The sequence below is a fragment of the Mytilus edulis genome, chromosome 3 (assembly GCF_963676685.1).
Source record: "Mytilus edulis chromosome 3, xbMytEdul2.2, whole genome shotgun sequence".
NCBI lineage: Eukaryota > Metazoa > Mollusca > Bivalvia > Mytilida > Mytilidae > Mytilus > Mytilus edulis.
This window is the reverse complement of record NC_092346.1, coordinates 53,980,040-54,036,845: the sequence shown is the minus strand read 5'-3', so window position 1 is coordinate 54,036,845 and position 56,806 is coordinate 53,980,040. Positions and strand designations below refer to the sequence as shown.

Here is a 56,806-nt window from a genome sequence, read left to right as displayed (position 1 = left end):
CTGATGGTAAAGGAAATGTCCACTTTTTTTTTTATCTTAACTAGAATCGTATTTCTGTAAATTGGGTAATTTGTATACGTAGAAAATATCATTATTTACAGAACTTATTACTCCAACTTTCACTTGTAATTTGATGTATTAATCTCTAGAGAACTTAATATTTACATTGTGTGCATGTAAGTTTGTGTCTTCGACTTCCGTTGATTCTTTATCAATACTTCTACTTCTAAGTGACCAGTTGAAATCACTGGATGAAATATAAAAGTCAAAAGGACTTCACATTTGACTTTCAGGAGAAATTTATGTAGAATTAGGAAAATTTGAAAAAAAAAGAATAAAACAGTAGTATGGGGAGTACTACTGATGAGAATAAAAGAAAAAAAGATGTGAACATTCTTAGATAAAAAAAAAAAACACTACCAAATGACATATGACATCGACCTAAATGGAATCATTTGACAAAGAAATATATCTTTAACATGATTAATAGATATCGAGGACAATGGTTTCCAGCAAAAATCGTAATCAAAGAGCACATGCTAAATGCATCAATCATAATAAACATAGACATCATCATTCTTTTAACAATCTCAAAGATCTTCAAAATGTCTTCAGGAACAACAGACGGCATGATTTACTTTGTAAATTTCTACTCATCTATTGTAAAAAAGATAACTTTTTTTTATATCAGTCTGTAATAATGTATCTTTCGTGGTCCTATACAATACGCAGATTATTAGAACAAATTTATCATGAACCACGTCTCTTCCTCTGAATAGACAGGGCAGAATATTTTAAACTAATAAAAGATTCTAGAGGACTTGTTTTGTTTGACTTAGTATGTTTAAAGATTGATTTCTTTTTAAACGGTACTTCTAGATGAATAGCATTCTTTATCTTAAACTTACAAAATTCCTAACCGAAACAATATGTGATTACGTTTTTCAAATAACTTTTCTTTCGTTCTCAATCGAGTATTTTATGAGACTTGTGTCCAAGAACGTAGGTTAAAAGCTAATTTCAAAGGAATCGAATTATTGTTCATTTTATACATCTATTAGAATGCATACCTTCCGGAGCACATGAATAAAGGCAACAGTAGTGTACATCTGTTCAAAAGTCAAAATATTGATTGAGAGAAAAACAAATCCGGGTTACAAACTATAATCAAGGGAAACACATCAACTATAAGAAGAAAACAACAAGACAACAGAAACCCTGAAAAGAACAATAAAAACAAACGACAATGCATCATAGTCATACACAGAAACGAACTATTAGATAATAACTGTCCTGAGATCTGTCTCGGATTATAACAAGGTTTGTGTAAGTTAGTCCTGTTATTCTGGGTTTTTTTTAAAGTTGTTTTTTGAAATTATAGTTTTATGATGTTTTTAAGTAATATTTGGTTATCCTCATGGTTCCCTCTTGAAACCTCAAACTTTATTTGACTTGAGAAACCTTCTGATTTTTAACCAACAACTACAGAAATTTGCTAAGGATATTTGATATCGTTTGGACAATCTTTATTAGGTATTTACATCATCCGTTAATATCAAATGAAGCCAATATATTAGTTTTAATCCTATTATAATCCCTCTCTACTGATAATTTCTCATGCATATATTTCATTAGAGTTGCATGCTTCAAAGACCAAAAACGGTTTTGTAATCTAGATTACAAGTTAATTATAAAATTAGCTGCAATGGATCTTCTTCTTTTTGTATTGACAAATTTGAAACCAGATAATTTTGTAGTCACAAGATCGTTCTGTCGGAAAAAGGAACTAAATACTCTTTTGTAAGGGTTAAGATTTGTTTACAAAGAGTAGAGAAATATTTATTAACAAGACTATTCAAAATTTCCAATTTCAAAATGTTACTATTTGCCACTGTTCCGCAGAAAATGTTGTGACAGCAAACTGAACTGACTACAATAATTGGCAGAGAAAAAAATTACACATCTCATGAAACTCTAGAAGTTTATACTTAATAAAGTAAGATAGTTTTGTACAAGATTCATACAAAAGGAGCCGTGAAATCATATACCAAAATATTTTGAAAATATATGTACTGCATTTAATATACATACCGGAACTCAAAAGAACAAAAATTAATACTAGTAAACTTTTGGTAACTTTATGATCAATCAACTACAGTATAATATGCACTGTTTTATCAAGCTTTAGTAACTTGAAACATTGAACTTCAAATCATAAAAAATGTACCGCATTTTTGCTTTGTATGTTACTTTTAACTTTTCATGTTTTATTGATTGCCATTTAGAATCTGCTGTTTGTTAGTCGCTGCCCTGCATCGTCCGTTGTAAGACAAGATTCGTTTTTTTCTAAACCATTTAACAAGCGAAAATGTCCCTTCCAAAAAGGTTGTTTCGTTGACGAAAACAAAATGATAGAATCTTTAAAAAATAGACAAAAGATTATAATTTGCTCACTTTAAACTTCACTAGTGTTTCCCGTGAGCGTCCTGAGTGCATATCTAAGAACCAATAAGACCTTCTGGTGTAAATTTAGTTTCACGCTGTAAATTTTGGACAAGCAACGGAACCTTTTATTTTAGAGAATAGATGTGTTAAATAAAACCAAATACAATAATCCCATTTGTAAGCTATACTCCTCGAGTCGCATTTTTGTAGTAGTGAATGGAGGTAATTGTGGTCTTCGTTCTGTAATAGAGTGTATTCATTTTACACAGAATAGGACACGATATAAAGTAGAATATATGTCCAGACCACCTGCTTGAGAACCAATTAAAAAAAAATCGGCTGCAAAGAAATGATTGTCTTAGTTTTCACTGAAACCCATAGGAAGAGGGACGAAAGATACCAGAGGGACAGTCAAACTAAGAAATCGAAAATAAACTGACAACGCCATGACTAAAAATAAAAAAGACAAACAGATAAACAATACAACATATGACACAACATAGAAAACTAAAGAATAAACAACACGAACCCCACCAAAAACTAGGGGTGATAGATTAGAAGATTATCCCTCAAGCTGGTGTTGATGATTTAGTTGAGAGTCAATATCAGACATGTTCTTTATGATGTTGTTATCACTACTTTATGGTGTCTCACTAATCAATAGTATGAAATTCAAAACAGTGTAGCTGTGGCCATTGATTGACCCATCAAAATCACCCATTGACTGGGGCAATTTACGTGAACGTTTGTCTGTAACAACCACTGTTCATGACGTACCTACGATAGACATTTAAACTGTGGGGTCAACAAAGGTTTCTTAACGCCTTTAATTATAAAATAATTCGAAAAATTAATCAGGAATAACCTTTGTGTTTTAATTTATATAATTGATATAAATCAAAATATCGTGTTATTTCTGATTAATTTTTCGAATTACTTTATTTAGGTGTTGAGAACCTTTGGTGACCCCATAGTTTAAGTGTCTTTAAAAAGTACATAGTGAGCATTGGTCGTTACATACAAAGGTTCACCTAAATTGTCCCAGTCAATGAATGATTTTAATGTGTCAATCAATGGCCACAGCTACACTGTTTTGAATTTCATACTATATTCACCAGTAGAAAATTAGTTTTATTTTTGAACTTATTGATAATGTATAGCAATAAGATTTTCTTTTTGGACCCTGTGAATCAACATAAATGAAATACATTGCAAACTTTGGTGTTGATTGTGTTAAAGACAGGGGTTCCATTTCGTATCAAATCATATAAAATTAAATATGTATTAAGTTTCTATCTCAAATGAAAGCATTATATCTAAAATAAAAAGATATAACATTGCCACCGAGCAATCAATGCATATTTTTGCAAGCCTTATTTATTTTTCTAGATACCTTATTATCTAAGTTCTTAAAAGATTTTCTTTGCCTGATGTTATGCGATAGGTGAATATTTACTTAAAACTTTTCATACCATTTCTATAGAATGCGTTTGTCTTTAAAAATTACGACTTGCTACCCGTTCTTAGCATTAAGAATTTTATTTCCCTGTTCTTTGTGATCTTCTAATTCAAGAAACAATTGGACAGAAACATTTCCTAATTCTTTAATGGATTTCCTTTACAACTTTGAACTAAGTGGAGCAGAGACAATAGGGCTAATGATTTTCTTTAATGGGATTACAAACAAATTGCATTTGAGATTTGCTATTGAGGATTGGTTTTTCTGATATCATAGTATAGCGTTACAGTTAGAAAAATAGTATTACTATGCAACAAATGTATTAAAGTAAAAAATTTAAGTTTAATAATTGATTTTCTTAAAAAAAATTCCAAAACATACATTTTTCTTTTCCAAAATAGGTTTATTATATGATACATGTATGCATTAGATACATACAAAATGTATAAACAAAGTTGCTTTTGATGATCCTTCAACTCAGGACAAAACTTTAGCAATTTGTAAGCAACATTACTGATGGTCTAATTGTACCTCACATATTTTTATTGAAAAACTTTGTGAAATAAGGAAGCATGTATCTATATGTTATCTAGAGAATTGTACAATGGACAGATCTAGTAAACGAAACGTATTAGGTTTTTCGACATTCCGAATAGTATATGAATTTCAGGCTTAATTGCGATCGGTCATTTTGATCTTAACAACATCCGAAACGTATGAATATTAAAGTATGTAGTCATATTCAGTGTTTTAAGTCAATTTTCAGACTTAGCCATAGCGGTAAATTAAGTACCCTTCAGACATTTCCCTAACAGACAATTTAGTACTGTTCAGTAGCTTTTCAGTACGAGGTTGATGTGTACATGTAGATAATATGTAACGAACAGTCTGAAGATAAACCGAACAGATTCAAATTGACTTCAATCAAGTTGTTACAACAGTTCTAAATTTACAGCAGTGATTCACTCTTAGATAGACTGAAAGACTAAACAATTTTTGTTCAGTCTCTTTAGTGCTGTTCTTATCAAATTGACCGTTTTAGATCAAACATGTTCATTAGTGAATCCACCGAAGTATAATCGAAAACACAGCAAAACGACAAAATGATTGTTAAAAATTAAAAGATATTGCAAAGTTTCTATGTATAGCTATACCGATAACTATGCTTAAAAATCGCATTATACTTAATTGTTGTTTGTAGTGTTATATTTCAATCTAAGCAATGATGTAACGATTAAAACATGTTCCCCGCGATACTCATGATGACAATGTTATGTATCTACGTAAAGCTAGCTTGTCATTTAGACAAAAATAATGAAAAATAAAAAAGATTAATTTTTTAGGATGAATCCTAAGGAATCTGTATCAGAAGAAAAATCATTCTTGTAATAAAGTTGGGTTTTTTTTTAAATGATGGCAATAACAAGAATTCTATAGTTATATATATCTTAATTAATAGGTAGTGTTGCTTTTTAGTTGCTGGGTTGAATTTTGGCAATGTGTTGTCTAGGGAAAGTTATCACAGGCGCATGAAGAATGGACATTCCTTTAATATTTTGTGTTGAAGATAATTATTTTCAATAAAATATTTTGAAACTTGTATGATTCTCAACTGAACACACATCATTTCATCAGACACCAGATGTCGTAAAAGAAAGCGACAAAAGGTCATCGAATGATTTTCAACAATGAGAAAAACCCATACCACATAGCAAGCAAAGAACCGGATTGAGAAAAATGTACAAAAATGCAAACGAGAAAACCAACGGCCTGATTTATATACAAGACATTAAACTGAAAACAAATACAGCAGCAATCGACAACCTTTGTGTATCTATGAAATAATTTAATAATTGCTTTAATAGAAGTAAATGTCCGAACGAAATCCATGACTTAATAATTTACCAATAGATTACGCATTCATTGAAATGTAAATCGTCACTACAGACACGGACACAGACATGGCGTTCGAATATATAACACCAGAAGATATGTGAAAAGAAACGCAACCGTTCTAAAAAGAATAGGGGACGAAAAAACGTCCGTTTGGATATATCTTAATCTAGGAAAGGACAGCTATTGCTTCGAAGTATTTGCAACCCCATATATGATATACTGCTTCGAACAAAACTTACCAATACCATAGCCTACCGGTATTATTATATTATAACATCATACATGGGAATTCAATTTTATTTCTTAGTGAAAGTTGATTCAGTATTCGCAGAATGGTGTTTCAAAAACCAAGGATTGTTTTTCGGCTTCACATATTAAGTTAAAATCATCATTATATAAACAATTAAACAATTTTGATTTCTTAATTTTTAACTTTTGATAGAACGCTAGCATGGAAAGACGAAATGTATGTTGCTATGTTGCGTTCCATTACTCTGGTTTTTAGATTAACAAAAATCGTTCCTTACCTGAAACAAATGATTTTGAAATGAAATTAGAAATATTTTATGAATTAATAGAATTGTAATATGATAAAATTACATCAATTATTATTAAAAACGCCTTTTCAGACATATGTGAGTTTACTAGAAAATCATAAGCTACTGATAAGGATAGCACTAACTTCGGTATCTAATAGTCTTGGAGATCCCGTTAATGGTTTGCCTTACTAAGTATGGTTTGGAATATTTTCATAAAAAAAAACATCATTCTGTTTCGCAAATCAATGCACAATAAATAAAATATATGCAATGTATTACCACTTAAAACTGATGCCGACAGAGTTCATATATTTGTTGACGACTTTCTTCAGTAAACGGCGTCATGGAATATTCAGAATCAGCTCGGATCAGCCGTCAATAGTTCATGGGACGTCTTTAACTAATTCTTTAGTCAATACACAACGTATTGCGTTAATTATTTTCTCCTATATTAAACGCTATCTCCTATATACAGTCTAATCAATCGTTAATGACAAATTGCTTAGGTCAACCTTTGACAAATGACTTGAATTTTTAATAGGTATAAGGAATATGATTTGCATAATCTGGAACAATAAATGATGAGGAGAGTCGACACTTTTGATGACCAAAATTGCGGAGGTTGATAGGGTTCCATCATTGCGATGAATTGCTTTGAATTTAAATTCCATTTTATGGAATATCTGTCACTTATTTTACAAACTGCTAATTTGGTTTTCGAAAGTTTTGATATCCAAGACGCCTAAAAGATGGATAGACTTTACAAGTAATATTTAACCAGAATCCTTGAATTGCAATATGCATGGCTCGAGTTGAATATTTTAATGGAAACAAAAACGTGCAAATTTTCAATCTAATTGAAAAACTAGACATATAACACGGATACCTTCCTGGAAATTTCTATCGTTATATTGATTAAAATATACTGTCTTGCTTTCTAAAAGCTAATATTAATGGCGTCTATGAGATCAACATTGTCTTTAGAATGAGACATATACACAGGTTCAAAAAGGACATCTTTATCTACTCTGTGAAACATTTGATCGTTAGAATTGTATAGGCATAACTTTCATAATTGTCAATGAAAACACCAGAACTAATATTCAACCAATTGATAACACCCCTTCTGAGCCAATAATTGCGATTGAAGATATGTATGATGATTTTTTTAATTCTCAACTACAGATAAATAGTTTTCGATAAATTCATGCAATCATACGGAAAAAAAATATATCGAGGGAAAAATCTAAAGTCAACAGTGCTTTGTAATAATTCAATACAGATAACAATGGTTTTCCAATATATTCAAACTATTTTTCTTTATCTGTATTCAACTTTCTGGATCTGTGTTTAATTTTCATAATTGATTTTGCAAAATCATTTGCCGGTAATTAACGGTAGGGATATAATTAGTACCATCAATTTTATAGGGAAGAAACCTGTCAAACGGACTGCTTAATGAATCGAGAAAACCGACTTCAAATATTGACGCTGGGAGTATTGATGAAATAACCCTATCTGAAATTATATCATAAATGTTGAAATGTTTTGTGTCATTTGGGATCAAGAGGACAAATCGCTGGAACACTTTAGTCAGAAAAAATGCAGATACAATACACAGAGGACCAAATTAAGAAATATTTACTATTTCAAAATAATTCAAACAAAGACAGTAATCATCTGATCTCCATTTAAAACGAACTGTGTTACTTGGTATAACGTTAACTATTGTCTCTTTTTGTTTATTCATAATATGTAAACATTCATGAGTCAAAATAGACAAAATTTATCAAATAGGAAAAATTCAGTCATATATTTTTATGAAAGCAGCATTAAATTATTAATTATATTTGACAAAAAGCCCTACAAAACTAGAATTCAAATAACATTTGAGGAGTAAGTTTAAGAAGTAAAGAAGATTACAATTTTCTGATGATGAAAAATAAAATAACAAAAAAAAACGGACTCCAAAGAAAAATTCAGAACGGAGAGTCCTTTGTCAAATGGTAAAATCAAAAGCTCAAACACATCAAATGAATGGAAAACAACTATTATATTCCTGGCTTGGTACTCGCATTTCCGTATGTAAATAAGGGTTCTTAAACCTGGATGTATAGCTAACTTAACCTGTCAGTTGTATATAAAGCAACGTCTAGACATTTTTTCATGTTTAGGGGGTTACAATTTGCCAACATAAAGACAAATGAAATGGCTGTTAAAGTAACTTTGATGGTTTTTAATTGATTTCATATTGCATGCTCAAAGTCCATTAACACACATTTCATGTATATTTCGGACGAAATCAAGATAACACTACAACTCCTTTCTGTAAAGTGGGTCGGTCGACCAGTATGATGCATAGTTAGGGTTGGGAAATGAAGACTGCCACTATAAAATGGTGATATTCTGTGTTATCGGGTTTTTCTCACAGTTATGATACATTCAAGAAGTTGTTCCCCATGTGATAGGTCATCTTGAACTTGCGATAGGATGCGAGGTTTTGCTCTGTGGTGAATTTCTCATTATGGCTATGAAGAAACAATAAAAGCGATGTGCTTTTCTCTTCCAAGACATTAACTATTGCGCCATATCCATCTTTTCCATTATGCACATGAACGATCGGTTATGAAATTTTGGAGAATGTAATAGTTAGAATCTGCAGAGAAAAATCCATGATATCGTTCCAGATTTCAATGTTTTGGTCGTAGTCAGTGTTTAGAAAAGTGAACATGCACTTTGTTAGAGTTATTATTTTGAGGATTGATAAATTACACCATAAATCACAGAAAGCAATGTATTATAGATTTCTTTAACAACACAGACAAAGATTGTTTACAATGCTATTAACATTTGTTTGCGAAAAAGGAAATAGTTCGATAGAATTAAACGATAACACGAATTAAACGAAAAAGATTCATTATATAATTGTAGACATCATAAAGATACTATAAACACATTTTCAAGACGTTTATGTATACAAACTCATCGTATTGACGAACTGGTATATCATTTAGACATCTGCAAATTTCACATGCAAAAGGATATATTTCTCTAATTGTATATTAACTACTTCGTTCTAAGTAACTGCAATCGTTATCCGAGATAACTACTTCAAATTAATATTTTTCATTATAATTGCATATCGAGTTAGTAAAATGTTAATGTTCTGTTTACTTCCCTTCAAAGAGAAGTTATCTAATAATGCAATTAACACATAGTCTAACAAACTCTCTGTCGACCATCACCTTTTATATTTTCACAAACCTTCGGTTACCAAATCTAACTACAACGGTAGTTCACTGCACTCAAGTAACAGTCAGCACAGTATATGATGGCCGATGAGCACATGGTACTAAAAAAACGTTCTTAAAGCTGTAACACAAAGTAGTGTATTCAGGATATGAACAATGTGTTCATGAGCAACAAAGGGAATTGTCACGAATTCACAAAACTCAGAAGAAACTAAATACAAAAAAAATGTATATACATAACTGAATATTAGAAATTATCAAACAAGGTTTCAACTCCCTCCGGCAAAGTTTACCATAGATGAATTTTGATATTAGTTTGTATCCGTCTTGGTTATTTCCTCTTCAAATGTTTCTGTTCATTCACATCATTGGCTTTCAAATACTAGCATACGACTTTTAGAGTTCCTGATGAAATTTGATCCAGGAAAGCGCGTCGACCGCATGAAACAATTCCACTGTTCTTTCAAAGATAGAAAACATAGTTTGGATTATCGCAAGCAAAACTTAGTAGGAGGATAAGATCAATATGGTTGAGAAGTCAAGAAGTTGATTTTTGATAGGTATAAAAGCATTATGCAACATATATTCTTGATTATTTAAAAGTGGAAGAGCATTCAGATGTAATCCCTACTCATTGGTTACTTCGCCTCAGTTCCTAAAGTATTCCGGTCCAGATATAATTATCGACTTTATGTTTGAAACACAAACAAGTGTCGATCTTGATTTGTCAAGCCGATATCTAGTTTTGTGATCTAACGCATAGTTCTTTTGAGAATTTGTAAAGATGCAATAGAATAATTAGAAATCCTTTTTTACTAAAAACTTGTTTGAAAAGGAACATATGGTCTTTTCCAAATAGCGAGTCGATTATTGAAGACTGCTTTTCTTATAAACGTTTTGCAGAAAGTATCGGAACAATAATGGATCCAAATAAATAAACACATCATAGATACCAGGATTGAAATTTCATATTAACGCCAGACGCGCGTTTCGTCTACAAAAGACTCACCAGGAACGCTCGAATCAAAAAATGTTTAAAAGGCCAAATAAAGTACGAAGTTGAAGAGCATTGAGGACCAAAATTCCTAAAAGTTTTGCCAAATAAAGCTAAGGTATCTATTTCTGAGGTAGAAAAGCCTTAGTATTTCAAAAATTCAAAATTGTGTTAACAGTTATTATTAACATATAAATGATAACTAAATTCAACACAGAAGTACTGGGCTGGTCATACCCTCGGGGAAATAAGTCTCCACCAGCAGTGGTATCGACCCAGTGGTTGTAAATAAACTCATCATAGACACTAGGATTGAAATTTCATATTTACACCATAAAAATATTTAGTTTTATTAAAAGTGTTTCAAAATATCAAATATATTCCAAATTAATAATTAAACCCAAGCAGTGGAGGTGAAAAGTGACTGTATAAAAAAATAAATAGTGATGTGTTTCTTGCCATTTAAACAAAACAAGTATTTCTTTTACATGGGTGTTCCATATATAATTATGCAAAGTTTGAACAGTTAATTTCAGAGAAGCTGTAAATATTCCTGAACAGTCCAAATGTAACTGCTGTTTATTCATTGACACCAAAACCAATGTGTTATTCTTTCCATCTGCCAAACTGTAAAAATTATATGGAATACATTTGAACAGAGACTAACAAGATTTGCCATCAACACACCATCTTTTTCTTGTAAAAATGACAAAAAGCACATTACGATATATTTCAAAACAGGATCAACGATGTATTGCCTTATGATTGGCACATGAACGACTATAGCAAGATTAAAAGATTTGCTGTGTGTTGTTGCATTTTTGATTTGAAAACATAAAAATACATTTTTAACTAGAATCAAGAACTGCATCTGATTGTATTGTCTACACAGACTGGAAGCAGTGATTTATGTGAGACTTCTTTAAATTGTCCATCGAGCTTCAGTTTTTACCTTTCATGCGACAGTTGTTATTCATGCGTTTGATGTGTTTTAGCTGTTTTATCCTCGGAGTTTGGTATGTTTGTGATTTTTCTTTTTTTGTAGCCATCTCAGTCCAAGCAAAATTCAATTTATGTTATGTCGACTCTGCCATTTTTATACTTCTTTACACGCAACTTCTTCAACTGTTTCGGTAACTATTTATCCTTAGCTTTGCAATATTCGGCTTTGTGTGTTCCTGATGAAGTAAATCCAAAAAAGCGCTAGGGATGCATGAAATTTATTCATTGTTGTTTTCATTTTTATAGCACTGGTTCGATACCGCTACTGGTGGACGATCAGTCCCCAAGGGTATCATTCGTTAGCTCAATTATTCATAAAAAGCTTTTGTTAAATTGTCCTTTTAGAAATCATAAAGGAACTAAGATTTCAACTTCATCGGGCAAAGATTACCTTAGATTGTTTGGGCTATTATATTTAAGGTCCGGTGTGATCATATAGCTCTGCAACTGTTTCAGTTCTTATGCATTCTTAGTTTTCAAATGTTATACTTTGAGTGTTCTTGAGGAAAGCACTTCGGAATGAATTTATAAAGCGTTATTTTTTAACGTTTCTTACCCTTAAATGAGCTCATAATATGGTTAAAGCTTTAAGTTTCCTAACACTTCAACATGGTCAACATGGTCAAATTCGTATCTTATGAGAATGCTTGAACAATGATGTGAAATATGATAAAGTTTGCTCAAAAATGTAGGCACCGTGCAACTCAAGTTTGCATCTAATCTTCCGTCAGACAATGTCCATTGTTTGTTTATTGAGAAAACCGGAAAGTTTCTAAAGTAAATATTAAGCAAAAAGGTACAAACAATTGAAAATCAGTAATACCATCATAGCCAAACAAAAAAAAACAGTAGGTTTTTTTTCAAAAAATTACAGAAATATAAACAACAATTTAAATGAATCTCACAATTCAACAGTGAAATCATATTGGAGAGTGGAGATTGCCTGAAAATCTAATAACAAGGAGATCCTAACCATTCAGTGACACCTGTTGAAGGTCAAGATCACATAATTACATTTTGAAGATATAAGGTTAGTATAGAGTTGATATTTGAAAGAAAAAAAAACACCAGTCCAGATATGAACTGACATGCATGGGAATATCAATGTGGAATTACGAGTGTGTAGCACCTTTGTTAGAATTATAAACGTGTTGATAGGCATGCAGGTATTTTATTCAATTTGTTGTTGACGTGTATATTCAAATAAAAGATTTCATATTAACCTGACGCATAATGAAATAGTTAAATCTGTCCGACAGCAATATTATTTTAATTCATGCATAAAAGCATTGTTTTATTAGATATCTACCAAAATGTTTGCTGCGATGTAAAATCGGCTCACTCAATACGACTTGAAGCTACTGTGGTATTTTTCTCCAAAAATACAAAATCATTTATCATCGGTGTTCCAGTTACATTATAATTTCAAAGAGTAATCTCCTGAATATTTTATTCTATTTAAGCTGTTAAGATGAGGTCATATAATTATTTTATTCGATAAGGCGTGACATATCATTTCCGAGAGCTGTTACAGCAGCGGTAACAGCCAATCAGCAAATCAAGAACTCATGAAGAATTTACCGTAAACAGAACACTAATAGCTATCTTCATTAAAAACATTTTCTTGGCTAATGACTTTTTGAAATAAAATTTAAGATGGGTTAATGCTACTTTGACGAATTTTATTGCTTTGCCAATATTTAAGTTGGAAGGTTGATCCCAGATGTCATGTGAATGGTGTGAAACTGACAGAAAACAAATTAAAACAAAGCAAGGGGTCACATTTTAACCAGTAAGAAAGCAAATGCGTCATGACACATTACCTTTAGGAAGACTACACTGAAATTCATCTTAATCCTTCGTGAAATTCTTATGTAACCTTCTTTAATTTTACCGAAGAGTATACATTTTATTGACAACGTGTTTTCTTATCAAAATAAGCTTATCGGCACCAACAATTGAACAAGTCCGATGAAAACTTTAATATATTTCGACATTTATTGTTTCATTTGTAATTGATTGATTGATTGATTGAAAATAAACTGACAACGCCATGACTAACAAAGATATAGACAAACAACTGTACACAAAGCACAACATAAAAACTAAATAAAGGCAACAGTAGTACACCGGTGTTCAAAAGTCATAAATCGATTGATAGAAAACAAATCCGGGTTACCATGAAAACCCGAGCACAACAAACCCCATCAAAAACTGGAGTGATCTCATGTGCCCGAAAAGACCAGCAAAAATAACTACACTTTGAAATAACCATAGTTGGTTTTTAAGAATTCATGTTTGTGAGAACATTGATTTCTAAATCTATTCTAAAAATCTGTGTTCGTTTACTTCTATGATTTCCCAGTCCCCTCTTTATTTTTATTGAACTTTGATATTCACGAGGCAGGTCTTTATTACTCAATGTAACACAAAAAGTGTCATCGTATTACAATAAAAAGTTTCTGTTTGAAACAAAATCTTCTTTAATCAGGATTCATTTCAGAAAAATTATAAAACCATGTATCAATAAAGTGAATTCCTTGGGATTTTGTTGCAATTTTTACATTATGGTCCATTTTCGTGTTATATTTCTTGTATCGATTGAATTGATTAGTTTTTCCATATATTATTTCACTTGTATTATTTGATATACTAATGATTAAATGTACGATAGAACAGCTGTGTACTTCTATAAATGTTCGCTTTCCTTTTTCTTCTTAAAAAAATACAATATTGTCTAATCAAACGCACATTGCAGTCAATTTATAATAACTCTAACGTCGAGTTACTTCATGAATAATTCGTTTGAACATTTTTGTTGTACAAAAGAGAACTACAAAAGAAACATTTTGTAATTTTCTTGTCAAAGAATATAATTATGTTTAAGATTACTCATCTAAAATTCGTGCAAAATTTGAGTAAATCAATGTTTTTGAAGAATGTTTCCATGGGAAGATGAGTTTGGCTAGAAAATTATTTTGAGGAATTTTTAATTCTTGAAAATCTGGGTAATGAATACTAGATAAACATGCAGCATTCTCGTATTTCCTATTGGAGGATTAATATGCATTAAGAAATAATTCTACTAAACACGATAAATTCCCATATGAGCTACAATGTTTAGCCTAGAGCGTTTAAAGTTTGCAAATAAAATGATGTTCCTGGTCGTTATTGTAAAATAAAGCGGAGATACTTATCCTTCTTTTCTTTTGTTGCAGATATTTTCGCTGCAGAATTTTAAATGTTTCTCAGCTGGAGGTGAAACTTATTCATAGACTAGATTAACTATGTTGTTTCTATCCCAGGGATAGCCTTAGACAAATTAGGCACAACTTCTTGATTTTTCTTTTTCAATAATGGAATTTAATGCGACTGTCATACAAGTGAGAGGTTCGGCTGACTATAGGACCAAGTTCAGTCCACCATTTTCTACATTGGAAAATGCCTGTGCCAGGTCAGGAGTGTGGTAGTTGTTGTCCATTCGTTTGATGTGTTTTATCTTTTGATTTTGCCGTTTGGTTTGGGACTTTTCGTTTTGGGTTTTCCTCAGGGTTCGGGGTTTTTGTGATTTTACTTTTAAATTGGCTCTGCAACTGCTTTGATTTGAGCACACTGTTTGGTCTTCTGTAGACAAAACACACGTCTAACGTACTATATTATAAGTTTGGTATCAATGTCAATGTACATTTGTCCCCCCTAATGGAAGTATCCCTGGTAACTTATCTATAAACTTTTTTATGAAGTATCTGTCTGTTGGAACAAAAAGGTTGTATATACATGCACCTTTCATTCCATAATGAACAAATCCTTCATTATTGTTTTCCATACGTTTGTTTAAAAAATACTCTTTTTGACAGTCGGTGTCATGAATACGTCATTGACTACAGATAACCTTTCCTTAAATTGATAAGAGAAAATAGTTAAATTTAACATCTATACGTAAGATAAGTCAATTGGAATAAAACTGAAAAATATGGACTTATTTAAACCAAATATCCAGATTTGATATAAGTTGAAAATAAGTACGCAGACGATGTGCATTGACACAGGGTTCAGGAAACAAGTATATGCGGATAAATTTACTCGGAACAATATTTCAGTTTGTCATGTACTCGTTGAAATACTTGCATTTCAAAACAGCGTGTACGACCACATAAAATACATGTTTTTGACGTGACGTTCACCTATTCGTTCTTTTGAACTGTTTTACAATTTGTAATTCTCTCGGTTTTTTATGTTTTTATCTCATTAAAAATACATTTCAATCAATGTTGATGTGTTGAAACAATCTTAAAGAAATATTTATTGCATTTCCTCTTTGAGTAACTATCCATGAAGTTTCAAACTCTAAAGCAAATAACGACAGCCAAAAATCGATGCTGTATCAGTAATGGAGTTCCGGTTCTTAAATCTGCTTCCTGTTGACACTCAAACATGAAATAATGATGACTACTAAAACGGCCATTTTCCCTAAGATTTTTCCACAGATTTCACTTCGGAATATCGACTGAATTCATTAACAATGTATTTGTTCGATGTGAGCTTCATTAGAAGTTCACAGCGGAGCCGGAAACCGTCTTAAAACACTGTGATTAAGTTGCATACAGAATTTGCAAGATTAAAGCTATATAGTAGATGTTGGGAAGTCCATAATGCTAATGCTTTCATCAACGTCGTTATTTGAATAAGTAACTATACCATTAACCAAGGCGTGGAACCGATTTGCCCATTTGTGCTGTTATTGAACGTAACTAGCAGCAATGGTCGAGACGGAAAATCAATACAAGGAATCATAATAATGTTTATTTAAGTAGACTTCGCGAAAAATATTTTGTTACCACGCTTTTATGAGAAAAAATATAAATAACTGGAGATGTATAGTTTTATTTGTTTTGAGTGTATTCAAGTACGTCTGAAGCATATTGCTTATTATTAGATGTTCCATAGGTCTCCAACTAAAATTGCTGTGTAATAAAACACCCTGTTTCCATAGTTGAACTAATCTTTATAAATTTCTTGCTGCATTTTATGTCATCTTTATAGTTATTTTATTGTAATGTGATGTTTTACATTAGAATAACGGTCGTTAAGTGTCTGAGTCTGGAATAATATTTCCTGATTTCTGATCTTCCTCGGGGACCAGTTCACCATTTTATTTTGACCCGTGCATTTAAAGATCACAGATGTTGAAAAAAATCATTTCTAAGCCAGATTTATTAAATCCAATAGCTAAGCAAACAACAATCAATCAACGATCAATTTAATATAGTGTGATTGTTATAAATAAATCATTGGATTCGAGCGTCACTGATGAGTCTTTTGTAGACGAAACGCGCGTCTGGTGTATATACAAAATTTAGTCCTGGTATCTGTGATGAGTTTATTCATTTACATTTTAGTTCACTAGAGACCTTAACTTTTTTTGGATTCGAGCGACACTGATGAGTCTTTTGTAGACGAAACGCGCGTCTGGCGTATATACAAAATTTAGTCCTGCTATCTATGATGAGTTTATTCATTTACATTTTAGTTCACTAGAGACCCCAAAAAATACGATTATGCAAAATCGGAATTCCTCTTCCTTTTCTAAAACTTACAATGCTGGTACTTAATGAACTAGTTCTACTAGTGGATGAAAAAGCAGAAATAAAGAAAAAATAAACTAAAACAAGAAAAGGTTAAATAGTTCTGTAGTAACTGTTTTTGGAGAAATGGTTATTGATAAGGCTTACTACGATCTCATGTTTATCAATATATTTTACAGGTTTTTGTGTATTCATAATGATTTCTTTATTAAATGCTTTAAAAGTTTCTGTATGGTTATATGTGTATTAACCTTATTTTAAGTTGATAGCTGCTATTTGTTCGTGTTGTTCGTAAAATTTGGAAATGAGGGGTAAATTGTTTGTAGGACACTGGTCTGAAATAGCAACCACACGGCGGTAGAAATACAAAAATAATCAAGCCACAACGACCACTCTAGTGTTTATACCTCCTGTTATCTGAATGGAAGAGCAGAATAGTCGGTAAAACAACAAATTATTCTATCACATTAAGTTACGGAAAACAAACTTAAAAAGAATTCATTAAATTCCTGATATCGACTGGTGTACATATAAGTAGAGAGCATTGGCTATTAAACCACATTTCCTTATTTCTATGTTCATGTAGCGAAGTATAAATTGTGGAAGAAGTGCATTTTATTGTTTTTCTGAATGTCTGTCCTAGCTTGTTTAGATGCATTGTTGTTGTAATGTTAATTAAAAGTATGTGTTTGCATGTAAGTTAATAGCACAGAAGATTTATGTTTATTCTTTACATACAGTACAACTTGCCAATATGTATCCCTTTAATTAAGTATTTCCCTCTTTATGATTTTGTTCTGATTATTTTATTTCACTCTTAATCTAGTACTATTTATTTTCTGTGTTTTGTTTCCTAACCTTATTTTAGGGTTTTTTTTTTAAATGACTTTTCCAGCTACCTTGGCTCTTAACAATTCACGGCGAGCAGTTGTATAGGTGGAAGAAATCGTAATGCCCGGAGAGAACCACATACCTTTGTGGGGGGGAAATGCAGCCAGTACGTGTATATTAAGATCGTATATCGCACACTTAACTGCAAGCGGATTCGAGCTCATAAGCTCATACTTAACAGCATACTGATCACCGTTGATGAACTGTCCATCGAGACCACTTTCGCAACGGAACGATCTTATGAGAATTACCTCACCGTACACTGTGTTTCTTCTTATCACTCACCCAGACCGTCGGGACCGTTATCGATTTAAGAAATTTCTTAAATAATCGTTATTTCACCATGACGATCTGTTAAATTTTTACCTTTAGAATGAGTTCATAGTCAGAGGTCAATTGGACGATTAAAATTTTACTTTTGCATGTTATTGCTTATTCTCAAAAAGATATGGAACATTTAGAAAAAATTAATTCATTGGCATTTACAGGAGTTGTCTCCTCTACCAAAATACTTAAATTCATGATTTTTTTGTTAAAGTTTGATACTGATATATAAAGTTCACTTGTAAGTATCTTGTGAAAACCAAAATCAGCTATTTTTGTACTATTTTAATTTATTAAATATATGAAAAGTATTGGTGACTAGTATTTGTGACTAAAAGTAGCTTATTATCTCCCTTTTTATAATAAAACTATCACAACCTGTAAATTGATTTATTCAGTATAAAACGAACAATTTTGCGACACTGTAGTTAGACCCAGAAGATACTCTTGTTCGTGGTCTTTTCAACCATTTAAGAATTCAAAATTAAAAGACCTTCAATTAAAAGACCTTCATTTGGTTTTAATCGTCGATACTTTTTTATCATCGATATACTTACAAACATTCAATGGATCAAAAATAATATCTCAACCCATTTTATACAATCTACAGACCATATGGTGCGAAATACACCAGTATATCCTAGCTCTAGCGAACAAGAGATTTGTGCACTAAGGTGAACTACAACGTAAACTCCGTAAAGGGTGCATGCGATATTCCATCGGTGACATACATCTCTCGGACACTTAACTAATTCCACGCTCACAACATATGAGTGTTTTATATAGGAATATTAGTAAAGCAGTGGAAATGAACTTTATATTTTCATGATCATAAGCTTTCAAAAAAAATATTGTTGAACTGTGCTTGACCGCAAATGTTTGCTGTCGCAGTAAAGCATAGGTCAGTTATAGCCGTTCTTGGAGTCGTTCTCATTGCGTATTCGTGTGAGGACACAATTTTCTACAATCTATATATAGTGACCAATGCTTAAATACTAAATATATATTTATATGCCGCTCATATTGTTGTTGTTGCCAATTATATAAATCAATTGTATCTGATTTTATGCCCTTTATGGGCCCTGTAATTTGGGAGATAAAAATATTCTATTCTATTCTATTCTATTCTATAGTAACAGCTGACCGATTCTACTGAAAATTGAACTCAATATTTCTTGTATAAAACTGAAAAAGATTTTGTAACTCAAAATATCAGAACCATGTGACAAGTTGGTGCAATTTTAACAAGATCCGCATTAAGTTCGCGAGCTGTATGTATAAGGGACCAGGAGGAAAATTAAATGTGTATTACATAGATTCAATGTAGTTTCAAGAACAATATGTGTCAACAATTACTGTATATACTAACCAACTATTAATGGTATGACTGCTTGTTTGTTTAGGATGTATAAGTACGCAGCCACGTCCAGCTCGGAATGGGGACGTAAATCTGATGCCCCTTAAAGGAGACTTTCATTTTTCTTTTTTTCCTACCAACTTTTGAAGTAGTCAGTAGTGTGCTTTTATCAGGCCAAAATTTCAACCTCTATCATACATCCAGCGAAATATGTGGTCTTAATTCCCATTATTCGATCTAATTTACAATTTAATACACGACGGGTGCCGCATGTGGAGCAGATCTGCTTACCCTTCCGGAGCACCTGCGATCACCCTTAGTTTTTTGGTCGGGTTTGTGTTGTTTATTCTTTAGTTTTCTATGTTGTGTCGTGTGTGCTGTTGTTTGTTTGTCTTTTTCATTTTTAGCCATGGCGTTGTCAGTTTGTTTTAGATTTATGAGTTTGACTGTCCCTTTGGTATCTTTCGTCCCTCTTTTACAAAACTTTCATATTGGATTAAGCGTTTGTGTGTTCTCGTCTTGAATATGCCTGAAATATTTGACACTGGAGAACAGGCAAATAACCATCTAGCAATCAATCTATATAATTCTTGAAGTAAACAGATAATAACGGGGGAAATGCATTCAAATGACAAGGCACACAATATACTTCGTTTTGAAGGGCAATTTTGGTACTATATGAGATTGTATTTACTTGCGAAAATTGAATTGTTTTGATAATTAATGGAATTATCAGTGTCCATCTAAGGGATTAATCATAAGTAAATTTTACGACAATGAATTCTTTGTACAAAATACCTGACCTTATTCCGAGCATATGTATTATTTGGAGAAATTATTAAGTAATATTTTAATTTTTTCTTAGCATGTTTTTATTTTTAATGGATTTTATCATGCATGAGAATTAAGATATATACTATTTCCTTTAAATATTAGGTCAAATTGTAAAATAACTATTTAATGATTAAAAATCATATTTGAACACGTTTTTATTAGATATTTGACTCGTGTACATAGATATTGGTAACACTGAGATTCTTTCGAGATAGATAGAACCTTGCTCGAAACTTTGAATCAAAACGAATTAAAGTATTGCATTTAAAAAAAACCCAGATATTAAGGGAACTAAAACAGAAGCACCATACTGGTAAATACAGATTATTATTGGATTTGGGGCCTTTCATTTTGTACTCTTTCCTTTTTTAGACCACTTTTCTGTATTCTTACTTAAATTTGTCAGTAATCCCTTTTCTTTAAAGTTAAAAAGCATCCCAATATTAATTTCGTCTGGTTTTTTTTTTTTTTTTTTTTGGTTCAATTCGCCCTTTACTTTGCACTTTTTGTCCATAATTTTATATTCTGTAAATTCAACTACAACATCATACAAGTTATAGATTAGCGTTCATCATTGGCTAAAATATAAAAAAAAAAAGACATAACTGAACCCAGATTCTAAAAACTTCTTTGCAATATGCGATTTATACAATATTTGTTAAGCCTTTAACAAACACAGTTAATATATAAAGAATCTAGAGTTGATTTAGTATGTGCATATACGCTGTGACCAAATAAAAATTACGAATGCATCTCGTAGTTGGTAAATGAAAATGATGCTAATGATATATTACGCAACATCATGTATGATTAAAAAAGACATGATCATAACCGAATTTTATAAGAGAACAAACCTAACCATACAACAAACGAAAGGGATACATGCATGTGGTGTTCGAAAGCTTGCAAATACAGCTAGCTATAACATTTTATGCGGAGGTTGGTTTTTTTTAAGTTAAATATGTTCATTATTTTTTCCCAATTTATTATTACAATTAAGAATAGAGTGGCGTATCATATGTATTTACATATTTTGAATAAATCTATTTATGTAACGGATTATATTTGTCACTTATACTGCGATTAAACGTATTGAAATTTTAAATATCTGACTATGTCACTTTATATGACGGAGTTGACCTGAAATTGAAAGATTCTTGTTTGCTTTTCCGACCCTCGACGACGGCTAAATATTTATTAGGATGTTCAATGCTCATGGTTTTAAGTCACATGAAGAGACCTTTTTCATTTCACAAAGAAGAGCAATTTTAAAGTAATAAATAAACTTAAAAGTATATGGAAATGGGATAGCAACTATAAAAGTTTAGTTGCTAGAATTAAATCCTTTATACGTGTTACCTATATCAATAATATTTGACAGTTGTGAATTATTTTGGATATCGTGTCAACTCTCACTGACCGTTTCCAACATTTTATATTTCCTGTACGAGTCTAATTCTTTTTTTATTGTCAATTTTAGTACAAATTTCATCTTTTAGAAAAGTAAAAGTAATATATAACTGATTCTGTCTTATTTATCTATATTCAAGTTTATTTCGAGTTAAGAATTAAGGAATAAAGGAGGAAGAGTAGCAAACTTTTTCTATATTTCGTTCTTTCTTCGCAATATTGTGCAATTTCCTATAATGTAAAAAAATGGCGCACTTCATTAACATCCCCCTTTTTAAACCCACTTCATTTAAAAAACATAGTCATAGGTTTATACATTTCCTTTTGTTTTTTTTTATATGTCCGTCCTTTTAATTCTTTTAGGATTAATTACATGATTGGTGTAGTATATTATTTAATAATTCTCAGACAATCATATTTGTTGTAATCATTTTTTTTTAAACTCCCACAACATTAATATGTATTACGAATATTCAACGAATTGTTCTGTGTAAACACCGATTAATATTCTTTATGGATTAATAATACAATTGCTACTTTAAATGCTGTAAAACCGTAAAGTTGATTATTAATCGTTTTGATGTTGAATAACCCTCCGTAATATAAATAATACGAAGCAGACATGCGCAACCACGTGATTCAATGCACGTTGAATACACAAAGTCAAAAATAGATTATCAATAACAGTTGTCGAGTAGTGTATTGGTGAAACGGTCTATTATTTTTGTGGTAGTGATTTTACCGTTAGTAATTAATGGTTGTTGGATTTAAAAAAAAATAACTGTTATATAAGACACATTTTGTCCTCTGAATATTTTATCGAATAAAGTTCAGTTTAAAGGTAGCTAGGCCACGATTTTCACGAGAATGTCAGAACCCGAGCATGTAGACAGTAGTTCTGAAGTACTTCTTAGAGGAGGAACCAAACCTAATAATTTAAATAATTTTTCAAAGGGAAGATCAACTGGTGCCATGGAAAAATATTCGCTAGACTATCAAAATTTGGAAATGGAATGTATAAGACTTCGGAAATACTTGTTTGGATTGACTGCAGTGGTTGTCGCAGGAGGACTTATTTTAGTGGTCACAATTTCTGTACTTTTTGGAAAACTCAGTCATGACTTAGTTCATCATTCACATCAGCCAAAAGTGGGAGAACAAATTGCAAAAATTCTAGAAACAGAGGAATTGTGTGTTCCTTGTGACAGTGTTAGACTAGGGCCTTCAGAAGACGAAGATAGAATGTTGGATGCTTTTATTCGCAGAAGTAAACCCACCGGTGAAGAATGTTGTGTTGAAAAACCAAAACAACTCTTAGCTGTCTTGGAATTGGTAAGTCAAACATATGTTGATTACGTATGTCTTTTTTTCTGTCTCACAGACACTGCATTGCACCATACAAGTGGTTCAGACAAAATTAGTATACGGTTCAATATCATACAATATATTGCGCAAACAAAAAATGGAATTATATATAAGTGCAATCTATTTCGTATGTTATATTCCCCTTTTTTTTATACAAATATACATATTTACTGTATAATATTAAAAAAAAACTTACGCTTCGGAAATATAAATTATATCTTTATGAAGTATTTTTTATGACAATGTGTAAATATTTGTAGTATAGTGTACTTTTTGTTTTTCCATACATCCCTACTTGTACTAAATAATTTAATGATGACTGCTTGAACAGTAACTCACTTCTGACATTTTATGACAGTGTGTCTTCTTCAGGCACACTTATGATTACATAGAAAGTACACTTGGATAGTTAGTTTCTAAACTCTTGTTGTATTTTTGTTTTACTAGTACTAAATAACAAGACACATTTTCCAATTGTATGTAAATTAATACATTTCTATCCTCGCATCTGTCGCACGACTAATTATGTACATATTTGTGTGTTGCCCTTTAGTCATTTTACTGTTATTCAGTGTTTACCGACTTCCTTAACAGATTTTGTTGACCTGAAATTTTTATATTTGTGTATTGCCAAAATAAGTGGTGATGTATATCAAAATTTTAATCTATTCAAAACATTAATTGTTAAAAGAAGATTGGGTCTACCTAGTATACAGTTTAAAAGCTACCGACAAAGAAATATTTACCTTTAATTCTAATGTGTTGCAAGCATGAACGTGTAAAAACAACCCCATGATATTGTACAGAAAAAATATGTGAAATATATATTTGAATGACAAAAAATAACCTACTGTATACCTATGCAAGATGTATGTTCATTTAAATGTTTTGAAAAATTAACAAAGAATGTAACGTAAAATTGATTCAATGAAATATAATATGTTTGATTTTTTATGTGCCCTTCCTGTGATTCTTTTGTCCTTTTCTACACAAATTTCGAAGATCTTTTTTAAATCGTTCTGTTTGTTTGAAATACCAACCCTAGCTGTCTGTTTGTTGTGCAACCGTCAATTTACGTTAAAAAAAAAGAAGAAATTTCCATTTTAAAACGTTTAATTCTTTACATTCATTATCATATTAACTAGTTTGTGCATATTTACACTGTGTATGGCAGATGTTTGCATTTCCAATCCGTTCTTTTTGGGTTTTTTTACTGATAGACCACCGATGTTCCTAGGGTGTAATATGATCTGAGTTTTTCTGCTTGACTTTGTTAAAAAAAAATTGTGTCATATCAGAAAAAAAACTCAACATTATAATTAAAATTGAATTTCAACTGCTTGTAAAAAGTAGGCTTCAGAACTCATAATTAAGTTTCACCACATCAAAAAGTACAAGGTAAAGCTATACATTGTACTCGAAATCATTAAGTGCATTGCCCTAAATATATGTATACTATAATTTGATGGATTTAACTACATGATGATACATCGAGGACTAATAAGTAACGGTACATATATGATATACACACATATATATATACGTACAAAAGTAGGTAATCGTGTGATAAAATGTACTTCAGTGGGCTAAACAGTGTATTTTTTTGTATAGTGAGTCCAACGATGTCCTTCATTATTTTCTATTCATAGGGAAAGTTTGGTCATTGTCTTACAGGATGGTTCTGACTTATGATGGACATTTAAAGGTTGGGCGAAAATTCATTCTGAACTTTTTGTTGATATGATTTATTTCCATTTGAATGTAATTTTTTCAATTTTCGGGAACTTTGTACTTTTCGGAGTAATGAGAAGTTGTGACCCTCTCAATGCAAAAAAAATTAATGGATATTCTCTGGACGTTTGGAACATATATATTTATATATTCCGCAACTTTAGAAACAAAAGTACTGGCGTCAGGATATCCCGGCGTTTCTTATATAATCCTCCACAGAATAAATATCATTATACTTAAACCTTGGACGTGTTCAACATTAAAATTCGGAATTCGTGACACATACACCCATACACTCATCCGGCTGTGTAGGATGTAAAAAGTAAATACATGGTATCTGGTCTGGTCAGAATGAGGAAATTCAATCCGAATCTTTTAGTAAGATGATTCCCTTACTCTCTATGTATTAATTAACCACGCTCTCTGTGCATTACAACCGGCGCATCAACTATTTTTGTAAGTGGTCCGTAGGTTTCCAGTTGAAAGAAAAACTTTATTCCAATATAAAAACATTCTATTCCCGTTGTCATTCTAAATTCCACGCCCTTCGTCCAGATCCATGTTCTTTGCGGAATCTTCCTTTTGGGTTTGTTGTAAACTTGTGCTCGTTCTGAATATGCACAGGATACTTGCCACTGATCATTAAGTATATTTAATCGCCAATCAATGAATAAGCCAAGACAATTTTTGAATAAGATTGATTTCTTATTAAGGTATTCTTTCTAAGGTAATTTTTCTTTATTATCTATATTATGTCAAATGCTGATGCACATATATGGGTACGAGACACCAACCAAACGACACGAAAGTTCAGTCATTGAGAAGTTTACGGTCTTCTGTATAAGAAATATAAAGTCTACAGTAAAAAGAAGATTGTATGTTTCCTATTTTAAGTTTTTTGTAAATGTCCTCTCACTTTCGTCTTCGTAAACTAATTATAAGTTAAAAACAAATACATTTATTGATTTGACTCAGTCGAAAGTTTATGACTTTGGCTGTGATGATGGCTCTCCCAATGCATTCAAATAAGTGTGAATATTGTTTTAAGCAATTAGCAAGTCAGATATGTTTATTGCAATCCATTTTATTTGAAAGGATTCATGACACAAGACGCACCTTAGTTTTCCTGGAGAGACTTGTACGTGGTCTTTTTTACCTCTTTTATCGATAGGCCATGCAAAGTATTATAATATCCAAAATTACCATGCACATTCATACATAATGTTTTGATATCTTCTACATATTACATATATTGTCACCCGCTGACATCTTCAAACACCAGTTTGAAAAATTAAGTTGGAGATACTTGAATGTCATTGTTTCTATCTTAAGGAAGTCACGTATACATCATACTTATTATTAAAAAAACTTTACAGATAAGCACGCCATTAAAAAATGAATGCAAAACTGAATATAAACGATCTCTTCTCAGAGGAGACTTTCATTTCTTATTATGCTTCGTTTCAAAATTAGCTGGGTTTATCCCAGTCGAAATATGCAAACAGACTGGATTATGAAACCCGGCAATTATACGAAAAATGACAGGATTTAGGGGGTAAACAGTCTCATGAGTGGGACAGTGGCCTAGCGACAACATTTTGTCAAAACACACACATACGAGATTACCATCTCGAAGTATTTGCTACAATTATATTAAAGAATTGTAGAGTGAATTGACTTATTGAAAAATAGAATTCATTTATTTTCATTAAACAACAAATGAAAAATAAACGTGGAAAACCCTATCGACCTTACATAACGTTGCAGATAACCGTTATAGTACCAGTCAAGATTCCCTTCATTATTCTTCTCCGTGGTTTGACAGAAGCAAATTGCCATCAAATAATACGCTTCGTTAACAAATAGATAATCAATGGAATCGTTTCTGGTAGCGTCAGTCAACATATATGTGATTGGAAATGATCGAATATTCCAAACAAAGAATCACAGATTTCTATTTAAACATAAAAATTGATTGATGATGAAATCATGTTGTTTTACCAGTGGAGTCAAGAGAATTCTACCTCACATCATAGACGTTAAAAACAAAGAGACCATTAAAACTATTGTATTCTGGTCAGAAAAGTCGATTTTCTCCCATCATAGAATCACAGAAACACAAAAACACTCAATACATGAAGAACCGAAGTTTTAAAATGGGAGATTTAGCTTTTTACACTTTCTCTTCATTTTCAAACACGTCTGATATCGAACATACGGTTAATTAAACAGAATTGGTTTAGAAAAGTAATCAAAGTTTAATTGAATTTTTGTGTATTGACTGCGTATGAAGTTTATTAAAATATCTCTGCTTGATATGAAAGGAAATTGGTATATTCAACCTAAAGTGAATTACGCCACAAGTTGTCTACGATTTTTATTTTTCAATGTTTTTTAAATTGCGTTCTGGAATAAAGAGTGTAAGAATGAGCTTCTGGATGTTAAAATGTTCCTGAGAAATGTATTATTATGTTGCCACTAGTAAGAGAGCTACCATTTGAATTTTATGGGGGATGAATTTTGAATAAGGCGGGACAGGAGCTATGTAAAAATAAAGTCAGGATAAACTAGTAATAAAAAGAATACAGGACCGAACAGAGTGAAAATAAAAAGACAGGACAAAGATTACAACTAAAAAAAATACAGGACCAAATATTGTTCATCCTAGCCCCCCCCCCCCCCCCCCCCTCTTTCCTCCCCTACAAATGGAAGTTTCCTTATACTTTGTAGGAAAGTTTTGGTAGAAATGAAATTTTGGGCTCGAGTAGATTGAGAAAATTAACTATTAAAGTTGCCAGCTCTTTGTTCTTAAATACACTATCTTATACAGAGAAGGAAGAGAATCACAATTTGAAATTTCCAAAACTTAAAAAAAAAAAAAATTCGTGTGATACAGTAGTAAAAACCATACATGTTGTTTATTTACTGTTCGATATATGATGTCAATACTGTATAACGTTTTTATGCGAGCTACAAGCTGTGCTGATGCGAAGACAAATGAAGCGAATCAAACTATAAATAAATACATTAGCTTACAAAGTAGATTAAAGTTGGCTTTGATATTAGCTTTAAGATGTGTGTGACATTTGTTGATTTAAATTTATTTTGAAGTTTTATCTTTCGACACGTCATTACAACAGACATGGCTGTATTTGTCTAAGCCAATTTCATATCTGCTTTATATTCGTTTTATGTCTTAAAGCTATTTAAAGGTTTTTGAATAAGTATTGAAATATGTATGACATTCCCAATCAGCCTTTAATATCTCATGACATCACAAGCACTTGTCTCAGAAAATAATTTCCTATATACCTTTATATAACATGGGTATATAGGGAAAAAAATTCTGAGACAAGTGCCTGTGGATGGCATTGAATTTTCGAACCGACCGCATTACAACAGATACATCTGATGCATCTGATGCAACATGTAGCACATATCAAAATCTAAGGTACACAATTGCTAAATCCATTATATTGCAATGCCAATCGGAAAGACAGACATAAACCTGCTGTATACGATCGCAAACAATTGTTTGGAATGGCAATCGGGAATACAGATGCTTTAGTATCTGCCGGTAATAGGGTGTGTGCATGTAAATATGTAATCTTCAATTAAAAAAATAAGTGATTGTTTTCCGTGCGCACGACACGTGTTTGTGTGTAACGATTTTCATTAGGGGGGAACCATTTTAATTTAGAGGGGGTGGGGTGTATATGGTTTGTCCTCTGAGTCGGAAATTTTTTTATTTAGTTTTTCGACGCTATCTAACTATTTTTTTCTTCTTCAAAATTTAACACTATATGATATGGGGAAAGCTGGATTCAGAATATTTTGTTTTGTCATCTGCTAGACTAAAGTTACACCCCGGCCCCATTTTCTGTAAAAATGTCGTTACCTTATGCTTCATCGAGACCAAACAAGAGTAAAATATTAAACGTTTGAGATCATAAAAGTTATAGACGGGTCTGAGTAGAACAATTATCTCAGTCAAATATACTGTTAAATGCGCAAATATATACGCATAAAGAGACAGACAGTCAGTATACATTGTCTTTAAAACCGCTTATCTGCCCTATGGTAAATAAAAATATTTTTGTGATCAACATTACCGATATGGAAAAGCTACCGAAAGTATGCGTTCTCACTTCCTTGCTTCGAGCGATATGTTTTTGATGTTTCATTTTACCTGAAAGGGATGAAGTTCAAAGTGTTGTATAAGGTTGAATGTGGTCATATCTCTTCATCGCCCTATACGGTCTAAAAAAAAGAAACAAAAATTAGCAAGGTTACAATGAAAGTTATATTTATACAATTGTATGCTTTCTCACTTCCTTGCTTCGAGCGATATGTTTTTGATGTTTCATTTTACCTGAAAGGGATGAAGTTCAAAGTGTTGTATAAGGTTGAATGTGGTTATATCTCTTCATCGCCCTATACGGTCTAAAAAAAGAAACAAAATTAGCAAGGTTACAATGAAAGTTATATTTATACAATTGATTCATTCTGTTTAAGTGAAGCGTCTTCCCATCTTGGTCATTTTATAAAGTACTTGGTTCTTTATTGAAACCCTCAGTACCACAACCATGTGTTTGTTCTTTTTAAAAGGTTCGTACAAGATTTTGCAACTACAGTATAGAAAATTTACAAATAAATGTAACAAATATCCACCGTCGGAACGAGCTTGCTAGTATATAGTGTAAATAATTTTGACTCATTTATGTAAATAGAAAAGTGGTCGTAACATTGTATGCCAATATGTCAGAAGTAGAAATAAAGAGAAGCATAAAACGGGCTAAATCAACGAAACATATGATGCTTTTCGTTTAGAGTCAGGAGTTGAGCACAGTTTTGAAATTACTTTATGCCTAAAAGCACAATATAGTGCATCTTTTCTACCAAATGCAACGTCAATCATAAAATATATAAGATCATGGCTGCATACATCATAAGACTGGAATGAAGGAGTCCATACAATCACAGTTACCATTGTATTCTTGAATTATTGAAGATAACATGGGGTGGTTAACCCGGTCTTCAATAGTTTATCAATTATCAGTTCATATATTCTACAAATTAACAAAACGTGAGACCCCTTTTCAGACAAAGATGCCTTAAGAATTTGGAGAGTTTGGATGATTATTGTTAGGACTCTACGGGTTATCTCTATTTGTTTTTCGATGATTATGAATGCTCTTGATGAAAATAAACCCAGTTATGCCAATCAAATGATGCAACACATTTTAATGATTTATGGAATGCACTGGTGTCTCAGAAATTAAACAAATGGCAAGTTGAGGAAGATTAAAGTATATTTACCGTTTAATGGTTATTTTAAGGACATTTTTGTGTTTCGTTATTTCTTTATAATATTAAATTATACTTCTTTAAGTATTTCTACATGAATGTCTATATGTACAGATAAAATACTTTCGACAAGATACAAAAGCATTGAGATTCCTATATCATAAAGTAAGATGTTACATATCAAAGTATATATTGTAATTCCGCATGCCTTGATTTTGAATTATATAACATGAACTTAAATCAGCTCAAGGTGCAACCCTGAAATTCCTTATTCTTGACTTTTTTTCCTGCTGATCATATTTATAAGGTGCCATGGCATGGTAATAATCGATTACTTAACAATCATATAATAAACTCATCTGACATCTGCCGAAGCGTTAATCATTTTGACACCATCCATTGTAAAGCCAGTCTGATTTACACCTTATTGTGTGCTAACAGATCTAGAAATCTGAGAAAAACGTTTCCACTTCTGTCAATAAGCATCTGTAATTCAGCTTAATATCTAATCTTGTACTGATGGTTAGAGTAATCATAGCCCCCTAGTGAATTATACGCACGTGTCTTACATCAGAACTACAGGAATAAATAAATATTTGGTATATCTGTTTTATCGTGTTGTATTGTTTATGATCCCATTGAGTGGTTTTTATTCCTTTGCGAAATGAAAACAAAAAACTAATTTGGATATGGGAATTGTTTTTCGTTCGGTTCTCCCCAATTTATATCAGTTCTTCTTCCTGATAGAGCAATAGCCTTGTTTCATTTTACAGGCATACAATGGCTAAGCTAATTTTTGCGCCGACAAAATAGAATGGCCTGGAAGTTTTTCAAGTTCGACATCCCTTATTCATGCAAGAATATGTTTTTATTACTTCAATTTTATTAAAAAAAAAAAAAAAAAATGGGGGGGGGTGGGGGGGGGGGGGAGTAAAGGAAAGTCTCTCCGATTGCTTATACGTTATGCCGGAGATCAAAATTGACCAAAAAAAGGTCTTATTTTTATTAAGACTGCATGTATTACATTTGTATGAAATGTTACATTGTGTAGTGTAGGTCATGAAGCGTTGTGGTTTTGTATGTTTGTCCATCCAAAACACTCATGCTTGTCTTAGAATGAAATGAAATTCAAAACAGTGTGGCTGTGGCCATTGATTGACATATTAAATTCATCCATTGACTGGGACAATTTAGGTGAACGTTTGTATGTAACGACCACTGCTCACTATGTACTTTTTAAAGACACTTAAACTATGGGGTCACCAAAGGTTCTCAACACCTTAATAAAGTAATTCGAAAAATTAATCAGAAATAACACGATGTTTTGATTTATATCAATTATATAAATCAAAACATAAAGGTTATTCCTGATTAATTTTTCGAATTATTTTATAATTAAAGGCGTTAAGAAACCTTCGGTGACCCCACAGTTTAAATGTCTATCATAGGTACGTCGTGAACAGTGGTCGTTACAGACAAACGTTCACGTAAATTGTCCCAGTCAGTGGATGAATTTAATGTGTCAATCAATGGCCACAGCCACACTGTTTTGAATTTCATTCTACATATATATACTAGAAAATTGTTCAATATAACCGGGAAATTAGTTAAACCCTTTGGATACTCTTCTAATGCCAAGGGTTAATGTTTTAGTATGAGTTAAATGATATTAAAATTTAGAGTTGATGTACGTATCATGACTGGTGAATTTAATGATGTACGAATATAATAGTTTCAAGAAGAAACATTGAACGATAGATCGTTTGACTTTGGAAATCTTGAACGTAATTCAATTTCATGGTCAGAAGGCTTAATGTTACAACATGACGTTAAAGGTCAACTGTTGTAGACAAAGTAGAATTCGACTCACACAGTCAAGCTTCTTTTAGTATCATCATAATTGGGAGAGCTATAATTCTCTTTTTTTAAACTTCTGGTTCATTCAATGTTCATCTGAATGATAGAAAAACAGACATGCTAGTTTTCCATGATTTTAGTGAATATTATATCTCTTTGTTTCTTCTTTAAAAAAAAAAAGGATTTTATCTAGTATAAAGACTAACGGGTACCTCCAAGGTAAACTGCAGTTTCTTTTATCACAACATTATCCATGTACATTTGAGAAAAAGCACGACAAGATAGAATTAATAATTATTGAAACTTAAATCAGATTACTTTGTTGTTAGAATATAATAATCTGATTTTTTGCAGAGAATAAAAAGCTGATCAACAACAAAAACTGAAGGCTGACTTTTGCCATTAACTTATCGTACTTCTGTTGAGCTAGATTTGTCATAAGCGGCTTAAAGACTTTTAACCGTTGATTGCATGTACTAATTACGTTCGTTTATTGATTTTCAATCAAAATTTATTTCCTTCTATGTGATTTACTTTGCTACAAAAAGTCATATTGATTTATATTAATACATTAGCGTCAGGCGAATAATGCCGTATTGACTTGAATAACATCAAAAGCTAATGCTATCTCGTTATCCACATTAAGATGAAGTAAGCTTCTTTTATTGTCTTCCCTAACACTCTTAACGTAAGCATAAAAATAAGCAGCTTTCTTGTTCCCATCCAATTATATCTTCGTTCTTTTTTTTATGCCTAACGAGCACATTCAAAGATATTTTTATTTAAACATCCTGTTATTCCCAATATTAGATTACCCAGAACATTGCTAGCAGGTCTTCCCCATTCCAAAAAAAATGTATATATATATGATACTCGATATGATATTTGACCTTAGGTTTATTTGTTGATCATTGATAAATGTTTATTTTATTTTCAGTTTATTGAGAAGAGACTTCGAGAAGAAATGGCTAGAGGTAAGTAGAGACAGTGTATAGATAATAATTGATGGCTCAGGTTAAGAATAAGGTCAATATGAATATATAAATAAGATCAGATTTGTCCAACGACTGATCATCATTAAATCTTAGATTTCACCCAAAGCACTCAGCATGCAGGTATTAGTTGATTTCAAATTTGTAGATGCCATAATTGCATCATTTTGTTAATTTTGTCCCCTTGAATGTTAATTCACCATCCCGCTCTATCCCATCCACCCCAAACACACACCTCAAAGTGAATAAAAAAACAATTCCTTTTATCATATATGACATGCTACGTTCCAGTAACACAATAAATGTATTTTTTGTACTAACTGGTTAGATATGGTCTTCGTTTACATTTTTTGAATAAGCATTTTTTCAAAGGGACTGTAAATGTTTTCTTTTTACAAGTTAAGGAGCTATTTATATACTTGTATTATTAGATGTCTTTCCAAAATACTATCTTAACAACTATGATTTCTGTTTCAACAATAATTCTAGTATTTTGAATTGTAAAGTGTAGGGTTTTTATACGACCGCAAAATTTGAAAAAATTTTCGTCGTATATTGCTATCACGTTGGCGTCGGCGTCGTCGTCGTCGTCGTCGTCGTCGTCGTCGTCGTCCGGCGTCCGAATACTTTTAGTTTTCGCACTCTAACTTTAGTAAAAGTGAATGGAAATCTATGAAATTTTAACACAAGGGTTATGACCACAAAAGGAAGGTTGGTATTGATTTTGGGAGTTTTGGTCCCAACATTTTAGGAATTAGGGGCCAAAAAGGGCCCAAATAAGCATTTTCTTGGTTTTCGCACTATAACTTTAGTTTAAGTCAATAGAAATCTATGAAATTTTGACACAAGGTTTATGACCACAAAAGAAAGGTTGGGATTGATTTTGGGAGTTTTGGTTCCAACAGTTTAGGAATTAGGGGCCAAAAAAGGGCCCAAATAAGCATTATTCTAGGTTTTCGCACAATAACTTTAGTTTAAGTAAATAGAAATCAATGAAATTTAAACACAATGTTTATGACCACAAAAGGAAGGTTGGTATTGATTTTGGGAGTTTTGGTCCTAACAGTTTAGGAATAAGGGGCCCAAAGGGTCCAAAATTGAACTTTGTGTGATTTCATCAAAAATTGAATAATTGGGGTTCTTTGATATGCCGAATCTAACTATGTATGTAGATTCTTAACTTTTGGTCCCGTTTTCAAATTGGTCTACATTAAGGTCCAAAGGGTCCAAAATTAAACTTAGTTTGATTTTAACAAAAATTGAATCCGTGGGGTTCTTTGATATGCTGAATTTAAAAATGTACTTAGATTTTTAATTATTGGCCTAGTTTTCAAGTTGGTCCAAATGACGGTCTAAAATTAAACTTTGTTTGATTTCATCAAAAATTGAATAAATGGGTTCTTTGATATGCAAAATCTAACTGTGTATGTAGATTCTTAATTTTTGGTCCAGTTTTCAAATTGGTCTACATTAAGGTCCAAAGGGTCCAAAATTAAACTAAGTTTGATTTTAACAAAAATTAAATTCTTGGGCTTATTTGATATGCTTTATCTAAATATGTACTTTGATTTTTGATTATGGGCCCAGTTTTCAAGTTGGTCCAAATCAGGATTCCATATGAAATATTGTGCAATAGCAAGAAATTTTCAATTGCACAGTATTGCACAATAGCAAGAAATATCTAATTGCACAATATTGTGCAATAGCAATTAATTTTCAATTGGAGTTATCTTTCTTTGTATAGAATAGTAGTTGATAATATATGTTGGAAATTTGCCAGACATGACTATGATGTCATTTTCTATTTTTATTTGCCAATAACTTTATGTAAATGACTTCATTGGAAATTTGCCAATATAAAATGTTGCTGATGAAGCTTTTTTTCCTTATCTTATCTAAAATGTTTTTAGATAATGTATGTTGGACATTTGCCAGACATGACTATGATGTCATTTTCTATTTTTATTTGCCAATAACTTTATGTAAATAACTTCATTGGAAATTTGCCAATATAAAATGTTGCTGATGAAGTTTTTTTTATTGTTTTATACAATAAACAATGTATATTCACTTTTACTACCAACCAATCTTTACCATTCAGTGATAACAAGCACTTTATTTTACATTTTAATATTTTATGATGTATTTAAAAGAGTAGTTATTGTTGCAAACTCCATTAGAAATTTGAATTGATATCAGTTTTGGAAAAAGGGAAACGGGGATGTGAAAAAAAGGGGGGGGGGGTAAATTTTTCTCATTTCAGATTTCATAAATAAAAAGAAAATTTCTTCAAACATTTTTTTGAGAGGATTAATATTCAACAACATAGTGAATTGCTCAAAGGCAAAAAAAAACTTTTAAGTTCATTAGACCACATTCGTTCTGTGTCAGAAACCTATGCTGTGTCATGATCAACTATTTAATTTTAGATTTAAAAAGTTTGAAGAAGAAATCTTTAATTGATTTGTAAAATCTTGACATTTGTTTTGTGTAAAAAAAAACCATGTAATGTCAAAAATTTGATCACAATCCAAATTCAGAGCTGTATCACGCTTGAATGTTTTGTCCATACTTGCCCCAACTGTTCAGGGTTCGACCTCTGCGGTCGTATAAAGCTGCGCCCTGCGGAGCACCTGGTTTCATATTTTATTCGAGATTTAGAAACGCTTCAAGAGCCTCGTTTGATATTATGTGAATCTTATTCTGTTAAAAGCTTCTCAATTTGATTCATTTCCGACATTCTTGATACCGATCAACTTTTTATTTCATGTAATCACCATCTTGGTCCTTGTGTCACGGAACATGCGGTATTAGAAATAATTTGTTTCTGAGTCTCATATCAGAACTTCAATACTTCAGTTATGAAGATATTCGACTTATCAAAATTGTATCTCAATGTAATTAGCTACCAATGCTTCTTATTCAAAAAGCATGGATTTGAACAAGATATTCTCTGTCGTTTTAATATGTTTCTGGTACCGAATATATGAAACGCTTGATTAAAATGTCTAAGAGATAATGTTTATCTTTAATAAATAGGTTATTGATGCACATTATGTCTTAATCAACTCTGTTTTATATGGGTAGAGATTAATAGGTTTTATCTTCAGCAGAAAAATCTTATAGTTAGTTTTTTTTATTGATCAACCGCTAGTTTGCTTAGGAACGATATGTTTGGTTTAAAGTTGTCTGGCATTCTGTTTTTTAGCATTATAATATAAGTATATTAGTTGAGATAAGTGTTTGCCAAAGGTAACATATAGCTGTTCTATTCTTTAGCTGCCTACTCGTTCTATTGTATTATATTTTCTGTCTAATGGATTATGAAATAGTATTTTTTTCGAACGGTAACCACTCATTGAAAATTAGCTATTAGTATTGTTTACACTGCACATTAACGTTATATACCATTATTACAAACAAACGAATATGAACCAGAAGCAATCTAAACCTCTTTATTATAAACGCTTTTGTGCTTTTCATAAGAGTACTAATATTTGGTTTACTGAATTTCTGTTCAGGATAATTATAGGTAAAGGAGATTTGGGGTATACGTCAATGAGATGGCAACCAAACGTCTTAAACGATTGAATAATTCATTGTGGAACCGATGCTATTGAAATCTATATTTCTTTGAAGACATTTTGAATTTATATACGAGTTCATCATGTACTGATTTATTTAAGAATTGAATGCTTCTTTTTGTAAATTCATTGGGGTGTAAAAGCGTTGACCGAAGTACATTTTGTATGAAGCGCGGAAGCGCTTCATTCTAAAAATGTGCACACGGTCAACGCTTTTACAACCCTATGAAGTTACAAAAAGAAGCATTCAATACTTATAATTACATTTTTTAGCTATGATCAAGAAAACACGAATTTTATATTGTTTTTATTTAATTCACCTGTGCACTTTATTGTGGGACCACGTGTTATCATGAATGAAACGTTTTATTGAGTGATGCAATTGCTTACGGAATAACACGTGATGTGCAGTTAGCCAATCAGAATAAAGTATTATAATGAAACATACATCTAATGTAATTATTTATTTATGATTCCAAAGAATTTGAGATCTTTTATGGTATCGACGTATTTGGTTTGTCTGTCTGCAGAATCAAAGTTTTTTTCATTAATTGTTTTAGTTTTATTTCATAGACATGTTTTATAAAGTTTTTGGTTGTAAAGACTTTTGAATTAAAAAAACATTTCGTCCTTTCTTTCATTCCCATGCTTTGTAAGAACAAGGAGTGGGAAAATCATTCCAAAATAGAAGCGTTTCAAGTAACATGCTGATTTAAAAGTTTGCCATTGTTGATCTACAAAGCTTTAAATCTGTTGATATTTAGGTGCGGTTATGTATATTTGGTGCGCAGATTAAATAACATTACTGTGGCAAACAATGGACTGAATTACATAGAACAGAAATATCAAACACCCAACCTGATCCAATTTGTGCATCGCTTAGTATATGTACTATAGATAAAACAACAACAGTAGCTTGCAACAAATTATTTAGTGGCCCTAAAATAATTGCACATCCGCCATCTGGCATTTATGTTTTATAACAAAGAATTTTTGTGTCTCAGATATCAAAAATAGTTATAATACGAATCTTGTATACAGAAAGTTTTCTCTGTTTGGTTGAAGTCTTCATGTCTAGAATAGAGATTTCACATTAAACAATTTACGAAAAAAAGATATTTCAGACTAACTAAATTATTCATTTCTTTGACAAATAAGCTTTGACACAATTATTATCAGTCATTTTCAAAGTCCAAGGTCTAAGTTATGTCGTATCTGAAGAAATCCTTAATGTAACTTGAAAGTCAGTTAATATTCTATTGCGTCACAATTAATTCCGTCTATACTATAAAGTTTATTTTATGAATATTATAATAATTATGCAGAGTGCTGTGATTTTGGTACAAACGCTTTCATGAATGGCATTACTGTAAAAGACCCGATATAGATGCCACCAAGTTGTTGCCAAAGATTTTCATTCAATTTTCGTTTTCAAAAATGCATTTATCTGGTAATTTATTCTGTCCTTATGTGTACAAGTTAATTTTTAATGTGTGATAGTTTATGCAAACAATCCTTTACGATTTTATTTTTAATTCCAGAGATAAAATTCAAATTGGCCTCTCGACTTAAAAAGTGATGACTACTCTGTTCGAGGTCGCTTTAGTGACCAATAAAGGGCTAAAGACCCAAAGTATCTAGTTTATATAAATTTGCACTGTTTCTTTTTTAAATCAATCTGGTTGCCCATTCTTAGATTTAAAAACAATGTCAGAAGATTACTTTTTGACTCACTAACTTCTTAAAATATAAAATTATCAGCAATTTAAAAAAACCTCATAAAGCATGGATTTTTTTCTTTTCGGTGTCTTCTTTCATATCTTGCGTATTATTTTGAAACACAATGCATGATCTGTCACAATAGCTGAAGGGAGCAAAACGCATATTATATTTCTGAAACTTCATGTAAACAAATATCTTAATTTACTAGCAATATTTCGACAAGATATTGAAAATTTTCCAATAACGAAGGAAAAGCTTGACGTCCTTCTTGCGCCAATTAAAGAAACAACAATCTGCGATCAATATTTTGCAAAGAAAAATTCTTGTTAACGCCAAAAGGTCTCTAATTGAATGCCGGTGACTGACGTTGCACGCATTCTAATTAAACGTGTTCCCTTCATTCGTTTCGCTATTATGTGCAATTTTCTTCGTGGAAATTTAATTTAACAAATACTTCTTGGTTTGACTAACATTTAAGACAGAAATCAAGTGTTATTTAGCGAAGGATTTAATAATCTCTAAGTAGGAAACGAACTGTCGTTGTCTTTGATTGTCACGATGCAAAGATTTCATTTATATGTCTTTTGAGAATTTTTTTACGACAATATGTTCTTAATTATTTCTGGAAATCCTACAGTATTGGATTGGCAGCCAGTGTATGAAAATAATGAATTTCTAATCGTACCTTAAAAAGAAAAGTTATAAAATATCATATATACATGCTCTTTGATAGTTTTGTACGAACAATTCAATAAACAAAACAAGGTGTATGCATCATAAAACAATAGAAGAATTTTTAGAAGGTATACTTTAGTTGATGTAAATCTCATAAAAAAAAACGTGAAGAAGGGAGGAACTAATGGTCATTTGGATCAGTGAAACCTGCGACTAATGCACCTTTTCCCGTGTTTTGAGAAGCTTAATAAACACTGACTGTCATAATTGCCACTGGACGACATAAACTTGAAAATTACTGTTATAATATTAATTTGAAACCATGTTACTTTTTCGGCAATCATCATGTTAATAGTCATCGGACTTCGTAAGTCAGTGTCTTCGAGTCGCAAGTTCTCATACCTGTATCTCCTTATCTGTTGAAAAGATTTCTGGAAAATTTAACCATGCAGTTTTTAATATTAATTGTTTAATCATATGCTTAAAGTTTGTATAAAACCAGCTTAACTCATCATAATTTTAGTATGCAGGTGCATTTATATATGTAAGTGCGTGTTAGGTGAATCAATGCTGTTAGTTTCCAGTGAGCGTAAAGATAATTACTTTTAAGAAGCCTTGAATGATATTTTTTTTTAATTTAATTTGTGGAAGATTCTTTGTAGATCAGTATCCAAACTTACGAATACTTTGGTTTAATTAAGTGTAACCATGCGAATCAAGTTGTATCAATATGTAAATTTAGAAATTACCTACTCATACAAAAATACAAGTGTGAAAATAATCATAGTGGAAATTTTTTATTTCAAGTGAATTTAAAATTGTTTTTTTTTACAAGTACATACATGTAGAACAAATACTTTGTTCAAATGAAATCAAATTTTAATGTTTCACTGAACTCTACGTGCATTCTTTGTATAAAATGTTAGTTTAATAGGGTTTTTAAATTGGTTATGCAATAAATCATATTTAGAATAATAAAATATATACATGTGTTTCAAAGGGAGCTCAAAATATCTTGAATCATGGAGGTTTGAGGTTTTTCTCTCCATATAAAATTAATTTTAGGAATGCAAATAATTAGTTCTCTGCACCAAATGACAGTTGCGATGCAATAATGATTAATAAGATACAAAAATATGTTAAATTTACAGCTAATTGCTTTTTTCTTCTTTCTACATCACCAACCTGTCTTTTTAAATGTGTTTTTGAAATATATCTTGGTACAAGTTATTTATAGCACGTATCAGTCTAACCCTTTTGTGTTAACTTATCATTTTAATTTTCAATACCAGTACAATGTTGTATTTCATCTTTATAGCATTTTGATCCTTCAATCTTATCGAAAACATTCCGAATTCTAAAGAAACTTGTAGGTAAGCTGATATGAAATGAAATAAATAGCATAGAAACATGTCGGGCTGATAAACGAATCTGACGTAAAATTCAGAATTTTTAATTTTAAAATCTCCAAATGTATTAAAACAGCAGTGAAATTATCATCTTTCTATAAAAACATTTTTCAAAATGTTTATTAATTTATTTATGTTTTTTTTTGTTAAATTGCACATATAAAAACATTATATATAAGTGCACTGACAATAAATCAGATAGGACTAAAATGCATTTTTGATCGATGAAAAAAAAGAAGAATTTATGAATACTTAAAAAAAAAGAAGAATTTCATTTAGCTGTCATTTTAAGCAAGACTGACAGAACAGTGCAATTTCATACACATACAAATTATTTTTTCCGTCGTCAGTTTGAAAATTGTATACCAAAATCTTATCTGAAACAAAAACTGGGAAACAAATCTTGGCAATAATCTTCGTGACAGTAGTCTACTATAAAATATAATTCGATGTTCCTGTCGATCAACCAAAATTGACAATTTTACAAACAATAATATATATATATATTGCACTATTTCGAAGTACAATAACAAATGTATATACCAAACTTTGATTTTATTTATTGATCCCTTAAAACTATACTAGTAATGGTTGATGGTCCAAATGACGCTCGAACTTGGTTTCCAATTGTCTATACTTGTATCAGTTTGCTTAAATAACACATAATGATTTATGACCTTTTTCAGAATTTCTGAATTATATTAAACAATCCCAGTTCATTTTAAAATATTGCTTCGACTTTCACAGAGAAATGAAAATGGAGTAGGGGTTAAACAAATACAGTATTTTGTCTTTTGGTTTGCCAAGCCTTCTATCATCTGATGGAAGTTGAAACATTTATTCTCTCTTATAATAATTGTGGCACCTCTCTGCGATTATATTTGGGTTTTTTTTTATGAGTCAGGGTTATGTTGGACAATGGCATTATGTATGATATACACATTCTATTGTTCTATTGTAATATTTTCAGTGAAATACAAAGAGATATAACCTTTGTACATGTGGACATGTTTTGTTTATGCTGATTACTTGTTTTGACATTGATTTCACAATAAACCCGTTTTGAACCAAAAACAGGAATTGTGGGAAAGTTTCAGTCAAATAGTATTAAAATATATCAACTTAAAATAATAGTGCGCCGGTCGTTACATGTATGTTTGTTCCATTCTAAAAATCACTATGTCCCATTTTTTGAATTGAAACTGCTATTTCCTATTTTGTTAGAGTACGTCTGATAAAAAAGCGATCACAATACTTTTTTCAAAACCTTCATGTTTATTTTTCTAGGTCAAAGAGATATGATAAATTTTATAAAAAAAAAATAGTATCACATCTCCATATAATTTTATATGAGGTTAGCTGTATTAAATACCTTTAAATGGTTAAAAAATCACTTTCCGTAGATGTTAGCAGGTCTTGAATTTTCATTAATTCTTAAAGTTAACATCCGTAATATATAGCTACAGATTGGTTAATTTTTCTTCACGGTATTTTCTGCAATTTGTTTTAAAATGCTTGTACAATTTGATTTAAAATGGCAAGAAACAACTATGTGATTCATTTAAAACATTTATATGTTATGGGGAAAATTTGAGATTGTTAAAAGTTGTCGAATGAGATAGTTCCAATAGGTTTCATCAGCTTTCCTATTTGGAATCTGTGCGTGAAACAATGAGGGAATTTGGCCATACCTCAAAATGTTTACAAGGCAATCTGTTTTCTCTTAGCTTCTCTTTAGTAATTCCGTGTTATGAATGACAACGGCAAAACAATGAGAATTCTTTCTCACTTTTCCATTTTGTTCTGACAATTAGGAAGACGAGGATGTACTATGATGGATGCACATTCATTATTTACAGTTCTTAGTTTTTGTTAACATCTCGTGCAAAGGCTATATTATTGCTTTTTAATTACATTTGACCCAATAATCGACCATATTATTAGAGAGGCAAGTTAACCTTACGTCCCATTTTACTTTAGCATCTCAACAGCATGACATTGATGCAAAGATATTTTGAATTTGGGCTGTTGTTCAATTTTTATTAAATGACATAAACGAAATTTGACACCAGAGGTGAAATTTCAAAGATAAATAAGAACTGATTCATGAATATGCTCGAGTATCTTTGCACGTACGTAGTAACAGCTTCATGGACAATGATTCTTGGATACAAAGGGTTTGATGTAATTCTCCTTATAACGCTATCCATGATTAAAATCTACAAAATTCAAATAAAAACGCCTTTGAAACATGCAATAGTTGTGTTATTTTACGAGTAAAAGAAAATTAAAGTCAAATCTGCATCACGCGAACTCTGAACATAAAAATGAGGTAACCGTCTTTCTCTGTTTAGTTTTTTCTATATAATTAGGCTTTACCAGCATGATTTCGAGAATGCATGAACAAGTCTATTGCAGAAAGGCGTGTGTCATGAGCCTTTAATCAAATTAATCCTATAATGATGTTCAAAGCAGTGCTTGATTTTATTCTCGAATATCATTTGTACTGTAAGGTTATACCAGAAGTTCATGCAGTGTAAGATAGAAAAAAAATCAAAGTTTAACAGGGCTGCTTTCACCTGCAACATCAAAACTAACCCAAAGTACCGACATTATTTAACTATAACTAAACAGGCGTCGGTATGATAGAAAGCAATTAAGTATAGTTTGTTTAATGACTGCTACACGTGTACAAGGCCTATGGTAAAATAGTCCATGGGCTGTACCTATGCCAAACATTATACTACAACTTGGACCTGTTTATGATGTCTTAGTGTCTTTACAAATGACATTCTACATTTTTAAAAGTTATCAGACTTTGTCCTCCGGTTCATTTATTTATAGAACAAATGAAATGACAATATTGACTTTTTTTTTATGGTACCAACTATAATTTCTCTTCTTTGATATTTATATACTCTCTTCTGTCAAAATTCATCGTCCTAAAATTCCATGCAATATGTGCCACTGAACATTAAGAAACAAACACTCGATCAACATTTCAAGATCTAAAAATACTTACAGGCAATTAAAATTATATTTAATGAAGGCACGTTTGGTGTATAAATTGAGGTACTATACTTCAAAGTTCTATAGTGAACATAAGCACTCATCTTCGTTGTCATTTTTCATGTGCTCTAATTGACAACACATTGGTAATGGGTTTTTAATTGATATAAATAACAAAATAATTGGAAAATGATTTTACATTCATGCATAAGATGTGCTTATTGTTCAAGTGCGTTCTCATATTTCATTTTACCTTTGTGTTTACAAAAGATAAGTGATCATCTTCAAACTCAAGGTTCACTTGCATTTTTGTTTTTAAGAATTTGATTTAGATGTAGGGCAAAACTGGTAGTGTTTTTGTGAAGTAATTTACAAAATGTACTCAAGTTTTATATACTCGATTACCTATTTATCTCAATTTGAATTGTAAATCGGTTTTTTAGATTTCTGTAAACTGTGTTTTATATGTATACTGTTGTTTATTTTTTTGTCTTTTTTTCGTGATTTGCCGTGGCCTTAGTCTGTTCTTTTTCCGACTTATAAGTAAAACAATGAAACTATCCCTTTGGTATTTCCTGCTCTCTTTTATTCATTACAGAGTCGTAATTTTCGTAGAATAAGGATACAGTATTTATGATGGTACTGTTTTAGACCAGCATGGCAAGAACAGATTGTTTATGATTGTGTTATATTACATCAGTTGTTTGTCTTACTCCGACAGTATCAACACGTTGATTGAACCACGGCCGTAACTAATACCGGTCTTACCCGTATTGACATGATGTTTATAACTGGCATGTAAATAATTAGATAATTGATCAAGCATCTAATAAAATATATGACGTGTAAAAGCAGCCAAAACATATGGATCAACGTTGTGTGTATTTTCTTACTAGCTTCAGAACACGGTTTTTAAGCTAGCTATTACAAAACGTTTTTAATACCTTTACTAATTACCTTAAACTCGTGTGATTGTTGTTTAACAGGGTGTTATATTTTTGATATTGAACATACCCATCAATCCTTCATAAAACAACGGTCTATATAAAATTGAATCCAAAATTCTGTTATCAGAATTTATGTTTGCATAATTTAATTTCATTTTTCAACTGCATAATAAATCTTGTAACTTCAAGTGTTATTTTTTAAACGGTTCATTATTGCACTTTTCAATCGGTTTTTCAATATCCTCCAATTGACAAAAATCTAATTTACAAATTAAACTTCCCTCGACATAGAGTCACACTAGCTGGTAAAAGGCTTTATTTGTTTTGTGACTTTCTGCAATTTCTTGATAAGAAACTCTAATTGGTTTTTCGTGTTTTCAGGGAAAATATTGGCCTTCTAAATGCCTAGTTATTATCTCGGTCGAAGTAAAAATCAATTTGGCGTTAAGTTTAACAAGTTTTATATTTGGTGAAAATTAATTATTTGATGTTATTTTCTCCTCTGTTAAGTAATTATAGATCCATTTGATGATTGTTCATTTCGTATGCAAATTGGTATGCAGATTAGCTGTTTCCAGTTTTCTGATAAGAATAGCACCAGGCGGTTCTATATGGAGTTCTGTAGCATCGTTGTAAGAGGACATCGCTTCAGTTTAAAATTATAATAAATATACATCAGAGTCTTACTGTCATACCGTTCGATGCACAGTCTATCCACAAGTCTATGTTTTACCATGGAAAGCCTCAAAATGCTTATGAGTTAGAATAGAAAATGATGCAATTTAATGGCCAAACTCAGAAGTCAATATCTTGCCATGGGGAACCCTAAACAGTCAGGTATATAAAAAGAATTAAAACAGTGGATACATGATGACATAGTGTAATAAAGATTACCTGACCTTTGAAATTGTTGTCCAGACGTTATGTGCCTTTTAGAAGCCCACAAAGTCGTGTTGTTCAAAACTAAATAACTGGAACAGTTTCATTTAAATCAGCATAGGATAATATGAAGGACGCACAGACACGTGCATTATTATTCTTTTATAATGACAGCTTCGATGTTCTAGAGGTAGCGTGTTTTAAGCTTTGTCTAATGAATTTGAAGTTAAAAATCAGAGTCAAGACGTTGGTCTAGAACAAAATTGGGGTCCAGACATATTTATATCGCATTGACATGTGCATTCCTGGTGGAATGTTTTATAAGTTTGATTGTGTGTCTCATTCCTTTTCCATATTTAAGCTAAATAAATGCGTTTAAAATAAACTCTCCTGATATGCCTGTAATATTTTACACTGATCGTTAAACACCAATCCAATGTGATCATATTTGCTCATCAAACCCTATCTAAAACCCCTATCTGCATTCAGTGTGATAATGGTTTAATGCTTTACCATACTATAACTTATAAGAATAGTTATATAACTTACAAATAATTATTTCGGCTGTTATTATTTGCAAGTTATTTAAAATAATAGCGGGTTAAAATTCATTATACATTTATTTATAGTGTTTTAAAATCGTCCGAACTTTAATAGAAAGTATTTTTGTATCTTGCTTTCATAATTATTTACTTCAAATGTCATTCTTGTTGCACTTGTTGTGTAGGCTGAATTATACGGTTTCTGTGTGTTTGCTGATTATAGTTCATGTGTAATACCATGTTTAATATACTAGTTTCTAATTATATTAAACGACCTTCTTATCGCCCAAAGTAATATGACATAGATATTAAAAATATGTCAACAATATATATGTCAAGCGCTGTGCCTAATCTTCGGGATTGTTTTAGGAGGATACATTTATAATTACTACACTTGCTAACTCTTTAAATCGCCGATTATATCCTCATCTTCATTTTCCCTTTTCCCTTATGCTACTTGTATATATTAAACTGGAGATTTTACTAGGTACACGTATCGCTCTTTACAAACAGTAATTAGTTCCAATTATAATGAGGATTAGTCTATATTATGAAATCTATCACTCGTTTTGCCTTGCTGATATGTGTTCTTACATACACTCTTGACTGATAATTTATCACTTGTTCTTTCTTTGGAATCCGATGGGTTGTTTTTAATTAAAAGGTTTCGCTACATATAACAGTATCGAAACCAACATCTGTAAAATTTACGGAGACAATTACCTCATCAAACTAACATTATACTTTATCCATGCAAATAATACCTTACATTTTTCCTTTTCTTGCAGGAACAATTCGACCAGCTCACCAGTCGACTCACTCGAAAAATGTTACATATGCTGCACATCTTATGGGATATAATCGTAGAAATGAACAACCCGGAGGTAAGTTATAGCTGTTTTAAGTTTATATGGCAAGCATTTGATATTTCAACGATCACTTATTCTGGAAGAGTAAAAGTTGAACCGTACCAAGTGTAATGAAAGCACTTGTACTAGTATCTAAACACAAATTTATTTCTCAAACCCCTGTACATACTTGTATTTAAAATTTGATTAATGCAGATAAAAGATCATTCAGATATGTCATAGATATTATATAAAACAGTGTAAGTTGATGCGAATGTCGTACAAGTTAGAGGTTGAGCGCTATGAAACCAGGTTCAATCCACCATTTTCTGCATTTAAAAATGCCTATACTAAGTCAGAAATATGACAGTTGTTGTCCATTAGTTTGATGTGTTTTATCATTTGATTTTGCCATTTGATTAGGGACTATACGTTTTGAATTTTGCCCGGAGTTCAGTATTTTTGTGATTTTACTTTATGAACCTTAGCAAGTGTAATCGATCACCTGTATCTAAACTCGTATTTGCAAACCCTTGCATATAATTGCATCGTTAACTTATAACTAATGCAAAAAAAATCCCATTTGGTCGTAGCATTACATACAAATGAAATACAAACTGATAAAAGCACATTAAAATATGCTCAAAAACCTTACACACATAACAATAAACGAAATAAATCTCACTTATTGCAATATAAATTAAGTCTGTCTGTGCTCTTATTCCCTCTATTCCAACAACGGTTCTGTAAAAGACGAAATAGTTGTTATTTGGTCTGATGTTGATGATTTTTTTTAACAAATATAAATTTTCAGTAATGTCTTCCTAAAAAAGTGTTACATTTTAAAAAAGAAATTATTAATGTTTTTCTAGCTTCCTCGTCAACTTTTAGTGTAGGGCCTTTTTTAACAGTGGCACTACGCTGTGTCATGAAATCAACTTTTCAAAATGCAGCTGAAATTTTTATTACATGAAACAATGCTTTTACAAACCTTTTTTTACTTATCTTAAATTTTAGTGAAATTTACAAATGGATTTCTCCTATATTTACAGTGCCTGGAAATCAGTTTAGTATTCCAAAGTGGATCCACAGAGAAGACTTGGCATTTACTAACGGTGTAGACTACCGCAATGGCCGACTAGTTGTTCCTGAGGATGGATTATTTTATGTCTACTCCCATGTATCATTTGCAGAAAATTTTGGACACAGTAGTTCACTTGATGCTAGATCAAACTCTAACAGCCTTTCTCATTATCTTTATAGATATAATATCATATATCGTAATGGCGGAGAAGAACTACTGCTAATGAACTCTTTAACCAAATGTTGGGATGAAAACAAGCAGTTCGGAGAATATTCCAGCTATTTAGGTGCTTTGTTCAAATTAAGAAGAGGAGATGAACTTTTTGTGAAAGTGTCAAATCTGACAATAATTGCCACGAACCATAAAATTAATACATTCGGATTTTTCCGAGTAGGAGACTTTCTTTAAAAGGAGGGAAATTAAAAAAAAAAGGATGAATCCGTTCCAAATTTTGCATTTAAAGATGTGTTCATTAAAATGGACAAAAATAATTTGATCATTCCCCCCCAAAATGAGACCATTAAAATGTATGCCTAGACGTCTTAGGAAGTTAAGGGAACTGCATAATTGGTAGTTGGTCAGGTTTATACTAACGTAAAAAAATCAATGCTAAATAATAAACATAGGTAGATAGTTAATGGTCAGTTCGAAAACTGTAAATCAGACGGTGTACAAATTTACTTTCAGAGCTTGGGTTTTCCCATGAAATTCGTTTTGCTTGATATCCATATTTGTTTTGTTTAGTATATTATGTCATTGAAAATGACAACACGTTTCCTAAAAATACATTCCAATAATATCCTCAATAACAGCATACATGTTTTCTGAATAAAAAGAATTTGGAACCATTTAAAAAAAATCAGGATACTATTTTTAAATAGTTAAGTTTTAAAAGATACTATAGTATTGCTATATTGTGGGAATATTTATATTAAATCTCCTTGGAAACTCTACTACTTTTTTTTCGATTTTTCCAGACATGCATTGTTTTCTCGACAGACTCTACCAGCAATTTTCTTTTCAAATTTCTTATCCACATGGATTTTTTTTTTAGTTTTTTTTAAGGTCAGATTCTTTATTATTTTGTATTGTGAACAGTTGTGGTATTCAAGATAGATACATATTTTAAGAAGAACAATAAGACTATCGTCAAGTAGATAGTGCCAATTTTCTGTTTGTTATATATTAAGACTTGAATTTTCTTGGACTAAACGTGCATAAATATTGCATATATATTGTGATTGTAAATATTTTTGTTAAAGTGCTTTATATGAATGAAAGATGGAAAAAATAAGATATATTGTTTTTTAGTAAACAAAGTACATACAGAAGTATGTTATATGTAAATAAATGAGTGTAATCCAATGTCCAAAAAGCATGCTCAGATGTGCAATTAACATTTTGTTATGAACTTGTATGAACGAATGAATATAATCACTAAGGTTCATTATATATATGTGTCGATATATTACTAAGGTTCATTATATGTGTCGATATAGTACTCAGTCATTTGTTTGTTTGTTTTTGAATTTCAACAGCGTTATAATTAGTAACTAAGTTTATTTAGTGTCCGTCCAGTGAAAGTGCTAAGACATGTTGTCTCATTTCATATACCATAGACTTGCATTGATAAAAAGTTAATGGATAATTTTAAACCGTTAGTGAGATAAAGATTGTTTGATTTATAATCTTAAGTTATAAGAATGTTTTTCAATTTAATATTTCACAAGAATGCAAATTATGCAACCCTTTTTGTAGCATATTTATTCTCTTGATGTATTATTCTGCAAATTATTGAAATAGATAAAGTGATATTGCAGAATTAACAACACAAAAAGTAATATTCCATACTGTTGATTGTTATATCATCTCAACTTTATCTGTTATATCATAAATTAAAGATGCCACTTTTGTACTCTCATGTTTTCTTCTTGTAACAAGCCGCTTTTTTAGGACCAAGCACACTAAGTTTTTTTAATTTGATGTCTAATGCAGACAAACTTGATCTTAAAGTTGTTAAAGAACTCTTTGCCATTTTAATCAGAAATTTACTGATATAATTTACATATTAAAACGGATTTTTGTGTCAAAAATGTCGGTTATTGATTTGGGGATGTACGGCGGGCGGCAACCAAATGTTGTCCGTGCATTTAATCACCAAACCTTTTAAAATTTTAATATGTTGTTACTGACAACAAAATGGAGGTCAAGTTCAATAATGACGATTTTGACTTTTACCGTTCAGGAGTTACGGTTCTTGAAAGTTTAAAAAATGTTGTGTCCGTGCATTTACCCATGAACCGTTCAACCAAACCTTTTAAAATTTTAATATGTTGTTACTGACAACATAACAGAGGTCAAGTTCAATAATGACGATTTTTACTTTTACCGTTCAGGAGTTACGGTTCTTGAAAGTTTGTTTTTTTTAAGATATTTTCAAAATCCTAGGTAGGTGGACTTAGTAATTTTTTCTTACTATATGCATTAAGGGCACACAGTTTTTCCTGCTAGAGGGTCATTTTCTATCTAGATTATATGTTGTTAATGTTGACAACATGGAAGTCAAGTTTGATATTGATAATCATAAATTTTACCTATTAGGAGTTTTGGTCCTTGTAATATTGATAAATGCCAGAACACAAATAAATGTTAAAGAATCCGGTTTACTGTCATTTTGACAGCTCTTGTCTGTGTAAATTTGATCAGAAATTTGATAGCTGATCTAGAAGACACTGTTTATACCCTTTGACAACATATTCATGGCGTCAGTTTATTTTCGACCCCTGAGTTTGAGTGTTCCTTTCAGTTTTATATGGTATCGGTACGAAGGCAATATTGGTTGCTGTCCTAAATTGCAAAAGCAGACCAAAGCTAGTCTTAATTTATTTCAGTAAGAAGGAGTTTGTACTTTAAAATAATTTTATCAGTAAAGGTCATTTTTAAACACATGTAGTTGAATATACATTTTATGTTTATTTCATTTATAAAGATGTTGGGTGTCTGTGACAATAACTAAAATATATTGATTTGTCATACATATATTCAGTACATTTACTTTCCTTGCATACGAAGTATATCATATTTAAATCTTTAATCTTAAAACAATGACAAATCATATATACATGTATTTTGTAAATCATTATGAGGGCGCCAGGCCATTCATTGTATGCTTCAACTGGATCTGTTTGAAATATGTATAAATATGCATAAATGAGATCGACTTTAAAAGTCATGACTGTGAGAATGAATGTATGACTGAATTACATGTATATTTCAAATATTTTTGTATGAAATAAATCGTGTTCATTATGTAGTAAGTCGTTATTTTATTTTAGGACACATACAACATAGTTTATAAAAGGCTTTGTACGCCGGTTATATTATAGTATTAGCAACATGAAACATTGTGCAAAGTCGCACCTTATAGAGTTATAAAAGGTTCCGGATTTAAAAATTTGAAACTATTCAAACGGAAAAAACAAAATGACTAACACTAACCAGTTATACCCCCCGACTTGGAATCTGAACTTGTATTAAGTTATATAACAAACAAACAAAAACGAACTCAGAGGAAACTCTAAACGGAAAGACCGTAGCGAATGGCAAAATCAAATGATCAAACACATCAAACGAATGAGTAACAGAGTAAAACCATGAAACCAAACTCTTAAAAATCTTTACTAGTGAAGTAGGCAAGAAAGATAAAAGACAAAACGTATCAATCTTCGATACTCTAGTTGATGTACTGGATCAATATTGCAATTTCCAAATTGAGCATATCAATGCTTGTAAAGGTCTCCGCTCCTTGAGTATCACCAGCCCAGAAGGCAGCATTTCTGTGTTGAAATGAACTATCAGTGATACTATCATACATAAATGAACTGTTTACAAAGCCATGAACTAATCAAAATACTGGGGATTCTATGCCACAGGAAGAGAATATCTAAACTGTTTTCAGTAAAACTAATTAGAATTGTGAGTAGTCAATACTCTCCAACTTTGCACTTTATTCTACTATTTAACTTCATTTATTTGAGCGTCACTGATGAGTCTTTTGTAGACGAAACGCGCGTCTGGCGTATATACAAAATTTAGTCCTGGTATCTATGATGAGTTTATTTACAACCACTGGGTCGATACGACTGCTGGTGGAGATTTATTTCCCGAGGGTATCACCAGCCCAGTAGTCAGCACTTTTGTGCTGACATGAATTATCATTGATATGGTTATATTTATAAATTAACTGTTTACAAAATTTTGAATTTTTGAAACACTGAGTCTTTTCTACCTCAGGCATAGATTACCTTAGTTGTATTTGGCAAAACTTTTAGGAATTTTGGTCCTCAATGCTCTTCAACTTCGTACTTTATTCTACTATTTGACTTCATTTATTTGAGCGTCACTGATGAGTCTTTTGTAGACGAAACGCGCGTCTGGCGTATATACAAAATTTAGTCCTGGTATCTATGATGAGTTTATTTACAACCACTGGGTCGATACGACTGCTGGTGGAGATTTATTTCCCGAGGGTATCACCAGCCCAGTAGTCAGCACTTTTGTGCTGACATGAATTATCATTGATATGGTTATATTTATAAATTAACTGTTTACAAAATTTTGAATTTTTGAAACACTGAGTCTTTTCTACCTCAGGCATAGATTACCTTAGTTGTATTTGGCAAAACTTTTCGGAATTTTGGTCCTCAATGCTCTTCAACTTCGTACTTTATTTTGTCTTTTTAACTTTTTGATGATTTTTTTTTACAATCTCATTAAAATATCTTACGTTCAACTCTAGATGATACTTAATAAATGCAACAGTAATATACCGCTGTTCAACAGTCATAAATCGAGTGAGAGAAAATGATTTAGGTTAGAACTTAAAATCGAGGGAAACGCTTCAACTATAAAATGAAAACAACGGAACAACAGAAATACTGAAGTGAAACAAAAACCAACGCAAACATACATAGGAACGGACTATTTGATAACAATAGCTGCATACATCTATTTTATGTTATTATTGTATTTTACATTTGAATAACTTCACATTAGTATGTATAAGTGGTTTTATTAAGATATGAACATAATAAGACAAACCCGCCATGGCTAATAAAATTATAGTTTTATGTGTGTCTAATATACTTTTAGTAAAAATTGAAGGAAACATAATCATTTGATTATACACTACTATTAAAATTTTAATTCAAAGTCTTTATATGATAATTGATATCATATGTTCACGCATTATCCTTTATTTGTAATGTGGTATTAGTATGCAAGTCTATTCTACAGACAAATTTACAATTAAAATCTCGGTCTTTTTTACCCTTAGTAACATAACATTTTAAAGATTTTTGCAGATTCTGAAGATTCAGCCATATTATCTACTTAGAGTAGCCATTCTGTGTAATAAACGAATACAGTACTAGAACTGACAATTTTGTTTTTATTAAATTTGATTTATTATAGAAGGTGTGCACCTCAATTTATCAAAAATGTTAGAAAATATATGTCTGTTACAGCAAACATCCCAAAGAAACATGTAGGAATGAGTAGATATCATCTTTCCTGTTTCAATTCGAATAAAGGCTCCGCAAATATATGTGTAAGTATCCTTTGTTTGTCTTTTCAAATTACTATAAGGGAACCCGGTGGCCAAGTGGTCTAAGTAGTTCTACTATTGTTATCACTAGCCAGTAAACACTGAGGTTGAGAGTTCGAACCCAGCTCGTGCTTGTGCACTCGACTCTAATCTTAATTGCAGGGGATTGTCAGTTTTCATGTCAAAGTTTCAATGGATTTTCTCTGCGCACTCCAGCTTCCTCCACCCATAAAAACTGACCGCCACGAAATAGCCCAAAAGGTGGCGCTTAAAAATGGCACTTAAAACACCATCAAACAAATTACTATTACCATATATATTTCAACTCCGCTTTTTGAATCTTTGACACATTTCATACCAGACTCAGTTTTATGTTTGAGGAATTATGGTTCTCCTCGATTTTCTGTATTTATAGCATTTGATTGACAGTAGATAATAAACAGAGCATTATAGCCAATAATGAAACGAACTAACATTTGTCACTCACTCTGTAAACAAACGACTACATCCAATATTGAAAGTGAATTCACTGTATAATGAAGATTATCACTCTGTTACCAGGATGGAGTCGGAAAGAAATAACATATAACACTCAGTATTTTTTACACTTTGTAACACTATTCTTTAACATCGTACGTTGATTTCTGGCAATTTTTTTTTTTTTTAGATTCCTGTTGTTGTATATATTTTCTACTGTATTGAAAGAATAACTGATGGCTTTCAAAGATCATAATACAGTGTTAAATAGTGAGTAATATCTTATTCAAAACATTAAGGTTTATTTACACGAGAAATAGCTTGCCTTAGCCATATATCCAACTTTTTTGAACTTTCGGTTGGTCTTCCAACTGTTGATTGAGCTGAACTCACGAGTCAATTGAAGACGAAACACTCGTTTTGCGTACCAAATTATAAGCCTGGTAACTTTGATGAGTTTAAAAAAAACACTGGTTCGATGAAACTGCTTGTGAACGTTTCGTCCCCGATGAAATCCCCGATGAAAGCCCAATATAAATTTTAAAAAATGTGGTATGATTGCCATTTAGATTACCCTCCACTAGGGACATTTAGAGGTTAACAAGTATAGGTCACAGTATGGCAATACTGCACTTTTGTGTTGCCATGAAATAACATTGATGTGTTCCTTTACTGTAAGTTTAACGTTTATAGAATGTTTCAATTATTCAAAACACTTATATTTTTCTATACCGATGAATATATTACCATTGATGTATTTTTTAACGATTTAAGGAATTGAATTGGTTTTTCTTTTAGAGATTTCTTGTTCGATGAGGAAATTATCATTTTCATCTAAATCTAAATAAATGTAATTTACTAACATGTTTAAAGACGATCAGTCAAAGGGTCATAACTCAAATTTAAATCATAATATATAAATGGAGTTCTGTTACGTTTCCATTTATTTAAATATGAAAGCAGCTTTTACTGGTATCATTCTACTTAGTAATACACATATTTAGTTACAAAATACAGTTGTAGAAGGAAACGTATGTGCTTTTTAGTTTCAAAAATGCAGAAACGTATCTGCTAGTAACCCCTAATAGTTTCCACCCTGAAGAAATTCTAAATGCCCCTACATACCAAATTAATTTATAGAAAACAAGATAAGCTACACAGTTCAGATCAATTTTTTTTTACCATAATATGTGTTTGTAAAATAGTGGTTCATAAAAAAATCAACATAGATCCTGTGAGCTTTTGTATGAAAAACCTTCATACAGTCCGATCAAAACCAAAATTTTGAAAGCTGAATTTGCATAAGTAATTAAGGAACTGTATTGGAAAGGGAGACCTTACACGAATAGTCAAAACAATTAAAAGGTTAACTTTGACTAAGGCAGTTTCAACATATTTGTTTAAATGATTTATAAATATTGCAATGGAATATTTAACAAATGCAGATAATTAATTATGTACTGACTACTTTGTTAATAATAAACAAGGAAATAAAAAGTAAACTAACAAACAATCCGAACTCCGAGGAAATTCTAATCAGAAAGTCCCTGAGCAAATTGCAAACTCAAAAGTACAGGATCTTATATATAAATTTATATATATGCCAACAACATACAATAGTCAATGATAAAATAAGGTAAATTACTCTTTTTTCTAATCTGTTATATCTTTCTCTCTTATCTAACAAGTACACAGATGTCCCACCGGCACTATCATATTCTATGTTCAGTGGACCGTGAAAATGGGGTCAAAACTCTTATTTGGCATTAAAATTGGAAAGATCATATCATAGGGACATGTGTACAAAGTCTCCAGTTGATTGAACTTCAACTTCATTAAAAACTACCTCGACCAAAAACTTTAACCTGACCTCGATCAAAAACTTTAACCGGAAGCTGGACAGACGAACGAACGGACGAACGAACAGACGGGCGCACAAACCAGGAAACATAATGCCCATAAATGGGGCATTAAATTGTATCTTGCTAATCACTGATACAAAATATCATTTAAGATACTTGTATAAGGCTTGCAATTTGTTTCGTTAGACGTCTGTTTCGTCTTAATAAGCATATGCGACGTTCGATTACATACAGTTGGCAAGTCATATAGAATACGAAGGTAAGAGCATTAAAAATAGAAAAGTTAGAAAAAGTGGCGCGGTTTTTGTTAACAATAAAATGTGTAAAGGAGGTTGCCAAACTATTATTACTTATGGAATGACAGCTAGTGATGGTACAAATCACTCGTCATAAAAAGTGCAAAGATAGAACAACTACAAGAACGGCTTCAACAAGCCTGTTGGTACTACTATATTGATTTTTTTATACACATAAATTCGGGTTTTTCTTTAATCCATAATTGAATTGTTTCATTATTAAGGTTACAACTTCACAAATTAAATTTGTTCTTGCATAATTTTGACTTTTCTGTTAAGGATAAACTCATCATAGATACCAGGACTAAATTTTGTATATACGCCAGACGCGCGTTTCGTCTACAAAAGACTTATCAGTGACGCTTGAATCCAAAAAAGTTAAAAAGGCCAAATAAAGTACGAAGTTAAAGAGCATTGAGGAAAGAGTTGGTTGTACTCTCACACACAATCGAAACCACGCCACAACTGTAATTCAGTGGCTATCGTTGATTGTTGTATGTTTGTATTTGTTTTTAGTTTGTTTTATTAATGAACAGGCAGATGTTTTTTCGTTTAATTAAGATTACATATTTTAGCTCGGGCTCTTTCATAACTGACTTTACATTACGGGTTTTGCTTGTTACTGAAG

At 31.4% G+C, this 56,806-nt stretch overlaps 1 protein-coding gene across 1 annotated transcript; it reads left to right on the top strand.

The window, feature by feature from the left end:
• The first annotated feature begins 22,652 nt into the window (after nucleotides 1–22,652).
• On the top strand, nucleotides 22,653–51,251 carry LOC139516856 (tumor necrosis factor ligand superfamily member 6-like). The gene is made up of 4 exons (XM_071307207.1): nucleotides 22,653–23,319; nucleotides 33,185–33,221; nucleotides 46,795–46,890; nucleotides 47,907–51,251. Exons 1-4 carry the CDS (start codon nucleotides 22,855–22,857, stop codon nucleotides 48,344–48,346), a joined length of 1,038 nt encoding a protein of 345 aa, XP_071163308.1. The 5' UTR covers nucleotides 22,653–22,854; the 3' UTR covers nucleotides 48,347–51,251.
• Nucleotides 51,252–56,806: the final 5,555 nt, after the last annotated feature.

What these genes read in the sequence shown, in the direction of transcription:
- LOC139516856 (XM_071307207.1), top strand. Translation starts at nt 22,855, where the DNA reads ATGTCAGAACCCGAGCATGTAGACAGTAGTTCTGAAGTACTTCTTAGA. An exon ending in TCGAGAAGAAATGGCTAGAG is followed by an intron (nt 33,222 to 46,794) that starts GTAAGTAGAGAC and finishes CTTTTCTTGCAG; the next exon opens with GAACAATTCGACCAGCTCAC. An exon ending in TAGAAATGAACAACCCGGAG is followed by an intron (nt 46,891 to 47,906) that starts GTAAGTTATAGC and finishes CTATATTTACAG; the next exon opens with TGCCTGGAAATCAGTTTAGT.